This window comes from Manduca sexta, chromosome 27, assembly GCF_014839805.1.
Source record: "Manduca sexta isolate Smith_Timp_Sample1 chromosome 27, JHU_Msex_v1.0, whole genome shotgun sequence".
Taxonomy (NCBI): Eukaryota; Metazoa; Arthropoda; class Insecta; order Lepidoptera; family Sphingidae; genus Manduca; species Manduca sexta.
In genome coordinates, this window is record NC_051141.1 from 7718192 (window position 1) to 7778415 (window position 60224).

The following is a 60224-nucleotide window of genomic DNA, read 5'->3' on the forward strand; positions in this document are numbered from 1 at the left end:
AAGAATAGACAATACACGACCGATATACACAATATTATAATAGGCTAAATTACGCGATAGTTTCGACTAAGCTGAAGTTAGCCGAATTTGCTTAGATTATCGCAGTCTGGCAACTCTTCTCAACTTGGCTCTTTAACAAAACATTCACACTAAGCCCTACATGGCTTAGATGCTTATTGCTGCAGCTGTGCCATTTTAACGTAAAGAAAACATAAGGTACACTCCATATATTAATTCGTAAGTATTGTGGCAGCGTATACTGCAAGGTTCAACAATCTTGCTGTTTACTTTATGACCTACTTGTTATATATTATACAGCCAAAAAATCTTAAATTATACATATAAAATATAAATTTCATATTTGCTTATGACGGAATCATGGTAGTGCATGGGTACGTTAAATATATTCGTTGTATATTTCAAACAACATCGAAACAGACGGACATAAAAGTGATCCTACACGAGTTCCTTTTGAGTTATGGAACCGTAAAATATTTATAAAGGACTAACGTCTGTATAAGTTTAACTAAGTACTCGCTAACTTAAAATCATAGAGATAATTCATACGCAAAGTTAAAAATTAATATATGAAACTTAAAAGAACCAGGAATATTTCTCAAAAATATTTGCATCTCCTCATTACAATAAGGGGCTGACTTATTTTTCCCCATTTGTCATTTTACGCATGAGGACTAACTTATGTGTAATGAAAGAGCTTTTGAACAATAATTTTTCCCATCTTTTTTGTGTAGAAACTTCGCACCTCTCCATTGAAGCCAAAATACATTCTGAAACCATTCGCGATGAATTAAAAAGCAAAAAAATGTTTTTTTACGTATCGCACCACTAAGGAAGTTTTTAATTAAGTTTTACAGTGCAGGTTTTCCATTATATGCCTCATTTGGACTATCGACGAGTAACTTGACGGATATATAATTATGAATTTTGAGTAACAAATACACCCGACTAAGCTGTTTATTTACTCAGCAACTATCTTAATCAGGGGTTATAAATGCAGCTAAGCTCTATATAAAAAACAATGAAACGTTAAGAAACCATTTATATGAAATAAAGTTTACATTTCCGGGATATATTACTCATTACGGTACTGGAGGGAATTACCGAGTTTTAATTGTACGCCCAATGGGCGAGTGGTCGCGTAGACTGGACTTACAGTTGTGGGTTGTGACTATACTACGTGCTACCAAGCATTTCCACGGTGAGTCTCCAAAAATCACTACGTTAAAAGTATAGATATCACCAATTAACACTACGCGAACCTAAGCAGCACGCATTCTGTCGGTCGCTGACAGTTATGTCAAACCACTGAGAGTTACGTAAAATTAATATTGTCATTAAGTTTTGTTGAATTTTCTAATATTCTGCTCAACTTACCTAGTTTTTTTCTTTCATAAAGACCCAATGCTGACAATAATTAACACAACAAAAATAGAATTAGCGAAATTGTTCCATCCGTTCACACGTGATGCGATGACCAAGAGGAATAGAGATTAATTTTTATATAATATGTAGATATCAACGAGTGTCATTCGTGTATATAAAAACACATACGGATACTATATCGAAAAAAAAACATATTAAAAATGAGAATATGAGAAACATCTTAAAAAACAAAAACGCTAAAATAAAAATAACATTGCTTTTATAATTCCAGCTTTCTTCATTATTTATTTGCATAATCCACAACTTATTTATATTTTAGAAAAAATATTAATTTTTGTGAGCTTATAAAAGAAAAGAAAAATGAAACAAGTTTATCGCTTATATTCCAAAATTTCACACTCAAACCATTTTTCGATACGACGGACATAGGAAGTAAATTGCGATATTATTCACTATTTAGAGAGCAACATCCACATACATTTAGTTAATTTTGTTTCCAAGCGTAACTATGATTTGCAATTTGATGAATGGTAATGGTACATTAAACAAATCGTAATTACGCGATGCTTCGTATTTGATATTTAATTAATGCAAGTAATCCGCGGTGAAATTATGTAGATGGTGAAGTAAATATATTAGGCAAGCATAGTTGTTTGTGTTTTGCACTTCAATATAGGTAATAAAGAGGTTCATCGTGGGTGAGGGCACATAATGGACTAAGTTGATATTTAATTGGAACGTCTCCAAGTTGCCACGATAACTTTTAAGCGGGCTTTCTGTCAAATGGGGAGAGTGCGCCTTCTACAGAGCAATTCCTTTGCCTTTTGATGTCTTTATTAAGTGAATCATGAACTTTACGTGATGGAATTATGACAGAATTGGAATTAGGCCGGCTCTGTCATCGATTCTTATACTGTTAATTAATGGTTTTATATCTCAAAATATATATCACTACTTAAACTTCGGTGAAATATCACCTAAAGTTTATGAAGTAATGATATTCACGGTAAATTGGTTTTGTTTAAACGTGTCAATGTATAGTAGATCAAAGCGATTGCTACCTAACACTTTTAGACCGTAGCTTTATACATTTTTTGTTGTTGAATAATAGTGATGCGCCGATGATAGGCGATACGTATAGATAATTTTTTTTTACAGAATCTCATTACCATAGATTTATATTGTAATCATAGCTAGTAGTATTCCACTAAACAACTGATGTAAAAATTACGTTCCTAAAATTAAAGATTGCGTTATTAGTTTAAATAATTTAACACTTTCTGCATCTTATATACATGAGAACATATCCATATTTAATATTATTGTTGGTCTCTTGATTTAATAATTATGATGATAAATAAAAAAATACTATTTCTTTGGTTGTAACAAAATTTAGTCCTTATTGTAGTATGTTACATACTGATGATGTAATTCAATTCAATTTCAATTGAGACTGCCTCGGTGGCGTAGTTATACTGCATGCGCAGTACGGCAACGCTCTAAGGTCCTGGGTTCGAATGCCGGGCCGGGCAAAGTGACATTTGGGTTTTTCTGCTCGGTATCAGCCCGGAAACTGGAATTCGTACCCGATAAGGCGATAGGCTCGTCCTCTATCACATTATGGGACGGGACACACTTGGTAAAACGTGGGTGCCCTCTGCATACCCCTTCGAGGATAAGTGCGTGATGTGTGTGTGTGTAATTCAATTTCGTTTATTTATGAAGAAAATATAAAAAGCAAACGGAGAAACAAAGTCTCTTAAATCTTTATCATTTGACCCATCCGGTTTTAAAATAGCCCCAAGCACGGTATTAACTATAACAAGCAATTTTGTTTTAATATTATTTTAAATATTATCTATAATAAATAAAAAATATTATGTTGTTCTTTCCTTGTGAGTTTCTACAGTGAGAGTATAATGAATTTAATTGTACTGATAATAAGATATCTTAAGATATTATAATATTATTCACATATGTACCGAGATGTTATTATTATTTTTGAAAATTGTTACATAAATTCCCCTGGTTCCCCTGTACGTGCCGCATCACGCTGACGAGAATCGTGACATAGTGAAACGCGTCGGACCGACGAACATTGCTGTGTGACGTCAACCCACTGAGCGTACGGACGGGATTAGGGCGATACTAGCTGAGCGACCAATTTGCGCAACAGCGGAACGTGGCACCAAAACACGTCATAAAATTTTACAGGATATATTTTTGAGACAGAGCAGTCAGGGTTGCTACCTTAGCCTTGTAGCTGCAAGAAAACTGATTACGAGACTATCTACCGTTTTTTAAGGTATTAAGATCCGCCTTCAAAGATTTTGTAAAAAATTTACAGTTAGCAAGAAAATTGACAATTTATGCAAAATCTTTTGATGCAAATCGATCTTGTTTTTTATAAGTTATGAGGATTAAAGAATATTGTAACAATGTCTTCAAAAATTATGGACAATCATGAAAAAAGTTTTCTTACAGCTGCAGCAGTTAAGGTGCCTCGTCTCACAAATCCTTCCCGTATAGAAATATTTTAGAATTGATTACAGTGAAAAACCATATGCGTTATGCATTTGGTTGTACTGCGGAACAGGCTGTTAAAATTCATTGGCCAACAACCAACTTCCCATCTTTGGTATCAAACATACTCATGTAGTTGGGAGTTTGTCTACTAACTTACCAGTTTAAATAAATCATTTATTCATGTTGTTTACACTTCCAAACTACAAGCTTTATTTTTTTTAAATACAACCACACCTTGATGACTGCACCCGTAAATTACCTAATTGTAATTTGAAATGTTTTCTATTACACCGTGATATTTTCAGGCATTAAAAATTTCTAATCATGTTACTACTACGTGACACGAATTTTTAAAATTCCAGGCACTACGTATGTTATCAATTTATTATTTTTCGCTATTTTTTTTATCCGGACACAGTAAAATGCCTTTAGTATCGACTAGAGTATCGACTGGCGACAGATGTTTATCCCTCGCCAGTCAAAATTATGCTAGCATGTTTGAACTGGATATACACAGACTAATACCGGAACGCGATATACTTTCGTGGGCCACTATGGCATGTTAAACACTTTGTGTACAATGGTCGCTATCCGGGCGTATACAAAATATACATAGCATCAAATAATAATAATTATATATGTGACCTCTCTGGTGAGAGTAACCGCAAAACGCATTCAGCGTCAAATTAAATTAACATCAATCAAAATGTAAAAGTATTTTCATTACAACACAATAATGAGTTTATGTTTGTCGTATGTCTGTTGCAAATTTATTATAACGAACGTGTTGACATTGAGACTTTGATAAACGAGAGTATAATTATTACGACTGAAGAGTGTAACGTGGCCGTGCTGGTCTGAACTGCAAGAACTCTTCCTACTATTTCTTATAAAGTTGAATGTTTCATAGTTGCTTCGCCATAATTTATGAATGAGACAGTAAACCAAGACTTTGTTTCTTCGTCAACTTATAAACAGCAAGTTTCTTTTGAAAGGCAAGTTTGCATTGGCTGCTATATTCACTTCCAAAGGTTTTTAAAGTTTTATGATGCTGTACGGTCAATTTTACAAACTGAGTTAATCATTATTACCAAACATTGTTTTATTTGATTTGAACCATTTATAGTTAAGTGATAGTATTGGAAATGTTAACCTGTAATTTACAAGTGACATGTGAGCTCCGACAATAATTTTCTTCAGCGATGATAACGATTATAAATATTATTGGTAAGCTTCTTGCTACCCTGGAAACGGCATTGATAAATAAGTGCAAATTGGGGTTATCAAAAGGAGAGAACGTAATTCTCTTGGGCAAAATTTAAAAATTTTGCAGCCTAGGTGACTTCGATGTCCAAAATTCTGTACTCTAAAAAACATTTGTTTTAATTTATTTAATATTGAAAGATGACACTATTTTGTTCCATTATCCATATCATTTGAATGCCCATAGGGCATGAACAAATCAAACGAATAAAGTCGCATATTTATTTATTTAAAAAAATATAAGCATATACAAAATTAAACAAACGAAATGAAAAGTAAAGTTTCACATATTCAAACTTGCTTACTAAAATTAAAAACAAATTGTTTTAGAATCATTTTCTATCTTATAATAATACATACACAGATAATATAACCCAAAAACCGCCAAATTGTATGTCCTAGTTGTGTCAAGATAAATTGTATCTCGTAAAATCAATTTCAGTGAGACACCAGACCACGTCTTTGTAATCCAATTTGTAACCTATAAGCAATGTTATTGGAATATAGGGTTCAGAGGAAAACACATAGCGGAAACGAAAAACCCACCAAATGAAATGGTTGTAACTACACATTATTATACTATAGATATATAGTATACGATATACTATATAACTATCAAAAATGTAGGTTTATTATAACTGTGACAATCTTAAAACTTTCATTCCGACCAGGATAATACATCCAATAATAATAAATTACAATCCTTAAAATAGTGTCATTAAATTTTACTGCCAAAACTAGCTTAACGAATTGGTTACCTAGAAGCGTATTCGTTTAAGTATTAGATAAAAATCAACAATTACTGCATGCGATACACAACAGAAATAAGACGAAAAACAAATAAATTGCTCATTTATTTATTTACAAAGTTACAAAGTTAACAGTGGACGGCAAAGTTCGAAACTCCGGCTAAATATTTTCATTCCTGTTAATCGTTGTGTTCAGAAGATATACCAGAAGCTCGTCAAAGGTTTACAAGACCACGATTTGCTTGTTAGTGCTATAGTCATAAGTTTTTACGCACACACTCTGCTAAATTTAATACCCGAAGGGGAGTGCAGAGGCGCTACTAGTGTATCCACTTTCCGCCGTGTGTTTTACGTCAGGTCAGCCATGGCAGTAGCCATATCGAACACTTATTTCAAAGGAGCTATGACTAAGACGAAAAAAACATATTATTCTCAACTGCATTTGCAACAGGAATATTTGCAGACTACTCTAAGAAAGACTTTAATCGATACCAAAAAAAACTTACTTGAAAGCTGTTTATTTCCAAATTATTAAATTTTGAAATTAATAAATTATCACGAAAGTGTGAATGAATCATCATCACCTCTAATGTACACTCCCGCGTCCCGAAAAAAACATTCTCATGCTATACTATTTTTTTGTATTCTTGTTACTGATGCACACATGGTGCAAGTTTCTCATTGAAATTTAACAAATTTTATGTTAAGTCCAGTTATTGATCCCATTCTGCATACAGAGCATATTCGTCTTTTTGTAATTACGGACGTTCTAAATGAATAGCAGCTTTGATAGTCGTATAAGTAAAATAAAAGAGCAACACTTTCCAGTTCATACAAATCACCTAGGTGTAATGAATCGTTATAGCAAAGGATAAAGCATGAAGTTCAGGCGCATTTTCAAAGTGAAACATACGTGAAGTGTGATACCGTTGCCGGGAAATATTGAACTATGTCACTTATCAGAAATTATTAGAACACGGGAATATATGAAGTTTAATGTCCTTTGAACGTTGAAATATTGTTGTGAGCAATACAGGGGCGAGGAGGGGTTATCGCGCTATCTCTTTCTGACGAACGCATCCTATGGCCGATAACATGAGAAAACATCACAGGTCTTCAACAAATAATAAAAAAAATAACTTATTTCTTATCACGTGGATTATGAAAAATCTTTTGCGTTATATTTTAGATTACATACATTTTTCGCACAATATGTTCTTAAGAAAAAAAATACTTTGTTAAAACAGACCCTTTTGTTTATCAGCTTTCACAATGTTTTAATTCTGAAAAGGCTCGATCATACTGCAACACTTAAAGATGGAACAAGGGAATGTACTCAAGGATTATAAACGCATTACACGCCCGAGGAGAAAACTAATTTGCTCGGTGATGTCTTCGCGGCTACCTCAGAGGTCGTCGGCTGAAACGCACAAACGCCCGCAATACAAGGTTGCGGTTTTACAATGGCCTGAAAACCATATAGTGATGTACCTGTAAAGTTATAGATGCTTCCGTAAACCTTAGGTTTCGGTTATATACCAGTCCCTTTTAAATCGGAACGCATTTCATCTTACTAAAGTTAGCACAACTAACAAGCTAGACTCGCCATAAGTAGCCATTTATTGAGCGAGTAAGTAATCAAAAATGATTTTACGTAAAACTTGAGTAAAGGCAACGTACTTAAATTCCATTCTATCAGCAGATAATCCTTCGATGGCACATTACATAATCTCTGGGATAATGCCTGGAAACTTCAGACTTGGTCACTTAACGGATAGGCGAAGATCGAAAAGAGCAAGCCCCTTCAAGCATCACACATCACGTTCGACAAGTTTATAATAGATTCGGGGGCATGGCGGACGCAGCTGACGTAACAGGCCATTAGTCCGCGACAGTAGAAAACCTCAAGGGTCACGAGTTCAGACGACACATGGTGAGAATAGTCCGGGTGCGGCGGAAACTTTCACCGCATTCCATCCCGCACATTTATCTCTTAACAGCAAAACTGTTTTGGTTATCCTTTCGCTAATGGGTAGCCACGTGTTTGGATGTATTATTGGTTTCACTTTCGATTCGTTTTAGTAAGAAAGTCAATCGGAGATCTTTTTCTTCTTTGAGTATCTAGTGCATATTGTTGAAGAATGTTAGATAATTGTTTCTATTTTTTTATTTAGCGATGTAATGCAATAGGATTTATAAGACAAATATGTTTTTAGAAAATAAGCCGGCAACGTTTAAAAGATTACCTGACGTTAAGTGGTACAACACCTCCCGTAAAAACCCATAATACTAGACGCATTATAAGGCATCCTTGCCCTTAATCAAAAGTTGTGGAGATTAGGGAATGTAAACATATTGGACTTAGTGAAAAATCTTTGCTGCTTGATAGTATATTTTTGTAGTTACTTAATCTTAAAGATACAATAAAATAAACGCATTGTAGAGAAAATGAATGAACTCATTATAAATAGTGAGGAATGTATAATATTCGAATATTTAAATAAAAATAGTCACAAATAACGCCTGGACAAGCACGAGCATTTAAACCAGTAAAAAAATATTCACGCTCTTTTTGACCGTTGTTATTCGCGATGTGCACCGATTGTCCGTTTCCTGTAACAAATTCAATAATGTCGTAGACCACATGTAGTGGGCATAAAGCTGCATATTTGTGCACAAAATTCAGAATTATTTCAGATTTTATTGAACTATGTTTTAAATGCAGCTTAACTCATTTGTATGTTTATTTCCGAGATTTTGAGGTATTATGTTAGCATATGTGCCTGTTACGAAAATAAAGTTAAGTTATTATTTATTATAGTAGTCGTTTACACGCTAGCGGGTTCACGGAGAAGGTCGCCGAATAAGAAACTGTGTTGAAAAAAAGTCAGCGAAGAAAACGACGTGTAATCGAAAGTCCTGACTAAACATTTTTTGTCTAAGGTTATGGTAAAGTAACCACACTACCCGCGAGGGTAAGCGGTGGAATCTAGATAGACTGTCGACTGACAGTAGATAGCTATTACTCGGCAGTCGACACAGTTATGCTGGCCTAATTGAACTGGATATACACAGGCTGATCCTGAAACGCGACACACTTACGTGGGCGATTGTGGCGGATTGTAACACATTGAATATGATGGTGGCTACCCGGGAATATAGATACAAAGTTCTATAATAATAATAATATCCTAGCACCAAAAATGTAATTTTAATGTGAACTCTAAATTATTTAATTAAATAAATATTACAATAAACTTAAGCACAAGTTTGGGCGATCCCATCAAGCCGATTAAAACAACTTTCAAATCAAATTATGTTTACAAATCTGATGAAAATATTGTAAAATTTTATCGTATTGACGGTTAGTTTGTTAAAGGTAAACGTTTTAAAGGAAGCACTCTTGGCATAAGTTTCTAGTATAGTTACACTTTAGACGAGCCTTTGAAATAGAACTCAACTGTATCGAAAAGAGCATCCATTATAAAGTTAGACATTATAGAGCAATAACTGCTACTATTATCATAGTCGTTCTGCCAGTCTTCTTTATTACCTGTTTAGAATTTAAGTGCTGTCGACAATTATAATTAACGCGCAAAGTGCCTGTTTATCTGAGATTTTCTATCTTCGAAATATGTATTTAAAATTATTGTCATGGTCGGACGGTAGTTTTTATTGTAATCCATTTAATTTAGATTCGTAAACAATATGGCACTGCAGTTGTAATCAATATTTATATTGCAATTCTTTATTCGTTTAGATAATGTAAATAGTGAAATGCGTACATCGGATGATGCTTTCTAAAAAACATCGTTGCTATTCCGTTCCTGAATAAAATATTGCGTATTACAAACTTACTATAGAAAATATCGAACTAAGTACCTAAGGACGTGTAGCGATATAAAAGCCGGGAACACCCTCGTTTACGTTATGTTTTCATTAGTTATATATTGGTATATAAGTGCGTCGCGAATATCGTGAGCCGCCCACTCACGCAGAGCAAAAGTGTTTTTATTTTTTGCCTCTTCGGGCCACGCTTTATCCCTTTTTCGTTTCGCTTGTTTTATATGGAGCGTTTAATTCGATAAAATTCGCGACGACTCAAATTGGTTTAGGAAAACCGAAATAGTAAACCCAACATATAAATGCCAGCGGCGTTATCGTTATATAATTCGTTTCTCGTTGTGTTTACTAAACGTTTTTATAAATAAGATACCATCTGGTCAACTGGATTTTTTTAATCTGGCACAAAAGTTTGACAATACAATTAATCAAACCTGTTAAGCCCCATCAAGAATAATGTTAAGCAACGCAAGAAGTTATATTGTCATTAGATTTTTTGCCAGTGTTAATTATGTCGAACTTTCAACTATATTCGTACAACATAATTTCTGAATTTATATATATTTATCCATCAATGTCACCTTATTACTTAAATTCAATTCAATATTTTTAAGGTTTAATGAATAGGCGCTCAAAACGAATTATGTTCAAATGTACAAGAATCAAAATGAAAGAATAATAATATTATATCCACGTCCTTATAGGGTTATATAGACTAGTGAGCTAATGCTTACATCTATTACGCCTCTTGCACATTCATAGTTCTTCTCAAATATTTTCGTCGGTTAATCCGCCAGTGTTCTACGAACATGTCGAAATTTAGAATGAAAACCCTAATCGTCGGCATAAAAGAGACACTATATTTCAGAAACAGGCGATGGACACAGTCATACAGAGACCGGTTCACCGGGCGGCCCCCGATCTCTCGCGCATGATCATAAGGTCTTTCCAATCCTACGATCTCACTCTATTTCTTGAGTCCCTTAATGGGACTTATAAGAAGAAATCAAAGGTTTTTAATCCATGCCATGTTTATTTTTTTTGACAAATAATACAAATCAAAGATCATAAAATCGGTCTACGTGTTCTTGATTAGGTACTAATAATTTAAATGGTGTGACTAATCCGACTTTGTTGTATATAATACCTATAATAAAATATTATATTATAAACATGGACCTAAATAGCATTCTGTCAACACTATGTGTCTTAATCCTTAATCTTCAAAATATAAAAACACAAATAAAGCCGCATTTAGTCGAAGCAATTATTGTTAGTAATAATCGTTAGAAGATTATAGTATCATACAGTTCAGGCGCTGACTATAACAAAAAAAAATATCATACGATTTGATATATAAGAATTCAGTGAGGTACTTCCTCGTACGCTGCAACATGATGACATTGTTTTCTCGAACGCGGGAGTATCGCATATTTTTTTTTAATATCAGGCGAAAGCCTCGTTTATAAGTATTGTTTAGGACAGGCAAGTATTGCCTATCAGAGCAGTTCAGAATTGCCTCAGACGAGGCAACTGTTTATGTCCTTTCAAGAATCGCAGGTGCGAGGCTAGAAAATTGCTCCATCCAAATAAATCTTTATTCTCCATTTAATATTCACGCAGATTAACTAACTTTATTTATTACAGAATTGTTTTAATATTGCCTCTAGAAGTCCCAAAATGCAGCATTACCATAATCCGTTATTTAGTCACTGGACAATACAAACAGACATGTTAATAACCATGACGCTAGAGTATATTAGGTTAAAAAATATATATTTCACTGTCAGGATTACTAAGGCTCCAGCAGCTCTACCAAACCATGCAGCCGGGCCGGACTGCGTTCCGAATCTCACTCGTGAAGCGGATTAATAACGCGTCAGATGCCATGGAATTCTTGTTAGCTTTGGAACAATATGACCGCTGGGGAAACAAACGTATAGTACTTGATTGCAATGCGAAAAACGCCAAAAGCATATTGGTGGAGCATGTACGAAAAGTGCAATTGGGGCGACGGACATATCACTACATGCTGAGTGGCCTGGTGAGTATGATTTGTGTATTTATTCTATTGACACGTTTTTAGGTTCAGAAATAGATATTTAGGTAAGTATATTAATGAGGATGCTAATTGATGGTGAAGGAAAACATCATGAGGGGAATACCTAAGAAGACCTCCATAATAATTTTGAAGGTATATGAAGTCTTCAAACCTGAACTAGAAATAGCCAGGCCTAAAAATCCTCGTATTAGTAGAGAAGGCCCGTACCCATTAGAGCAGCAGTAAATAATTCAGAGTTAATATTCTTATTACATAATATATAAATAAATTTTATAAGACGCTTTACAAAGGTTTGAAAGCAAAGTAGACACTTCTACTTATTATATCATGCTTAACGTTCCAGGTATATTTCTAAAATCATAAAATTTCGCAGGTTCCATTCTCGCTACACAAATTTTGGCGATGGTAACAGTTGCATAAACAAAATGATTTTTTAGTTTTAGCATCAAATCCAGCAACCACTATATAGACTTAAGACTTCCAGTATTATATTAAATGTAAACGGGTGCAATAGCACGCATTATATATAAAACAATTACATGAAGTTTAAAGTTATGAAACTATGCTCGTACTAAGAATCTCTCTTATGAAGGAAAGGTGAATTTTTTTTTATTATTTTATTTGCCACACCATAATGGTAATCCTATTTTTGTCGTTACCATAAAATGTATTGTCATTTAAAGCACCTTACCTGTTTTGCAGACAGTATAAAAGCAATTATAGGGCTTTTCTAATTAAAACGTGGACTTAAATCGTTTGCGTTAACAGGTTATGGACGACCATTGGGAGAATGAAGTAACAGAGTACGGTGCAGTCAATATAACCGGGTTCCGCATCGTCGACCACAGTAGGAAGATTGTACGCGATTTCATGGACGGTTTGCGGCGAATGGACCCCCGGTTCAAAGGGACTATATCGGTAAGTACGCGCTCATTCTTGCTAAGTGCATGGCCCCATATATGTATAAAAATTGCATGTGATTACCAGGTTAGATGACTAATTTCTTTGTATCCATCTAATTATGAAATGGTCATCGAATAGGTGTTGAAAGGGATTTTGTAGATGAAATACAGTAAATATTTTAATGACTGCCTTAACCTCAACTTGGGATTGGTGTAGCACATTTTTTACGCCTATTGTAGAACAATTTAATTTACTCTTTACGATCGGTCAGAAATCCTGTAAATGCAAATCGTTTTAAAAAGAACTGAGTAACTTTTGTCCCACCTTCAAATCGAACTTATAACCTATAGATAGACCGTGTACTGTTACTAGTATAGAGAGGCGACATATACTTACAGCAGATAAGAAACGATACATAGTTACTTGAATAAAAGAAAAATTGGAATACAATAATCCAAATACATTTTTCCTATCCGTCGTTCTATAACTTTACCCTAGCTTGCGTACAAGACACCGTTTGCCAAAGAAAGGTCGCCTTTAATGCTTTAATCGTAATAGTAATTTTTACTTGCTAATGCAAAGCAATAATTTTTGCTCGGATCTGTTGTCAGGAGCTGACCGCTAAAGTTGCATAAATTAATAATAGTACTAGTTTTGTATCGACAGTTTTTACAAACCTTAATAATTATGGTCCCAACTCTTATAATTATTAAACATAGTATTTACTCAACTGGTGAGTATAGTATAGACCTTTACTGTACATGCATGAATTTAGTAAATTGATCAAAGCAACATTAAGTATAATCATAAGCTTAACATATAATATAATGGGTTTAACATTGGTTAAAATCCGTATTGCTTTTATTGTAATGGACGATTCAACAGCCAAAACAGTAATCCGCCATTATCCGCATTTTTTATTTGCGGTTTAACTGAATGTGTAATTTTGTACAATTAGTGTTTAGAAAAAAAAATTATTGAGAATTTTAAATTGAGATTGAGAACTCCCTTATGTTAACTTAATTCTTTTACTTCCACTGAGTTTGTGCAAAATGTATATAAATTCTTTCAACAATTTATATAGATATGAAATCTTTAGTGAACTTGTTCTGACTAATTCGCCTGGCCAACACCGGTTAACTATACTTAACACTAAGGTATTTTATAATAGCGTTTCCGTTTTCAATTCACACACCGCAAATATGTATTATATTTTACAAACTACAGACATAAAGGAGAAAAGAAGAAATATGTATGTATAAATTCTATAGAAAAGCCGCAATTCAATTTGGGGAGACCATTGACGTATATTCTACCGAAGTACATAATATATATATCGGTGGGTGAGACAATTTCTACAAGGTGGACGGACGACCTGGCTAGGCTCGCAGGAAGTCGCTGGATGCAGGCCGTTTCCAACAGGTCGACGTGGAGATCCTTGGGGGAGGCCTATGTTCAGCAGTGGACTTCCTGTGGCTGAGATGATGAGACAATTTTTGGTTGATAGATTTTTCTAAATCGAAATTGTGCAATAAAATAAAAAGGAGGATTTATTTTTCCATCCAGTTCGCTTAAAAATGTATAAAGATACGCATTCGCGGAACAGTGACGTAAATGTAAAACAATTAAAAGATTAAATATTTTACTGTTTTTTTTACAACCTTTTACAAACATTGTCATGTTCATGGTTATTAAATCTGCAAAATTTCATTAAAGCAGTACAGGAGCAATATGCTTAAAAAGTTAAGGAATTGACAAAGACCGAAAATCGAAATTTGTTCCTTTTAACTCAAATTTGTCAATGTTAAGCGACAGATAATTATACTAATATTTAATGAGAAATATATAAAATATGAAAAAAAAATAATTGACATTTCATTTTTTTAACTCAAATGTTTATATTTTATGATACTAGCTCTAAAATTAGGAGACCTAAGTAAATATATTTTTTTTAAAACTCAGATATTTCCCTTCATGATTTTCACTTTGAATTTTCTTTAATTCTAAAACGACGGAAGCACCAAATGACGTCATATGTACGGCTCAAGACGCAATAACCTTTGCTTTGCAGTAAAATAGAAGTGAAGAGACAGTCTTTTTATTTCTCTCTCTCTGAAAGTGACAGTTGTGACGTATCTATTGTAATATTGACATCTGACATTGACAACTCACGGTGTCTTAGTTTTTTTAAAATAAATGATTTGTCGACCATGGAAGTACTTTATTCAACCGTATGTATGACGGCATCAAACATTTTTCAGTTTTTAATTTTATTCTTTGAAATTAAGAATTTATTAAAATTGTTACAAATTCATAATCGAACTCAAAGTAGAAAAATTAATAATCGATATTTTTGTTTTAGATATGTTTACAAATAATACCAAACTGAGTCCACCCCTTGACCACAAAGGTTACAAAGTCTTCGAAACGTCGAAAGAAAAAATTACAACATATTCATGAAAAGTTTTTCCAAAGTCATCGCTTATTTCTTCAAATTTTTCAGCATAATTCGAAAATGACTATCTGAAAAAACAATATTGAATGACTTAATACGTCCTTCAGTAGTTACTTTAAAGGTCATTAAAATTCAGTCATTGCAGTTTTCAACTTAATTGTTTCCAAAATAATATTTAACGTTTCAATCACATTCATAGGAATCTTTGTTGCGAATTGAACCTTCTATTTGGCTTCCTGTTTAAACATTTCGGAATGTTAAGTTTTTCTGCTTATTTTTGCCATTTCTGATTCAGCCGGCTTTAATCCGTTATTTCAGGAAACACTTACCCTAAAAAGAGCAGTTCCATTAGCTTTATATATTGTACCGGATTTTATTATTGCGAATATTCGATGTTTATTAATTTCATATTTCTTTTAAGTTTGGCAAGGTATTTGTAATGTTTTACATATTTTTATTAAATGCTGTTACGATTGCATATATATTTTTTGTCGCTTAGTAGGTATATTTTGATGTGTTAAACCTTAATATAGATTAGGAGAAATAACCTTTTGAAGTGAAGATTATAGAGCCGTGCTCTAATTCAAGTTTTAAATTATTTAAACTCAAAATTTTTCATATTACCGATATATCTATCACAGGACTTAAAAAAATCTTATTTTATCATACTACATAGTACTAGATAGTCACTGTAATGTTTTCAACCAAAAAAAGATTTAGGAAGGTAAATAGTAGTACAGCGTTCGCATAATGACATCTAGCAATCCTCACAGTTTCGATCATGTATCGCACATCTTCCTAGCCTTAAATATATTAGTGAAACAAAAGCAATTTACGACAAGCCGACACATAAAGTCCCGTACAAGATGGCGGTCGGAATCCAGCGTTCATGAAGAAAATTTTGGCGTAAAGTAATAACGCGTTTATGTAGATTTCACTAACTTCCGCATACCCTAATGAAACCATGAGTGAAGTACCTCCGCATAAATTATTATTCCATATTATGATATTCCCTTTTCTGAGTACACTTAGGGCTTTTTCGTGTTTAACATGCACCCAAGAGAATTGTTTCAGAGCGAAGTTAACTCATCATTGTTGAACATTGTGGAAATATACGTACCGACTCGGCGATAAGCGGAATACAGATTACCCGAGAATTACCCAATCGGAAGAAATATAGAACATATTAATTTGCTATCACACTTTGTTGAAGTTTTGTTCACAATAAGCGATTATATTTATTGTACTTTTTTAGAACTTGTGTACACGTTTAGGGTATATACTATCTATCAAGAGGGATTATCAGGTATACAGGTTTCCTCACATTGTTTTCCTTCACCGCTAAAGCAAGCAATAATTTACAAAGTATACACATATAATTTTAGAATAGTTAGAGCTATTACCGCTATTTTTAGCCTTTAAAAACGATTCAATTAGACAGGAGCTAAACTAGAACCAAAACTATGAAGATGTTCCTCGCCTAAACGGGGCAAGTATGTAGGACTTTATAGTAAGTAGTTCAGGAATTGTTGAATCTAGTCCTGAGAAATGCCTTGCATCTAGTTAGAGAAGTACTAGTTTGAGAATTTTGACTACATTTAGATCGTGCGCCATTCTATATGCTATGTATGTATAAAGTCATCAACGATTTATCTAAATAATATACTATATGCTGAAAGTCATTTTCAATTACAGTATATATCGTAACCTCAACATAAATAAATAAATTAACCTCAACATCCACCGGAAAAGTACAGGAACTACTTATAAAGTTTAAACTATCATTTGTAACGACGTTATAAATATTACTGCGCAAGAAACTCCACGTTTAACCAAATATATTCCCGAAGTTTATAGACACTTAATGCATATAAGCTTAGCATATACATCATCCTAACAATATACTCTGTTTCTTGCCTTTAGGCCGAAACAGCTCTTATGTACGACGGCGTTCAAGTCCTTATGGACGCTCTTGGAAGACTTTGGAGAAAGAAACCAGACGCATTCCGAAGCGCCTTACGTCGAGCCGCGGGACAAGCGAACTCTACGAAAGTCATCGACTGCAACCCGGGCAAGAGTTGGGTCGTTCCGTTTGAACATGGCGATAAAATTTCACGGCTGATCAAAAAGGTAATAACTGCAGTCGATATAAGAGTCAATTTCTCTTGATATAATTGAACAACATTGTGAAACCAAATACTCGAATAATTTATATTGTTAGATTGAAGTTTATTAATCAATTGCTTATTGTACATAAATACTATTTTTTGTAGACGGATATCGAAGGTCTAACAGGAAACATTTCTTTTAACGAGGAAGGTCATCGATACAATTTTACATTGCATGTTGTTGAAATGACTGTGCAGAGCGCCATGTTTAAGGTAAGAAAAAAAAATAGCCATAAGATGATCGAAAATTGTGATGTCAATAAATGATAGGATGAAAATTTTAAATGTTTAACTAAACGATCGTTAATAATTAATTTCATATCACTCAGAGCCCTGTATCCAAACTTTCAAACAATATCATGTTAGAGATTATCTTCTATACGTAATAAACACAAACATATTGTCCCAGCAAACGTTTTTTGAACGGGTATCAAGTAAGTCGTCTCTACGAGGCAGAATCATTTTATAGAGGTTATTTCATTCCGTGCGAACTTTGCACATCAGTTAGCAGGTACTTTCGTCGAAGGTTAATTTTAACTTTATTTCACCCTACTCTTGCTCCACAACTCACTAATGATTTCTCGACGTCCATAAATCAATGCGTACAAACTTTTGGGACCATTCTTCCAGTCGCCACTCGGAGCAAGTTTTAAAATGTGCTATTGCCGAAAACATGTTTTAGCTTCATTATTTTAGTTTTAATTATACATTTTGGCGCTTTAACTTTTTAATTATAAGGCGGTTTTTTATAGTGAAATATGTATATATGAATTATTCATATATCACCGTACATTAATAGTTTATTGAAATCTTACGATTATAATATTGTAGGTCGCATTCTCTAAGTTGGGGCTGATAATTGAGTTTAGGGTTAGTTATTATTTTGTTTCTTATTTTAGCGACGAACGAAAACATCTTAAGATAACACCTACCGCGAGGATTCGAGAAGAATTTCCAAAGTATGAGAGGTTAACAATCTGCATTAGGTCGCCATAGCAAAGTATGGGCTAACGCGGGATAGGTATTGGGCATTTTATTACGTGTACTTACATGGCGGATATAAACAAACATAGAAACTCATATTCTTTTCTTAGTTTTAATTATACACGGAGTAAAATAAACGTCAAGTCGAAAGGAACTATGCCGTAAATGAAGAGGGAAAATCCGGTGTACCGACATAATAATATGTTTCCATTAAAGTAAAATAAATTAAAAATTAAGACGTGATTCGAAAGAAATCGTTCTGATCAGGTCCATACCCACATACTGCATAAGATCCCTTTATCGTTACTGGGCGAGATTCAGACACAAGCAAATTAGTATTAAAATTGACAATACCCAAACGAGCTTTGTTTTATATTTTTAGGTGGCCACGTGGTCAGATTCTCGCGGATTACAATTGACCTCATCAAAAGTGGTGCAGCTAAAATCCCCAGCCACGTATGAAACAAACAGAACCTATATAGTGACTACAATACTGCAAGAACCTTATATGATGCAAAAATTAGCAGAATATGGACAGAGGGAGGAGCAGTATTACGGCTTCTGCAAAGACCTTACGGATCTGATTGCACGAAGACTTGGCATTAAATGTCTGTATTCTCTATTTTTACTTTTTAGTTGGACTTTAAAGGAGGTAGATTTAGTTATATGATGAAACAGTTGATAATTCGATGCTGTAACATATATTTTATGAATATAAATTAGAATTTGGTGACATTGCGTTATATTATCGGTATTTAGAATATTTAAAATTTCTGTGATTTTTTTGTTAGATGAACTGAAAATAGCCAGGGAGCGGAAACATAAACCCGAAAGCTTTCCAGGGGATTGGCCGGTGGACGAAATAATTCGGAAGGTGAGTGAGTAGAATAATTAATCTCCAGTTATTTCAAATGCATTATATTTATTGAACGGTATACTAAAAAAAAATATATACAAATTATCGATTTTAATTCTACGCTTTGTCTAAGTAATGTTGCCTAATTATAATTTTGTGTAAGACTAATTTTACATTGATCGAACATAAAAAAAAGAACCAAAAAAGCAAAAATATTCTTTTAACAATTTTTTTACTATATTCTACAACAGCTTTTGCTTTCAAATATATTTGGGCATACGAAAAACATCCTAAAATTGGAATAATACTGAGCTCATTCTGTATAGATCGGAACATCGATAATAATTAATCAATTTTATAAAGGTAAAATGTAGGTAGATATTGTAATTGTTTACTTTTCCTTTGGCCAACACCTAAATACATCACCCACCTACACACCATTTTTTCCCGTGGCCATGAAGGCTGCAAAGGCTTCGAAACCTCGAAAGAAAACCGAGTTTACTACTTTAATTTAAATGTATTAAATTCGCGTAAACATAAGAATTCTCTGATATACTATTTAAAAATAAATAATGTTAATAAGCGTTAAGTGAATGATGTCAACAGACTGCTTTAAAACAATGAAACAACACATTCCATAATGAATGGCAAATTATAACAGTTTCGGTGGCACAGATGTTATTTTTCATTAAATACAGAAAACTAGACGTGTCGCACCTCAACCACATTAACTTTCGAGTTAATACACATAATACCTACGTTACAACTCGCGCACGCTATATTCAATGTAAATACGTCATAGTATTTTCGCCAGTTGCATCAACATTCAACATATTAGTTAATACTGGTTATGGATACAACATCATCAATATCTATTCAAACGGTTGATGGTTATTATTGTATTATTAATGTGGATGTTGTTATGAATAGACATTTGTATGCTTTATTCTCCGATGCTTTGTTTCCATTCTGATGTAAATAGCGTATGTACAGAAATTTGGTACACAATTTAGAGGTAATGAAATGACAATTGAATGAACAATTGCGGTCCTTAGCAAAATTATGAAATATTGGATCTTTGGTCTATCCCAACTAAATAAATTATAAGATCAACTAGCAGAAATATTCATAAATTATCATCAAGCGATGATTCACCAGACTATGAGAATGAAGGAACAGGGAGTGCACATATCCACTACAATATCTCCTGCGCACCTAGCTGTTCTCCGTCGAGATTGGCCGCCGTGGCCAAATTCGGCTAAGAGAATTTCTATCACAAATAATTTTGTAGGAACAATAAAAAGATAAAGTGATAATGCCGTGGTGCAGTGAACAATGGGGTGTTGAGCAACTTCTGCATCGTGCCATTGTTATAATTAGGTATAATTGTATTAGCTGCCGAGGTGTCATCATCTTTCGTCATTCGACATTATTGGACACCACTCCACTTACCATCAGGTATAGTGAGGTTATTTACCCGAGCACGTAAAAAAAGGAATATAAAAAAAATCAGGCAAACTTTACTAATATTCTCCCTACGTTGAACTTGACACTTCGATTACTGAACTGCGTCTCCCTGAGATAGTATATAAAATATTATATAATATATTACAAAGGGAATACCAATAGTTCCATCATGCTAAAAAAATTTGCACCTCCATTAGCATACATACAAGTTCGCAACATTCACCGTACGGCACATCGGTCCACAAACGCCTCACCGGAAAGTACCCCCCTTTGTCAAAGGCATAACCCATACCTAGTATCTCCTTCATACGTTATATAAAAAACCTTACCAGGTTACATAAAGAGGGCAGCAGCACTGCTGATGTGCGTTCTGAAAAGCTTAGCAAAAGAAAAAACAAAACTCAATACACCAAGGGCTACATTTATGGGGTATTTCGCAAGATAAACAAACATTTCCGGACACCGAAAGGTCTTGTGGCAATCATCAAGACCTACGAAAAGTTCTCAATCGGATTATCATATATTAACGGGCCACGGAGCTAAGTGGTTCCAGTTTAATAGCGCGTCACAGAGCGACGTGGATCATAACAGACGATTCGAATTACTGAACATCAAGCACTTCAAATATTTGTACGGCGCGCCGTTTTGTCTACTGTCAGCAAATAAATTAATATATTTCCACCAACAATTTCGAATTCACTCTGGTGTTTGCATTTAAATCACTATATGAAAATATTTATTCAACGACACCAAATATTATAACTAATAGAATATTAACGTGTAGAGTATTGAAATACAATTATAACCTTTGTACATAGATTCAACAATATAATATAGCTCTTACAGATGCAGGTCGAAACAATTGCGATGTTCTTTAGCTATCGAATGTAGGTCAAGAGCATCTAAAGTACCTATGTAATAAAGAAGGATAAGAACTTCGGCTATATGTTCCTAAATCCCACAGAATAGGTAAATACCTAAATACATAAAACCCAAATGGGTTCAACTGAAAAATTCGGGACAGTCTGTCTAAGCTAAGTGAATATTAAGATCTTCGGAAACGCATTATATTGCATGAAAAATAATATATTGTTTTGATAATTGATAAATAAATAGTATTGCTCTTGTGAATCGTACACAATAAACATTTAAATACAATAGTTGTCATTTATTCATCTGCACAATTTGTTTTGAAGTCTCCAAATGTTCCGACACAAAATCATATTAACGAAGTAAAGCAAACAAAAGACGCGGTTTATGTCTGTCTAAGAGATATGTTATGACACATATACGGACTTAATATAATAACTCCGCGCCAGACCAACTTTACGACTCACACGTCGAAAAATATTATGACCAGTGTTTCGACACAAAACAAGACACAGAATAAAAAAAAAACCATTGACGTTTAAAGAAATACAGGATTAAATCTTGAATCTTAGAATGGAAGCACGTACGTAAAAAGTAAATCTCTATTCTATTAACCGCTGCAGTACAAAGACTGAAGTTTGCTTGAAAGGATTTGTTCATCGAGATAGAATAATACAGTTTATTGTGATTTCGATACTTACAGAAAACTTATGCTATGTCACCGAACACTGCAGAGTTTTTACTCCAAGCCAACCTCAAAGGAATAAAAATACACTTTGGAAATGAACTCATAGAAGCGAGATGGTACATTATTCCGCGAAACAGTAGTAAAAATTCATTTTTTTTTTCTCGTCTCCGAGGCAGAAAATGGACGAGGGCCGTTGAAAAAGTGTCACGCGCCCGGTGTTGCACATTTATCCAAATTCACGAATGAATTCTGTGCGGCAAATCTCGTAACTTTTTACTTTCCACAATGAATAACGATCCTGACATAATGAGAGCGGTGGCCACAAGGTAGGTGACGGAGCAGCACGAACGAGCGGAGCTGTAGCCTCCCGCGACAGAACCGTGCCAAGCTCCAACAGATACTCTCCAACTTTATTCCCTTAAACCTGTCATACTAGATACTTTTGTGTTAACCAACTTTGTCGGTGACGCTATAATACTATTTTGTGGAACATCGTTTAGAAGAGTATGTGTGTCCGTATTTTAAACAGAGTCTGGTCTCCGGACATTTTCGTCTTATTTAAGAAGACGGCGCAGAAAAATCTCATTATACGCTTTGTATGATGTATCTACATTCAAAATATCAAATATGCTGTTAAATAGATAATTGTAAATTTTAATGCTGATAATGATAAAAACAGAATACTTTAAATTTAAATTACCTATTCTTGAAATTTATTAATCATTTTTAAGTATATTTAAGTAATTATTTCAAACTTTTTCGGCCTTCCACTGATTAATTGGTTAATAGACCATCATATTTCTATTGGAGGGATGTGTTAAAATGTAAATCGTAATTCATAATATATTTTCTGTTGCAAATCTACTAATACTTGTAGTTTTATACTTTACGTCGTCACAAATTCCCCGTTAAATATAATCTGAAGAATGAGATAAAATAACAGCGGCCTTACAGAGTCTGTTTATTGAGTTCCAAGCGTATTATTTCAGTTGTGAAGGTAGTATAGTAGAGTTAGGTGTGTTAACTTTAAGACGTAATTCCGCCGAGGATCTTACTTCTAATAAGATATTCTTTTCACACTAGCCTCTGTGTCTCTATTTTGTTACTTATTATGAATTTGTTATTAATATTTTAATATGTACCGCGAGTGTAATAATAATTTTAATATCTCTAGTAATAAGTTTACTTAAACTGAATACACTTTAAACTAAAATAGTATTTTAGTTTAAACGCAGCATCTTATCGATTATGAAACGTGTTAATAAAACAATCTCAATTCTGAGTAACATTTAAATAGACATTTGGAAAATTCTTTTTTATCTGAAAGAATGTACCTCCAGATTGGGCCCATAGTTTTTTTTTTTAACGAGATTGCCTACGATAATATGATTATAAACCTCTCTGTCGCCAAATATCGTAAATTGACTAAAAACCTGATACGTTTGTATTTGTCATAAATAATACGTCTAATAGTTTTTTTGAGATTCAAACCATATAGGAAGCTAGGTGAGTATCGCAAATGTTAAATGTGTTCTGATATCTATTTTGAAATTTAGGAAGCCGACATCGTCGTAGCGCCTTTGGCAGTTACGCCAGAAAGGCAACGTGTTGTGGATTTCAGCGAACCGTTTCTCTCTGTGGATGTTCCTATACATCATAAAAGGACGCCAAAGCAACTAACGGACACATTCAGTTTTCTAAGACCACTGTCTAAAGAAATATGGGTGAGTGTTGTGCATTTTTAAGCCGTTTGCCTTTGTTACGCTACACGGTAGACGTTACAAATACTTGATGAATTGCATTGACTATTTAAATTAATTTCTTATATACTTTTTTTATATGAATTTAACGTTTTTAATAAATACATACTTAATGTTATGCATTATATTTTACGTCCACAGACATTAATTGTTGTTTCTTCTTGTGCTTTTTGGTTATAGTAGTTATCATCATAACTTTATCCATATTAGGCGAAAACGTCAGAATCTAAAGAATGAATACATCATAAGCAGATCACGGTTAACGTTATTCGTGTGTACAAACTAAACAACAACTATTGAAGAAAATGCTAAATAAAAGTTAGAATCTCTATCTCCACAAGTGACTTTACATGCCGCCTCGAGCGTATCCAAACATTTTGCCGATAAAACCACGCTCATTTCGTGTACGAGAATGTATATGACAGTTCTAAGACATCGATGCACTGCTATTATGATATGAAACTTTGCATGTTCGTGTATAGATAATGATTATGCCATTCGAATGTTTAAGTTTACAAACAAAATGTGGTTGTTGTTATACTTACCTGGTATTAGTATGGAAATGCGTGATATTTACATGTTATTTTGAACTCGGTGCGGTATATTAAGGAAAACCAGAGGCTAGACTTTACAGTAGGCATATTAGATTTGAAGGTTTTTGTAAAATGTCGCTTTATTAAGTTTTTAATATTTACTTCGAATTTATAGGTATACTGACTCTTTGTTTAGTGCAATATTGAAACCCAAAATAAGGGAATTTGACATAATTACCAAAATTTTTGTCTCACTTATTATCAAAATATACATTACGATTAATTTTTATATGCATGAGCAAAACCACAAAATCAAAAAGTTGCAAAGCGTCATATAACTATTACAAAGTCGTTGAGGATTGATTTTCAAAATAATATGAAATTTTATAAAATTGAATTTTTTGGTGCTTATATATTATAATATTATTATCCCTACATGCCGCGATAAATAAATAGTACTTAAATACTAATACTAAACAACCATTTATTTAATGAAATAATAACATATTTGCGCGAATTATTAAGCTTAACTTACAGTGGCGATGTTATAGTAATTGAGTCAAAGTAAAACAATATTTCCTTTTACAGTTATGCGTGATCTTCAGTTTTTTTGCTGTCAGCATTGTACTATTCTTGGTCTCAAGATTTTCACCACACGAATGGCGGTCGATCTCTATATCGGACACTCATTTAGACCACCCCGTAAGCAGCACTAATGAGGTATTAGTAACTTCTTAATAAATAAATATAATTATTGATTACGAAAATGCGGCCATAGCCTAGTTGGGTGTGGAACGGACTGCCAAGACGGATGTCCGCAGGTTCAAATCCCAAGGGCACACACCTCTGACTTTTCTAAAATCATTTGTGTATTCTTTGTGAATTTATCGTTCACTTTAACGGTGAAGGAAAACATCGTGAGGAAACCTGCACATCTGAGAAGTTCTCTATAGGAATTTCAAAGGTGTGTGAAGTCTACCAATCCGCACAAGGCCAGCGTGGTGGACTAAGGCCTAATCCCTCTCAGTAGTAGAGGAGGCCCGTGCCCAACAGTGGGACAGTATATAATACAGGGCTGTTATTATTATTATTGGGACTATACACGTAAAGCTGCACACCGAGCTCTGTGGGATACTTTGAGAGAGGCCTATGCCCAGCAGTGGACTGCAACAGGCTGTTGATGATGATCATTAACTATGATGAAAATTCCAAAGTATACGAAAGATAATATAAGAAAATGTGAGATCTTATTTAAATTATTGAATGTACTTTTACATAACTAATATCAGTCAAGCGTTAAGCTCAACTGCTACTTACGCTAATCTGATAAATTTCAAGTGTCCGTGGTCAAACTGCATTAGATAGCATTTAACACTATTAGTGCAACAATGGGGCCATCGGTAATCATCAATAAAGGCAATAATTCAAGTAAATTATATAACTAGTAATTCTTTATTATATATTTTTTTAATATAAGCTTCATTATAAGCAAACTGAAATTAATTTGACCGTAATATTTTATTTTTTAGATCATATTACACAATGAATTCAGCATATGGAATTCATTCTGGTTCTCTCTCGGGTCGTTCATGCAACAAGGTAGCGACGTAGTGCCGAGGTAAGGATATATTTTTATTCTTTTTTGTTGCTGTACGCATAGTGTTGTTTTGTTTGTAAAACAAGCTGTTAACACTTTCAACGTGATTAATGAAAATGCTGGTGTTGTGATTCGTTGTTGTCCAATCCATTATGATTTGTTTGACGTTTAGTAACACTCTACCTAACTAGAATTACAAGTAGGTTTATATCTTCTAACGTATATTAGGCCAGCATGGTGTTTAAGAGCCAAATTTTGTTACCTTAGAAAGCTGGTGACTATCAATCGGATGGTAAGTATAATGCACACCCTTAAATACAAACTGATCATAATCTATCTAATACAACACGAATATTTACTTAAATTTTGTTATAAATACAACATATTAAAAATTTTAATCACGAAATCAGATTTTACTTGGATGATTTGAATGCAAATTTCACGTCGATTAACTAAGTATCGTCTTTACTTCACATTTCTTATATTAGTTGGTTATGTTATAATTATTCATAGTAGGTTTGAATTACATTAAGGATAAAGGAAACGTTGTCCTAGTATTGTTTTTTAAGATTATACGGTGACATAAAATTAATTGCCTACTTGTAAACTTATAAAAAAAAAATACCTAGGTACCGCACACGACGTGGGTTTGACTCTATTTCCTACTGAGGTTTGATATTGCGTTCTATATTTCAAAAATCATATTATATTTATGTTGCTATTGTTATATTACCAATTGAAATTGCTAAAAATTTTAGTTTTGCTTTCAGAGATTTCACAATAATTACACGATACATAATGGACGAATACATCGCAATATGTGAAAAACCAATGTCATACGAAAATAACAATCAGGAAATGTCCAAACGTTGATTGTTACTCAGTATGGTTTTTTGTCATATATGATATTTGAAAACTGACAACTAATTATACGTTAAAGTCTTAAATGAATAAATAACTACAAGAAATAGAATACAAGGCAACCTAAATTTATTTATAAATAAAATACTATTTTTTTATAAAAATGATGTGAGAGACGCTATTTTTAGTATAACATTTTCTCTGCAGCTCTGTGAGATTTTTTCTTGGAACAGACCTCCCCACCGCACTTTATGGACTGAAGTGTCTTAGTATAATATCTGCAAGCCAAATTTCGTTCAATCCGTTCAGCTGTTTTTGCGTTTACTTCTAACAAACATCCGACCATCTCCACAAATATTTGCACTTTTAATATAAGAACGATAGTCGGTCTGGTTCCGCGTGTGTTACTGCTCGCTGCAGGGATTCTGTGTTCTGGATGAATTGTAGCGCATAGCACTCAGGGATAATATATTTTACTACTTGTGAAATCATTTTCGGATCCAAGTAGTCATTGTAGAGCTTCTGCGCGTTTGAACAAAGTAAAGCATAACCTCGTTTATGCAATAAATAATTTAAAATTTTACATTTTTAAGAAAGGATGTCTTCTACTTAATAATGCAATATTGGGATAGGTAGTGTTAGATAAGTACTTAAAGTAATATAATGGGTGAGACGCCCGCCCGCCTATGCACGTTTTAAGAAAAATAACATCAAGAAGCTTGCTAGTGTTCAAGCCTTTTAAGGCTCCTCCCCAGCAAGCGGCTTTGAGCAATTCGTTCCCTACTGGGCGGCACGGGATTATGTAAAATATTATAAATAATTTCTTAAAAAAAAGCAACTTTATGTCATTTTGAATTTTTTCAACTTCATGAATTTTCTTCTTAACATGTCTGTCTACGTATATAGCGATGATTGCAAATTGAAATTATGTATATGGATTAAATAGAATCAACAATTTTAGTTGCATTTGCATTATGAAATGAAAGAAACCAATAGAATTAAATTCTAACTAATCAAAGTAAAAATAACGTATTGCAGAAATATGACGAATAATTTTTTCTATACATATTTTAAATTTCAAATACAGAGCTTGTAGAAACACGGTTAGCGCGCCGTTTTTCTGCGCGGCGGGCTTTAAGTAATGCGGTCAATATAAAAGCGATGCAGACAATGGTATTCTAGATTAAATTCCATGTCTTGAATAAAATCGCGCTTACTTGATACACGGGCTTCGTAGGTACATAAATTATATTGTATACGATACTGTCGGGTGTAAAAGAAAGCACGATAATCACCTTGTTACGTCTACCGATGTGAGATACTGCGAGTAATAAAATTACTTATCTGTACTCGCCTCTTTTGTGAGAGTCGATTATAAAATGTGTCGGGAAAAAAAATCCGTGCGAAAATTACGTCATAATTTTGATAAACGTTGCAAAGTTCTTTTATGTTGCGCAATTACTTTTGTATTTTTTGTTGTTTAATCGATATCTACATCAGGGAAAGCTCGGTAAATTTATACTTCATTATTTTAGTTTAATAGGTAGCATAGAGTGAGACCAACTACACCTGAGGGTACCTCTGTATACAATTATGCCGGCCTTTTCAAAACCGGGTTTACAAAGGCTGATCTCATGACGCAACACACTTACGTGGTTCACTATGGCAGGTTTTACACCTAGTGTGCGTTGGCCACTATCTGGACAGATACAAAATATCCAACTGCCAAATTTTTTTTTTAAATAAGTACCTAAACTCTGGAAACAGAACATCTCAAAAACCCTTGGCAGAACAAAGCGATATCATCTGGTCCGACTTAATAAAATGTATATTTTCTTCTACCTGAAATACAATTATGTGGTCTTGCTGAATTAAGTTCTGAAAGGTTTATTTAGTATCTTTGAAATATGATTATCCGACAATATAGATATAAAACCTATAGGAATATATAAAAGTTTGGTGATTTACATCGAAGAGTGGACGAGACAAGCCTGTTCAGCAGGTTGTCTCTTAATTTTAAACATAATTCTAATTTTACTTTTTTCTTTTCAAAACCAAATTTCCCATTGAGTAAAAACACAAAATTGTATGATGAATTATACTTTGATTGCTCTGATATTATCTGGGCCTCACTTAGAAGCAACATTAATTTATTTAATCACTCCGCAAATGACTATACATATAAAGATTTTGAAACGAAATAATCGGGTCAATTTAAAAACAAATTTTTATTTATTATATTATGTAGTAATTTTAATAGTAGGTACTACCTACCTACTACTCATTTTTTTAGTATGCTGCTTGTCTATTGACTGCAGGGTTGGGACAATCGATTCATAAATTCGTTCATATTAAATATTAACGATTGGTATTGGAGACTAAAATTTAAAATAAAAGCAGAAATAAAATATTAATCTGAACTGAAAATAATCCCACAGAAAAATCCTCGGTTCAATAAACATCAATATTGAAAAATATCCGAAAATATTATTACTTAAGCCTAAAAGGCTTTCGTTATTTTACAGTACGCAAAGGCTTTCATCGGCTATTTCGACTAGCACTATACTTATCACAAGTCATTTTAATGTTAGTGCGTATAATTGTCAATATGCTTGTGTTATTTTTGTAATGAAAAGTGAGTAAAAAGTTCTAAATAAATGTGAATAAAAACGGTCATAATCATCTAAAATCTATATTTAAATAAAGAACAACTAGTCATGTAAGTATCGATCTTTGACGAGATCAACGTCCAAATTATTATGAAAGAAAGATATAGTATTATTATTTGATTCAAAATCAATGGTTTTTAAGCAAAACTCGGACCAAGATACAATAAAATCATAAGACAAAATTACCAAATAATGAGTTACATAAAGGCTTTTTATTAGTCGATATGACTAACACAAAGCATGTTTGACAAAAATGACGAGACTTACCCAGGTAACGAAGCCGCATTCTTATACAACTTACCATTGACGGAGTTCACAGAAAAAATTAAAGCTGTACTAATAATAATTACAAAATAACGAAAAATATACGCTGTTGGTCGAAATTACTCACAATGCCTTCTAGTGTTTAGGTCGTAAGACCGGTAAAACCAATAGAACCGTTCGCTACCACCACGTGAACAGTCACAGGAAAATCATAAATGAATGTGTCGACTTATTTTACAGCATGTGATACCTCAGATTTAAAATATACTTGAAAAATAATGATTACAATATACGTACTAAATATAAGTTAAATCATCTACACTATAATAATGAAACATTCTATGATATCTGCTTTAATGCCTCTATAATATATAATCTGTTGGAATGTAATGATAACAGTTCATATAAAAATATTACAAAATGAGAAATTACCATTACGTATTTCAGAGCGGATTTTCAAGGTTTAATGTAGCAATCTGCAAATGAAAAAAGAATAATAAACACAGCAAATAATTATGATCTTATTGGATGCATCGAATTCCGAAATGGCTGGGAAATACAGTACTTATCTCTGATAAAAGGTTTTAACAAAACTGTGTTGAAACATTTCGCTCAGGCAAAACAGATTTATTTTTCGAAATATTTGTCTAAAGAGTCGTGGATTCATTAAACGTACATTTACAATAAATACAATCAATAGCATAAAAAACACACACATAAAAAATATGACATATTGTTTTAATGACATTTTCATTAAATTTTCCTTATATTAAATGGACCAATTATATAATTTTTATATTTCAGTCAAATTACATAAATCATTTTTTATCGTTTACTTTAAAATAATAACACCCTAATTTTTATTTAACAGCATCGGGTACATAACTATGTACATTATCGTAATCCTTGTCAAAAGTTGAGAGGAGTTAAAGTATTGTAAATCGGTGTAGAAATGAGATATCGATAAAATTGTGAGATAGGAAGATAGATAACGTTAAGAGTAATCTTGTTGTATGTTTACCTAATTTTCTACCTAAACTGTTATCTATCAGATTATTATAGAGCAGGCCAAATAAAAAGTTACAAGTTTATTATCATGTTATGCTGCTGTATATTATCATGTTATGCTGCTAGTATATTATCATGTTATGCTGCTGTGAATTAGTTCACCTATAATATATTTTATAATTTGTTTTAAAATATGCATTGTTCTAGCAAATTATAATAATATGTCACCAGATTAAAATCTGATCACCATTAATAATCTACATTTAACAAGAGGAGAAGCACATGGATTAACTCCCGCCTTAAATTAAATAATTAGACTAAAGAGGAAACTAAATGCCCTGGGCCTTCAGGAATCTCACTCACTAGTTGTATGGAAGAAAGTGGTACTGACCCGATCAAGCAACCCTGTTTATGTAGTTCTATGAAGATTGATGTAACTCTCCCCCTTTAAAGTTGGTTGTTTGAAATAAAATAATTGCAGTCGGACGACAGAATCTAAAACCTTTATTCCACACAAAGAGAAGGTCAATTTAAATACTTGGTATTGTAACTTCGCAGAAATTCCACTGTGACCACTACGCAGAAGCGAGCACTATTACGTAATAAAAACTACTAAAACACGTGTTTTGCCTCAGCAGCTTCGTTGTATAAGTATGATTGCGGTGCGATCTCCCGATCGAATCCAGATCGGATAGAGACATTGGGATTTTCTGCTCAGTATCCACACGTAATCTGGTCCGGTAATAGACTCGTATAGGTAAAGACTTCAAATTGCTGCCGAAACACAGTTAATTCCTCTGCCTACCCCTAAAAGTAATAAAGGGAATTTATATAACCAATAATTTTTCTTGTCCAGGTCTCTATCAGGAAGAATAGTCGGCACCGTGTGGTGGTTTTTCGCCCTGATATTGGTGTGTTCATATACCGCTAACCTCGCGGCCTACCTGATCGTGGAACGCATAGCAGAGCCGACCCAATCCCTCAACTACGTCCACAGCCTGCATACTGAAGTAAGAACACATGCTCTTTTATGCAGGTAACACTCTTGATAGTTCCACGAAGAGATTGCTGCAGCGAATTGGTATTTAATATTAGCCCGCGTATATTTCTGATCTCTTAGTTATTTGTCTGTGGATGTTGTTAAATAGGCATAAGAAATTCGGCTCAACTTCACAATTTAAGGTAATATATCAGTCATACATCGTTTCTTCGTTATCATTTAGTTATATAGTATTTCCTTAGGGGTGTTTGCTTAACTCAGATATCATATCATTTTCATGCTAAATATCATAATAGGCTCCTAAACATATTATTAATTTCTTGGCACAGCGAGTTCCGCAGCTAATAACGTATAACAAAATACATTTTAATATGATTGAATTTAAAAATAATGCCGTTGTTTTAGATGACTCAATATTCTCGCAAGGATTTAACGAACGAAAAGACTTTTGACGCCAGCAGGACCGCTTCTACACATGTAGTGGACGCCAACGGTCACCCAGCCTGTGACACCATGACACGCGTTTGTCGCTATAAGAACATCAACTACGCCATTGCTACTTCAAAGGATTCGCCACTCAAGTAAGTAATACATTAACGGACCAAAAAAAAAGTATCGGACTATTTACACAGAAATCTTGCTGCCGAATAATCATCATCATCAGCTGCAGGATGTCTACTGCTGAACATGGGCCTTCCCCAAAGATTTCCAGATCACCCTGTTGCAAGCGGCCCGCATCCAGCGACCTCCTGCGACTTTTATGAGGTCATTAAATTATAAGTCATAAGGAATTATTGAAATCCGGTAAAAAATCAACAAGTTATAAGTCTTTGAATGTCAGTGGTAGGGGTAATTGACAAGAAACAGAAAAGAGACGACATACCCACATTTGACGTCATCGGGAATTACAACGCGTGCGAAAGAAAGAGTTGAAGCGATATCCCCACAACGCGCCCACTTCTGCATGTTGCAATATTTGGAATATGAATTACTAGCCCAATTTTTATGCAGTTTGCGCAGGAGTGCTTCTTTTTCGTATTATTAACCATTACATATAGATTAATGAACAAAATCAAACATAGGCCGGTTCCCTATTAAATTTCCATAACATGATAAACTTTGAGTTACTCACTAGGATTATTTATTCGAGGTATTAATTGCCATGCCACTTACATTTAACCAGAAATTATCAAAGTATGCAGCCATGTATATAGCTTTCATAACGTCGGCCTCTCTTATTTAATCAAACTACAATCGACGTGTTCAGTTATCCAGTTTAAAAGCGGTAAGCGAAAATTGAATGGTGACTGGCAAAGAGCCACTTATATTGTTATGTATTTTTAAACTATAAATTTGTCTATACAGACAACATTTTTAAAAAGCATATTTCATGAATGTATTACGAGTTATCATAAATGCCTATAAAAGATTCGCAGTTAGATAGTCCTACGTCGCCAGTTCCATTTTCTTAGCTGGCTTCTGGCTCGGCTGACACGCTGTCGCGTTTCTAGATAATATAACTGCACATTCAAAATACGGGTGCAAATACAATCTATCAGTCAGAATCAATATAAGATGTTAGACATGTTTGTATCATTTCTTACATATAGAACTGTTATTTCATATTACATTTTAAGTTTATGTCGAGTGATTGTTTGTGATTTTTGGGTTATATGTTCACGATCACCTACATACAGTTTAAAAAACAAAAAAAAACTCTCAGTGGTAAATTGAGCCGTATATTCATTTTGTTTGTCTAAAAACAACGGGATTAATTGTTTTATGAACTAAATTCACGTAGACATTTTGTCTTATATTTTTGCACGCATTGCATAGTTAGGGAATGTCATATATTCAAATACAATATGCGGTTATTTTAGAAGATACTTACACGCATATTCATTAACAATTATATAAGGACGCACGATTCATCCGAACGCAAAGTGTGTATTCCATAGATTTTTTGGCTTTCAGCTTAATTTATCTGACATCCAACTAGAGTAAACATAAAGGTATCTCAGTATTAACTAATCACAAAGCTTATTCTATCCACTCTTATGCACTTCGAAGTGTGACATGCCGAAAATACTAACTTTGTACTTTACATGTATTAAGTAACGTTTGTGATTTTAGGCATTAGTCTTACACAACCAAAATGTAATCAATAGAATTAGTTTCACACAATTTCCAAACGTATTTTGTTCTATAGATGATAATATTAAAAAGTTGAATGTAACATAAACATAAATAGTCACAAAAAGTCTATTCAAGCGCAAAGCTCAAAAAAATAAATATGCAGTCTAAAACGGACCAATTGTTAGGTTTGCAAAATTATTGTTTGTACGCAATGGTAGCAGTTTCTAATATCATTGAACTAATACGCCCGTGGTTTTAGTTCCAGTCTTATTTCAATTAAAAAGAGCATAGTGACTTTAAAATACAAAGAACAGGCAAAAATTTTCAAATATTTAATATTTTTTGAAATCCTTTTCGATCCGCAGAATAGTTTCATTACGTGGGGACAAGATCATCATAATTTTATTGTATGTTAAGTATGTGAATCGTTGAATTTTGGCTAATTTCAACGCTTTAAATACGTACTATACTAGAGAAATTATTTAGTGACACACACATCTTTAGTTTAAAGGAATTAAATGACAATCGTGCAATCGCAGAACTTTGTGTTATTTTAGATTATACTATTTTTTAATAAAATTTCGAATAATTTACGCACTGGTCTTCTTGTATTTCTACACTTTAGGTTCACTGGTAGAGAATGCCTATGGCATTAAGTCCGTACACCTTGTATGAAGTGTAAATCTTTACTACAGAACAGGATGTTTATCTTTCTGCCCAGATGTCATATGATGATCCCCAATTACTTACCATAAGCATAATGACGGTTTGTAGAAAAAAATACGTTTAATACAGTGCAATTCCATTTAGAAAACAAGTGTTATATTTTATATATTTTTACCACAATAATTGATTTACCAATTATAGTTTTAGATTTAAAATAATGTATTATAATATGTATGCATATCCGCTGAAAGACCGCAACAAACACGTACGAACCTATTTTATGAGTAGTATATTTGACGTTAATTCGAAAAGTTTCGCTCTATATGACGCAAATACACGTAACTATCCTCCCGAGACACCCCACAAGATTCATTTTAATTAGATAAACTAATATTATAATATGTAAAATATTTTAGCAAGCGTCTATTATATAAAATACAGAACAGTATAAAAATGGCTTTGCATAATGAGACTTTTTTCAATGTTATGACTCTGTACTACAATACAACGCGTTTTCGACGGCAAAATTTCCACGAACAATATCCACGCGAATACTCGCGATAACTACCAGTGGATGAACGCAAAATACGAGCACAAGGAAAAATGTAAACGGGCCGATATCAAAACGGAAAACCTAAATGGGCAGTGAACATCCATTTCTAAAGACAGGATGACAGTAAAAATAGAACAGGATGTAATACGTACATCGAGCACAAACTCTGGCGTACATTTGGAGCTAGAGGAGAGTTGCTAGTATCAAGCGAGATCTCGCCTATACGCGGTGCGCGCCGCGGTAATTCCCTGCTGAATACTGAAAAGTCGTAAATTTACATGGGACGTCGTCAGTAGGGAGGCGCTGCTCTCTACGTTTCAAATTTATACTACCCATTTTTATGGTGCACGATTTGCGGACGTGATTTTTGACAAGTTGAAATTTACATTTTATGTCATTGCGGGTTTACGATTGCGGTATATCGTATAACGGCAACGGGCTTTGTTATCATATTTGAGTACAAACAATACGTTTCACAGAGACCTGACTACATGATAGGTACTTTTTCAATCGGTCGTGATCTTTTATGCTTTCTTAAATGTTGTAATAAGATGTTACTGTTACGAGACTGAAAATTACATGATGAAGCTTTGACGTACTCCATAACAGCGCACCAAAGTTAAAAACATTCAGAATCCATAAAGATGAGTTCCATTTTATCTAGATATTAAATGGGTTTAAACAATCCCTCCCAGTGGCAAATTTGCACGTTCTTGTAACCCGCAGATCCACCGCATGCGAACACCCAAACCATGCGGGCAATCAAATGACGCAAATGGCTCGTCATATGAAAACCAAGAGAATATTTGAGCCCGAATACGTCTAACATACTTTACTTATAAAAACAATGAATACAAAGCTTATTTTAATCTTTTTAAGCCTATTGTTGAATATTTCTTGTCATAGGTATAGCAGCTATGATAAGAAATATATAGCTATGGTCAGAAAGCCATCAACGCTCTTAAGGCCCAATATTACAATGCATCTGGCAATTTCCGTCCTTGCGGTTGAGGACGATTTCTACCACAGCCTGTCGTAAGACTAATGGGGCAATCGGTTCTAGCAGATGCATAGTGGAGCGCTGTTGCGCCCTTCCTACTCTGTTAATGTATTTACGTTGTAGGGCAGTTATAGAGCCTGAGTCTGGGATTGGCTTATGACCTGCGAGGCATTATAAACATGTAATAGGGAGGAGGGAAACGGAATCAAATCATAACATGCGGTTTTAGGCACATTTACTATGAGTTAGCCGGATTGTTCACCTCAGACTCAGTCATGAATGCGACGAAACCCTGAAACTATTTAAATATTAAATAAAAATACTAGTATTTCTAATTAATACTTCCTGTAACCGTTAAAATTTTATTCGTGGTGTTACAAAATCATGGCTTAACAAGACATAAGCTCATGTCCGTGCTCTCCATGAGATTGGTGGGATGCAACTAGCGCACCTTCAGTTTACGAAGCTTATCGTCTCATAATGTATTGCGCAGATGTAGCATTAATTAAAATAAGGCGTTATCTACAAATATATTTTAAGAGGAATAAAACATTGTGTTGTTTTGCAAATTTTATTTCTGTCTTTCAGAGTCGTATATGATTCTCGTTTTAAAATTACAATGCTATTTGCAACTAATAGCGCTCCCGTCCTTGCCTTAAGTATAGGATAGTATTAATAAAACCTCTGATTATACAACAGTCTTGGCGTTTATAATTAGGTGGGTGGCATGCCCATCTCCTCACTGTGGTAAAGAACTTAAAGCCTCAAGTATCACCAGGTCTCATAATTGCCTGATAAAATAACCGCGATAAGAACTTACTTAACTCACTGAAATTCTCCTTAATGGATAAACAAAGTCAAACAACTACCTTAAGACAAACTATTCGTATTCTGTTTCGAGTTATAAACCACTGAAATATCTTAAGACGCAACAACCGTGTTTTGGCCTTGCTTATACATAGGTTGAGGTTAAACGAACTTAGAAGCGAACAAAGGTTAGAAAGACGTTCATAATAAAATTAATTAATATGAAAATCGTCTTAATTTCTATGAATGACTCTAGTAATCTCCACTACAATTAATAGTTAAAATAAAGTTATAAATAATGACATAAACCGTGTCATTTAAGCTTATTAATTTAGTCATGCATAGAATTTATTTATAGGTTCCTCGCGTGGATTATAATTTATAATATTTTCTTCAGTAATAATATCTTTTGTCGACTATTGTTTCAGAGAAGCAATAAATTTAGCGATAATACAGTTGAAAAAGGATGGTGTTATAAATAAACTGTGGGCTAAGTGGATAATGACCACGAAAAAATCTGAATGTGATGCGACTGGTGATGAGGTAACTAATATATTATATATGTATATGTACCTGCTTGCAGCGTTAAGCCATAGACTCTAAGTATAGACGTAGGTGTACTTCCCGTAAATGCTAATTACTAGTTATCAAATAAATATAAAGTTACGTTTTATTGCACCAAATTTTTTCGTATCTATAATTTTTTGCTTGATGTTAGAATCTGCACTATAGGACCAAATTTTTTATTTATGTTGGCAAATGATATAAAGATTTAGTTTCTACTCATTATTGGTCTATCAATTTAACAAAGTGAACATTATAAATGTATTTTCTTGAAAACAATACTGTCAATTATTTTTATTTCTGAATTATATCAAATCCTTTCCAGGACACGACAGTAAAAGAGATGACTTTGAGTCAAGTAGCTGGCATATTTTACGTATTACTGGGAGGTCTGGCACTCGCACTAGCTGTCGCTTTGATAGAATTCTGCCAGAATGGTCGCGCGGAAGCTGCTCGTGCCAACGTACCACTCCGTACAGCGCTACGTGCGCGCGCACGTCTGGCAACTGCTACCTCAGCGCGCGATCGCAAAACGCTACCACAACGCACCCCACAACGCGACCACGATAGACTCGGATGGAACGGCGCTGCTTTCGCTGGGGTTAGTAGTGCACATTCATATTTTTCTATCTCATTGTATCTCAGTTTTACAATAGAGGGTTAGAATTTCAAGGACAATAATTTTATTTATTTAGGTAAGGGTAAATAATGGTGAGGTCCAAATTGCTTACTAATTATGCCGTAGAAAAAAGCGAGTAAGTATATATGCATATACCCCCATTTAAAGCAATAGGTATTAAATACGAGCAAAACAATTTAAATGCATAATAGGGTAGTTTAGTGTATGTGAGAAAAATTCCAAAAATACATAAATAAGATAGTTTAATCAAAAAGCAATCGGAAAATATTAGTTTCAGTTCATAAAATTATAAAATATATTTTTAAATTCAATTCAATTTTGAGTTTTTAACCTGTTTAATATGCGAAACTAGTGCCGTCATGACATGACGTCATCAAGGCAGTAAACTACTTGAAGTGTCAATACGCGTTCACTTTTTCTAATTTATCGAAATAGACAATTTTTTCGGACAATAAATTTGGATCTTTCCTCGCAAGTTGTAACCAAGTTTTCCTCATAGTTTTATAAATTGGCACTTGAATTTACAATTTTTTGGCGTTTTTGCACTAGTATTCTTACTTTCAGGAACAATACATCAATGAAATGGATAGTAGCTCATTTTAATTGTAATAAAATAAAATAAATAAATAAAAAATAAAATACTTTATTTATCACGTAGGCGAACAAAGTTGCACTTATGATACGTCAAAACAAAGAATAAGAATAATTATTATTTCTAAACAACTATTAAAATCACTTATATAACTATGGAGATTTTAAATTAGGGATAAAGTTTATACAAAAGACTAGGTACAAAAGTACGAAGTAACCAGCTCGGGCTGGCAAGTAGGGTGAAATAGAAGGGTAACGCGTCGCGATCCTCACCGGTGAGGACATGAGCCCTAGCCTAGCTAACCTACCAGCCTTTCACTAGCTACCTAAGTGATGACTACCCGAAGAAGAAAGGCAGAAAGAAACTCCGGGCTTTCTTTTTGTCATCAATTGTTCAGTACTTCTTTTGTATTTTTTTCCAAGTCTTTCTTGTACATAGTCACAATAGTTATATAAGCTAATGCACGCACATCACCGTTAACATGGGATAAGATGAAATCCAATCGACTAAACCTGGAGCGGCATAAAATAAAATTAGCGATAGCAAATAAAAGAGAACATAGATTCATACTTAAATAACGGCGTACAGCGTGCATTCGCCTACATTTACAATCATAGTTTTCAATCATGAGAAAAGAAAAAAAAAATAGTGATATTGAACAGGCAAACACAACATGATCGGGTGGTCGTCTTTCAAAAATTACATTTCATTAAGATATGATATGATTATGTCAAATTAGAACTATAATTTCCTCTTTCTATATGCACAGCATTGTTACTTGATGTTTACTGTCGAGATGACGTCAGCAAAGTGACCTGTAGTGTTTACGTGTATTTGCGCGGGAAAACTAAAAATAAAAAAATTAAATGTACTTTAAAGGCACTTATTGATTTAATTTTTTTTTTTATAAAATTATTAGTGGTATATTATCACCTTAAGATTAATTTGAGACACATTTAAACAAGAGTGTAATACCCTATTATTAGTTGTAGGTCTATATTATTTTTCACAAATGGAACAGACAAGTGAATATTACAATGTTATTTAATAATATGCTAATATAACGTCATTTCACGGGTAGAATTACATACATTTAATAACAAAGTAATCAGCGCTGAAATTTAATAATGGGTATGAGTGTTCTCTTAAATTTCAATAATTTGTTAATCAGTTTAATATGAGGACGATTTAAATACAATGTTCATTGTCCAATCATGAGTAATATGAAAGTTTAATCAATGTTAATGAAATTATTATTACAGTAATGACAATATTACTGAACTATTAAATATATTCATCCGTCTGTGAAATGTTTTTTTAATGTATCTTTTAATGATGAAAAACCTTAAAAGACGATGAATATAATTCATTGCCGCCTTTGTTCAGCATTGGCCGACTTATAAGATAGCGTATATATGTATATTTAAATATAATTTAAAAATTTTGATTTAATCTATATTTTTGTACAGTACAATGACTTCCTACTAGGCAGGGAAATGTTGGGAAATATCCATCGCAAGATGTATTAGAGTAACATCTGTACAAAGTAAGTTTGGCACGAGTGCTACCAAATGAAACCGCCCCATTGCCCTCCATTGTAAATCCCGCGATCAAGTATATGTCAATGAGGTCCGATTTTGTAATTGAATATGCAATTTCGAAAAGGGCACATGTCTGAAAATGTAAAAGGTTTAGGAAAGAGAAAAATCTTTTTGGGTTAAGTACACTTGGGTTCAATTAACAATAAAAAATTGCAGACGTTTTGATGTTATTTGTTACTATGTAGGTATATACATTACTATATATTTTATATTCAAGAGATTTGTCCGAAATTGCATAATCAATTATTTCTTTTAAGATTTACTTATACATACCTAAACACCAAATAACCATTGAAATTAATAGCTCAGACCTTTATAACTTCTATATTTAATCGCATTATATTATAATTGCATTCATACCAATACCTGAACAGTAAAATATGTATATAATAAATTATATAGTACCATATAATATATAGGTTATTCTTTATTATATGATCGATAGCTAAAATTGACAAATTGCACATATCTTAACTACTCGGAAATAGTGCTGCTTTAAAAAAAAAGACACTATTATTAACAATTTTACTATTTTTGTAAAAATAGAATTATCTACAAAAACTGTGCATTGTATTTTAAATAATGGATAAATATTAAAATTATTGTCAAAAATATATTACAGTAATTAAAAACAGTGTTCTATTTACACTACGATTTACTTATGTACAAATTGCTATGCAATGTCCAAATTCGCATATTTCCTCCGAATTATTTTTCGATTACTTTTCTCCACAAATTTTAGCCCAACGCCGCACTACGGTTTTCTCTCCCGGACGTTTGTTTAAAATAAATTGTTTTGTTTAAATAGATATATTATAATCCCCAAAAAAAAAATATTTCATAATTATGAATATTTTCACAAGGCCTCACTTTAAATGGTGGGACAGATTAAGACAGTCTTTGGTCGTGGTGTTCGGTCTACAACACTATATATATTCAACACTATTTTTTTAAACAAATACACATAGTAATTCGCTGCTCGAAGGAGGTCGCCACTTACAAAGGAAGTGCCTCCGCGAAATGCACTTACCAACATTCTTTGCGTATTAAATACACTTAGGGGTAGTCTGAAGACTAAGGACTTACTTATTACGTCCTCAAAAGTGTTCTAGTTAATATGAAAAGTTAGTTTCGAACTAATAAATGATCATCACATTGAATCAAATTCTAATTATTTAATACAGAAGTGACAAACAGCCTTTTAGCGCGCTTTTTTACTAGTATACGATATTTCGGATATAGATTTATACTTCCTATATAGGTAGTAGGTAAATCTTCTCTCAAGCCTTCCTAAACCATAATCCACTACCAATTTGTAATTGTTTCCCCTTAACCAAAAAACTTGCTTATTGTATCAGAGATCCGTGCCCTACCAACATTCGGAAATCAAATTAACATATTATTAATTGTGAGATGATACTATACTTCTTTCACGTTTCAGTACTTCACAGCGGGAACTCAGATTTCTCAAGAAGACGGGGTTCACGCTGGCTTCACGCACGTCTGATCCGCGGAGAAGACTGGCCATACCATCCGCCGGTCTTCTATAACAAAAACGCCAAACAACTCGGTCGATCTATACCAATTGTAAGATGTTTAATAAGCTGCTTTAGACTACATTACCCTGTGTTTTTTGCATTGTCAATACTTTTTGATTCACTATAATAATTAATAACTTCAAATTGTATCGGTCTTAGATTCAAGGTTGACAAATAGGTTTGGTGAAGTCCCGTGCTTTATGTCATATTGAAATTGGGTCAAATGTAAAAAGAATACTGCTATGATGATCTGAATAATTACATTAGCTTTCTACACAAAGAAATAATTGATTTTCATACAGGGCCCTTATTCTCTATCCCGCACGTTATTTTAACAGTGCGTAACAAGCACGTAACACAACACATCATGTTTAGGAGTATAGAAATTTGGCTTACAGAATACCATTTCACGCTCATTTCTCAAAGATAACATGACACGGCCGCGTTACGCGTTTACACTATCATACAGAATAAGGGCCCAGCTATCGTACAGAATATTATAGCGTACTCTATATCAACTTAAAATTTGATTATCACTTTTTTGTGTAATATTTTAGAATTTTATTTATTATTTATGTCATTATTTCATTAGTATATAGATTTGTCACGAATACTGTTATGCTAACATGTAACTCTAGCGAGTACGCATAATACAATTATTGCATAATAACAATGCATATACCATCGACAAACAACATCATACGTTGTAGAATATTTTTACTAGCTGCTTATAATTATTTTTTGCATCGTAAAACTTTGATATCTAGCAAATAAAGTGTGTATCTATTAGAGTTTGCTTCATAGTGAAGAAAATATATCGTATGTAAAAAAAATATTGTGAAATATCACATGCCATGAAGCTAAAAAAATATAATAATTATTCTTTGTGAAACTTATTGTTTATTTTAGTTTCACAAATAATTATTATTTCTCAGTTTCAAGTACCTTTTATTTGAAATTTATGTATTAATAATAATTAAATAGCTAATGTAGATATTACTCATATTTGTACCGTTTATTTGAGACCATAGATTAGAGCATGGCTTTTGTATTTGGTCGGTTTCTATATTTATGTGAGGAGCAGCATTTACTTAGAAGTTACGAAACTAGACTTTAGTAATTTTCCAGTCGTATTTAAATGTGTTATGTTCGAATATTTTGTTCAAACAATTAAGATAGTTTACGTTATTCATTGCAACCTTTGTATCTACTATAAGTACTCGTACTCATAATAATTAGTAAATTAATTAATTAATAAATTATGATTCAATATATATGTATTAATGTATGACGCCAAAGTGTATTTAGAAAAAAAAATATCTCATTGCATTCACACCACGGTATGGATAACCTATGAAACTATATGTGTTTACAAAGTAATCTTTGTAAAATTATATATCTAGTACATGTTGAAATATAAAGAGAAAAACATAAATATTCGCGTTGCGGAGAGAAACTACTATTTTGTACGACATCTAAGTATTGAATGTATTGTTACTAATTATAATAACTGTTATAAATTCTGCGAATGAGAAAAGTCTTCGCCTCATTTATTAGACTGCCGAATGGAACAAACTCTCTTCCAAATATGGTACCTACACAGCTATGAAATAAGAACTTAATACAATAATTAACATTTATTGAATCCCTAATACATAATGAGAATCAAAGACAACCACTGCCTGATATGATTTTAAATCAATATTATATAAAATGTACTGCTTTGCAATGCTATGATGTATTTTTTTTTAGTATCTAAGTAAATCTTTTAATATTGATATATGTAACCTGACGTTTAGAGGACTTAATGTTACACGTAGGTATATTTATTAGTATTTTGATCCTCGATCGGTATTCTTGATCGAAGATTTTGATGTAGTAATTTAATACTTATATTAAACTACTTGTTGTACTCTCCTATGGTATAGGTCTCCCATAAGTCGTGTGAACTATCTATATAATCTATCTTAATCACAATATTCTATTTCTTAGACATGTATAATCCAAATACTAATCGTCTCTTTTTATCTTGCTGTAATAATTTTGTATTTAATCATGTTTGATGTATTAAAATATAACCTCTATCCGTACTTTTTATGACGTTATTACAGCATAATATATCTATGTATTCAATAGTTAAAATATGTATCTACATTATTTATTAGTTCTTAACAAAATAATATTATATTCCATACTAAGAATGTATCTAACTACAATATTCAAAATAAGTAGGTACCAACTTTTAATTAATTTCAATATAAATATTATCTTAAGGCCCCTCTCGAAGTAAAATGGCGCCCTAAACGTATTTTTAGAAGCACTCAATTCGAAACGTATCATACTTAAAAAATTAAATATCACATTTCTCCAATGTTATCTTTTTTTTTTTGATAATGTGGATATGGTTCCTTTAATATCATAATGAAAATGCCATTTACATTGTTGCTTCCATGCATCTACTCCTAAACTATACATATTGTTAATGCCACCAACACTGAGTCAAACGATTTATAAAGGAATGTTTTGGTATTTTAAAATAGATTTTTTATAGAAATTGTTCGTAAATATTTGAATATTCCCGTAACCCGTACGCCGCCAATTATAAACCGCATTTCTCAAGGCCGTTTGCTCCGGATCTACGCTCAAAACAACAATGCACTGTAATGGTTGCGTAAATGTCTTCGACGTTGATATTTGTAGGGTGTAATAGTTATTGTCGTTTGTGTCTAAGAATATTTATGTAGGTATTTGGATATCTAATATAAACGCTACGGGAAGGTTTAATATATTGGACATAATTATACCATTGCAAATAAATAATTAATTTGTTGCCAACTTAACGGATTTCCCATTATATCTGGTTGTTTAGAGACCCATTTTTGCGGAGAAATAATTGTTGTAGCATCTGTTGTTTTTAGTGGTTAACAACAATTTATTAGGAGGAATAGAAAAATCCACTAAAATATTACATTAATGTTGTCACCTAATACTAACAACTATCACAGTATCTAGCGTAAATGTGAACATTTTAGAAGAAACCGTGACAACTGACAATTTTGTGTTAATTTTGGGGCAAAAAATGTAGTACCTACTTAAATACTTATATTTACTTAATTATTATTTTTTCACATTTTATTTATACTATTTATTTTATCTACTTTAAATTCTAGTGATTTGAACAGAAAATTTTTGCGGGTTCGGAAAAATGAGTTGGCAACACTGGTAATTATTATTAAAAGTATTTATTAGCTATATAAATTGCTAGTCGCTAAGTCTGTAATAAATTCATCAATGTAAGCATTACAAGGTAAATAATATAATTTTTTAAATATATTATATGCGGAAAAATCCAATAAAATTTATAACGCTAATTTTTTACCTAGGGTCGCGTCAATAAAGCACAAAATGGTATACTATTTAATAATATTCAATAGACACTGTTAAGAATAAAATTGGCATTACTTCTAAGGTACCTAGATATAGACTTTATTGTTAATAAATAAAATATGAACACCATAAAATTGCTCCAAATACGATAATAACATTTTCACTGGAACAAATTTCTTACTTTACATAATCTTTGAAATTTAAAATCTTCTAAGAATCATTCAAACTTGGCGCAAGCAGGTCTATTATATCGTGTACAAAAAACGTATACATATAATTATTTTAGTACGATGAAAAATACGTAAATAACTCTGAATACTAAACGAGCAAAACCTGACTTGGCGCCATTCTATAGAAGATTCTATAGAAAATATGAATTAAAGAGTTAATGTATTCGCAATAAGAGTAGGATTAAATATTCCCCTTATAGTTAGATCTTAGCTGTCAAAATTAATAAATTTAAAAATTAAATATTAATAAATTAGGAGTATAACCGAACAGGCATTATACCATTTATTGTATTTGAAAAGAAAAATCTAAGAATAAGCCAGCTTTAATATGAATCTAGAGGACTTTAATTTCAACTACTCCTGCGTATAATTTCAGTACGAATCATCATCCTTAATGTCAACATATTCTTTTTTATAATAAAATAAATGATTACACGGACCTTTATGCTGTAATAGTAATTTATTATTAATCAAACAGAAATAGAATTTGTTATACCATGGTTATATGTCTAAACTAAAAAAATACTTACGCGTTATATTTTTTTCTTGCAAATCATACTGCCAATGTACAATTCATTGGTTCATTATTACAAGATCCTATGTTATATTTTTTGTACAAATTGATTTAGGTATATATCACATCATACTATTACATTTCATCATACTATTAAAAACATCAAATAATCTCGAAAGATAATAATATGAAATATTATTAATCTTATTTTGCTATCATAATTTAAATTAACATAGGACCTTGTAATAGTCAACCAGCGAACTGACAATCCTATACCTATTTTGATAGCATAGCGCTCATAACTAACATTAGTATATATAGTTCATAAGTACTTCCTTGTCATACTCTCTTCGTATTGCTATTGTATCATACTAATGTTCTTCTTATACTTCTATATAACCAATGCTGTCATATTTTCTGGGTGTTTCTAACAAGAGATTAAATACACTATTATATAGGACAATATCACGCAATAATGTATTAGTGTTAATATTCTCTTATAGGATTGTAATCAATAATAAGATATCGTCGTAGTGTTAGCGAATTCTGATGCATGCATTTTCAGCGCCTAGCCCTACAATTTGAGTCATATGTTTACTGGATGTACGTTATGAATCGCTTAATCTGCGTCAAATACGTTGTTTCCGTTTTGTATCATGGGTTATAATATGAAATTACTCGTATGCCGTGTGTATGTGTCGTATTAATATGGTGAAACATTTGGACCTTTTGTCAATTAATTTTTTCAGTCAATGCACTGATATGAAGATCGAAGTTTTTAACAAGAAAATTGTTAAATAATATAATTGTTTGATCAAATATTAATGCTTAGTTAAACTCACTATACTTATACGTACCTACTAAAGAGCAACTATTTTTGCGCTTGGCAATCTTTGGCTTTCTGCTATTAAGAAATAATAAAGTAATTATGTTAATATCTATTAATTATGAAATAAATAACTCATAAAATATATAGGAACCCTGCGTTACTAAATGAAATCACATACTTATGTTCTTCAAAATAACACTTTATAATAAGTTACTTGAACCGTAGCTGTAAAATAAAAATAAGAATTTCACAAAAACAAAATATCTATTAGTTATCCATAAGTAATTTAATTTTACCCGCCATAATGCTACTACTACTACTGTAAGGGAATTCATTGCAGCAGCAACATCGCACTTCAAGTCAGAAACACATTCTATCATCACTCTAAATTATAAAATGATAAATAAATCAACGAAGTAAAATTGGAATTATTGGTGAAAATATTCGTTATTCATGGGTGGTTTTAGCGCAATATTAGCAGAAATAAAGATTAATCTGTGGTTTCATTTATTAAACGCAATATCAAAATGATCTTGTATGAAACAAAAGTGCTATTTATGTGTGATAAGAAATTTGAAAATTGTTGAGAGAACTACTTAGTTTAGACCGTATTACTATGATAAGTCAGCAAACGAATGCACTAAATTATTTTCTTCTGCTTCTCTTATCCCACTGCAATGTACTTACAGTCAACACAAGACACATTTTCGCATGTACTGCATTGACAATTTGGCTTAGTTTTAAAGAGCCTATCAGGATCTTCATATAATCAAAGATTGCACAAACCGTGCTTCTGAGCTACTGACACACACACGATACTAGCTCGCAGCCAACGCTGTTAAAAAGCCTTTAGACCTCACTTAAACACGATAATGAATATGACTTCCTTCATTTAAATTTTACTTAACGTTTTCCAATAATGCATACACGTAATTGACGTGATTTGAAATGTCTAAATATTTGTAGCCTTCGGAATTGGCTAACACATCGACAGCTGCAACGCTTTAAAACACCGCCAAGCAATAATACGTACCTAATAAAGTAACACCTTATAAACTAGAGAAGTTCCTTCACCGATTTATTTATTTTGGAAATAATATGTATGCATATTATATTTACCAACAGAAGTATATTATCATCATAGCGATAGTTTATTATATTATAACGTAACTAAGCCAATATCTTTTTATATAACTTTGTAATTCGGTGTATTATCTTAATCGTCTTTAATCACAAATAAATACCATATAGTTATCTTTGTGTTTCAGTTTCTACACCCATTGTTACGTACCTGCTACAACTCTTCCTGCTGAATCAACATTAATGGAAATCATCTCTTTTTCATTCATTAGAATGACAGTCCAGCTCACACGCCTTTTATCTCCAAAGGGGTAGATAGAGGCGCAATTGACATTTCATATCTTCAAAATACTTATTTGTTTATATTTTATGAAAGTAATTCTAAAATTATGAGAACAATATTTTTTCTATTTTTAAACCTCGGATATTTTCATTCACGATTTTCACTTTGAATTTTGTTTTATTTTAAAACAACGTAACCACCAAATGACGTCATATATACAGGTCAATACGTATGATCTTTGCTTTGCAGTAAAAAATAAGTAAAAGTGAAGTACCAGATTTTTTTTATTTCTCCTTCTTTCTTTGTAATATTGACATTTGACATTGATAAATGACGGTGTCCTAGTTTCTTAAATAAATAGTAAGAGGGACCAAGGAACAACTTCATTCAACTGTAGGACTTTTTGGTTTTTAATTTTTTTTCTTCGAAAACCACTCAATGCTTGACATGTTAACCGGCTAACATGACAGTTACATGGCATTACGCGTGTCACGAGAATATAACCTTATTATTTATTACATAATAAAGTTATTTTTAATAATGTAATGTCATGTAGCTGTCATGTTAGCCGGCTAACATTCCAATGGAAATGGGTTAAGAATCAAAAAAATATAAAAAATACATAATCGAACTCAGAGTAGAGCAATTGAGAAAAAATATTTTGTTTTAGGCACCTTTACATTTTGAAATGTTGTGAATTGGTGCGTCCACTTTCCACCGTATGTTTGTATTCCGTCCCATGATGTTATAGTGGCGAACAGGGCGTAAAATTACACACTTTGCATATCACTGATTGCGATAGATAAAAATGAAATTTCAAATACCCAATACGACAATGAATTCCTAATTATCACGATAGGTCGTGACTACAGCCACGCTTTATTGCAGTTACAACAAATCTTATAATAGTACGGTGCCAGCATTTCAGTAGCCGCCGTTTAATGCGTTAATTGGCAGTTGAAATTTTCCCAAACATTGCGAAATAACTCCTTTACAATGACGCAACAAAATACTTCTATTAGTTTGATTTTGATTGTAGGTACACAATCTTTTTTTATTAGTATGGCTAATTTCTGAAGCTGTTACCTAAATTACTCGGAGCGAGAAGTGATTGCGATGTACCGGAGATATAATATAGAGCTCGGACCCACGACATGTGCTGTAGGTATGCGTTTGTCGATCGTTTTCTTCGTCGGAAGTGCAAATATTTCTTTACATCTTAATTTGTACGACCGCAGTACATAGTATTAATATATCATATCTTATATTTTGCATAGGTACTTAATATTATCTTTAAGCGTCGATAGCCTAGTTGGGTGTGGAACGGACTGCCAAGACGAATGTCCGCAGGTTCAATACCCAAGGGCACACACATCTGACTTTTCTAAAATCATGGTTGTATTCTTTGTGAATTTATCGTTTGCTTTAACGGTGAAGGAAAATATTGTGAGGAAACCTGCACATCTGAGAAGTTCTCTAACGGAATTTCGAAGGTCTTTGAAGTCTACCAACCCGCACTAGGCCAGCGTGGTGGACCAAGACCTAATCCCTCTCAGTAGTAGAGGAGGCCCGTGCTCAGCAGTGGGCAAGTATATAATACAGGGCTGATATTATTACTTTATTATTATGCAATATAAAAACGAGTCCCAATTTTGCTGTAAAAGAATATTTCAAAAATTATGATTGAATTATCAAACATTCTCTTTTATGGTTCAGGATATTCCTTTTTAACTTCCTTAAGAATTTGTTTTATGCAGCTCAAATACCCTTTTAACGCTAAAAACTGTAGGCTCAAACTACACACTCACTGAGCTTATCGAGGTAAAACAAGCTCTCGCCTTACATGAAACTGGTCATCACCATTCTGGGCTAAGTCTAAAAATGTAAGTATTAAAATCAATAGCTAACTTACTCAGACTCCCAACAGAATGCGAGTGTATACATAAAACAATTTTTACTACTACTTCTTTGTCATCCTGCGTACTGATACCGAGGGTCAAGGTTACCGCGGTCCCCGGACACCCTCGTCACTGGATTTACTGTTATTGTTGTAATTATAAATGTAAGTTTGTCTTTTCTGCAATAAGCAGAGCATTAATACCTACTCATCAAAATATAAATCTTTACTATCATACTGTGATGTAATACGCAGGTAGATAATAGGTGACAAAATTAAAAAACTTTTTGTGTTACACGTATATCAAATCAATGGTCTAATTTCGATCACTTTACGACGATTAATAGTAAAAAAAAATGTGAAAATAGTGTTTTATTTATGAAAGAAGATAATAATTTATTTTATCGATTAGGAATAAAAAACAGAACAAGTAGATACGACTTGGACACGCGCACCGAGGGTTATATATACAAAATTAAACCGCCTTAAAAACCACTACATAACAAATAAAATACATAAAATGTATATACTAGTTACCAATTTCAGAATTGGTGACTTCTTATTTTGAAGTTGCTTAATAATATGCGACATAAAACGTCATTTTACAAAGTGGAGTGACAGCGACAATCAAGACCCTGTTTAGTTCCTTTTGAGGTACGGAACCCCATATACCTGTATTATAGAAATATTATAAAAAAAAACTTCATTGATCACGGGGTGAGCATAGCTGCACTTATGATATGTCAAGGCAATTACCTCTAAGATGAGATTAAAATAATTGTGTATTGTAATTAAAACTTACTTATATAACTGAACATGTGCATCATGTAGATGCAAATGTTTGTATATGTATTAAGTAGTAAGAACTTATGTCTCAGGTCGAGCAAAATGATATTTGAGTTTTTTCAGCTCAGTATTAGTCGTAGTCTGGAATTCGTACCCGATATGGGGATAGGCTCGCCCCCTATCATATCGGACGGACCACACTTGGCGAAACGTGGGTGCCCTGCCTTTGCATACCCGTTTGGGGATAAATACGTGATATGTGTGTGTTTACTTATATTTAAAGCAAGTGACGGACCGAAGTTAGAATTGACAGAAGTCGAAGCCGATTAATCGGTTATCATCACAGCTTTTACAAACTCGTATAAATTTTAGTCAAGATTGACTACTTACAACCTACAACTAATAATATATATAAATTATTTAGGTATCTGTTGTAGTTGATGATAAAAATTACCTTGTCATTTGTAAAAATAATAACGTTACGAAATCATGTTATTTATAACATTTATTTATTTCGTTCGACTTCGGCACTCGCTGAGATCTGCGGCCCGGCAGCCTACTTTGGTCAAAGGTCGAAGGTTTCGCTGAAAGAGTTTTTTTGTCCGAAGGTTTGGACAAAACTGAAGCCGCAGATTCGGTCAGACACTTATTATGTCACATTGTATCCAAGAAAACTAACACGCCAACACACCACAAGTCTGATTAGATCTATCGTCGATCATATATTTCACACATGAAAACAGGCCCAAATTAATTAAGTCATTAGGTATTTATAGTGAAACACACACAATAACAAGCAAAATAACCATCTGTGTTCTTCATAACCAGGTATTTTTAACTCTGATATTGCTATTCATTCCGCGTCACGTTATAGAACGTACCTATTAACGGCATTTTACGTCGTATTATCACTGCACCAAGGTCAAACAGTTATCCCATGACACTCATTAAAGGTGACGTAAAAATATAGCGGTTGCGGTACTTTTATGTGAATTCGTAACATGTACGTATTATCTGCAACCTCATTTTGTATTGTATCTTATTGCAAACGGGAAGCAATTAGGTAGTCCTTTAAGTATTGTATGAACTATGTTTGCAAATAACTTATAATTTATCAATAAAATTACTTTTATCAAGGGTGTCAGAAGTTTGATTGTGTTTTATACCTGAGTCAGCAAATTCTTTGACTTATACGGTTCTACGGTCGGACTTATAGGGTCGGCTAATAATCAGGAAGTGTTACAATTTACAAATACTTGTTCCAATTCCTACAAATTGGTGATGAAAGAATCAGACCATATCATAGAAATCAGTCTATCAATCCAAACAGCTTCTCGGGAATTTTAAAACAGTTTGAAAATACATGAGAATCTACTTATAATCATAAAAAAACAGGACAATCAACTCTGCATTCTTCAATTATGACCCTCCTCAGTACTTATTTATGGAACACAAAACTTTTTACTCCAAAAATTGCGACTCTATTTTAACACTTCCCTGAACAGATACTGAGTGCTGATTATATAAGTAAGTACTATAATATGCTCATTATCTTATCATTATCGATTTGTTTTGAATTTATGCGTAGCTCGTAAAGAATGTATGGGATTTAAATAATTACATTTTATGATTAATATCTTAGTTAGCCCCAGAGCGTTACAACCACACTTTTTTTTTATTCCAATGGCATTCCGCATTGTTCTTTTATTATTAAGGATTGTCTACCTACTAAAACTTCAAGATCTTCCAAACCTAGAATTAGGTAATCACGGGATGACACGAAGTAATTCCCGAAAATTTTCACTTCTCCCGTTTTATTTCCTTCAATACAAAACATCCCACCAAATAGATGTTTTGTCCTACGCGAATAAACTAACAATAAGCTCAAAAATATGTGCTCAAGCAAGTAAACAACATAATATTTAGGTACCTATTATAACTTGAGATTGTGTCTTTTGAAGTTTAAACAAAAGTCAAATGCACTTGCACAATATTTACATCATAATCTACAAAAAGACATATTTTAATAATCATAACCGACTATAATTACACCAAATGCGGTTAAAGAAGCGATGTTACAACAATACGTAATAAATACTTCACAGGCCGAAATTTGTTTATGTTGGTGAACACGGCTTGTTAGGTACGAATGATACAAACGTAACCTCGGTGAAGGTTACCTAAAATAATCGAGAACAAACGATTACACGCCAAGCATTTTGATAACTGGCGGGACGAAGAGAATGCATTCGTATCACCTATGATAAGGTATTTACATACTGTGGTACATACATCTAAAACACAACCAAAAATAGTTATCTCAAGTCTTTTAACAATGCTTTTAAATCGTCAAGGTCAAGATCCTTTTATATTATTTTAAACATAATATTAATAATTTATTCTAATTGAATTGATTTCTGATATCGAAACATCTTCACAAAGTTTCTGATTAATTTTGGTAATATGTGCAAATATTTATTATTGTTCAATTAACTAACTAAATATATTACTTAAAATTATCATAAGTACTAAGACAATAAAACAAATAATTTATGGACTAGTTTAAACAGTTTGACACCTATTTATCGATCATCCGCTTTTTATCATGAAGTACACTTTATCGCAATTATTAATACTTAGTGTTTGACAAATAAAAGTACTGAAATAATCATTAATAACAAGATACATACCCACGACCCACTTGCAACGTCGTATCTCATGAAGATGATTTATACGGGTGAGGTAGGAATAATATTATACAAAGATATAGGTAAAGGTAATTAATTAATCGTACTCAAAAATGTTGTACAAGCATATAAAGTATTATAATTGAAATTTAAATTAGCGTTTCATGTTGCTAATGAATTACTTACTAATAATTATCTTAGACAATCTATCAAGATTCTAATTCGCAGTTTAGTTCGTTTCACGCATTTGCGATCACGGCATAGAATCGTTAGTGTCAACTAACGCAGATTGGTAAATTTAAGTCCTTCTAGTCAAGAATACATTAAAAAAATACAGGGTGTAGGTCAATTAAAGTGTATTTTATAAGCATTACGGTGATCTGGTGGACATCGATTGGATCTCTTCAATCCTTTGAGTTCCATACCATACTCAATCATAACCAAAGCAGTAAATTATGCCATTTATCATTGATTTTACGTTTAGGTTCCTATTGCAATTATCATAAGGGCACGAAATATCGCATGGAGTAGGAAGAATGAACTATTTATATCTACATCGAACTTCCTTTAGCGTACTACTCTTAATTGTATTAGTTTTCGATTAAGTTAATGAATAATGCTATTTGTAGTGCCGTCATCGTCATTACCCTTATTTCATTGCTTGTAATAATTATTTTGTAAACTAGTACAAATTTAGACCACATCAACTTTATGAACAAGGATTTATGATTGTTAGATTTTAGAAACTTCACAGTGTACACCCAATTCGAGATTCTTTCCACCTCAAACAATATTTCAATTTAACCTTCTATACCGTTAATTTATTGTAATTTAATTAGTCTTATTTCACAATATTTAAATATAACAATCTTAAGTCTGGATGATCGATTTTTTAACCAAGTATGTTGTTTTTTCGCGGAACCAATAAAATATGACAAATTTAATCGATGATAATTGGGTCAGAGGCTAGATTTGCAAGCGTTATTGTTTATAAAATATATTTTGTATATGTTTCGATCCCGATAATATTGAGATAATTATTGTTTATTACTTAAATAATGAACAATTAAGTGACAAAAAATTGACACCCAATGTTATCAAAATCATGTTTTAAGTCATTAGATATCATATTTAGTTAATTAACAACATAATTACTTTAGGGATGTAATTATACTCAAATTATCAGTTAAAAAAACATTTATTTTCCAAAGTGTCACTCAGTATGTTAGTTGTAGACATAAATCCTGTGAAATAAAACTTCTTGTTCTGTCTGTCAAAAATTACTTCTTCCTTTGTAACTGTCTTAACTTAACTGTCTTCTTCCTTTGTAATTTAATATGACGAAATTTTAAAGGCCGAAATATCCATGATTATTAATTATTTTTACGTTTTTCTTTCAACTGCGAGAACTAATCACTAACTAGACGTGAATTTAAATTCTTTACTTGCCAATACTTGTTTAGTTACCCAGATTAAAGGTGAAACAAAATGTATGAAAATGGACCTTGAGGTATCGCCTTAACATTTCTAAGTCAGCTGTTTTGTCGAAACATTTTCAATGTTTTTGGCAGCAGAAACTCTTTTTAAAGAGGCTAAACTATTTCTGTGTAAATTTTGTTTCATGCATAACACATATTATGCATAAATACTTATATCCTAACTTCGGCAAGTTAGGATATAAGTATTTCAGGGTTCGCAAAAAGACCTGATCGAACCCAGGATGCAACGGCGCCTATAAATTTAGATCTATAACTATAACACATGCATGCATAAATAGACATTCTGCTCTATTGCAGAATATTTATAGGCTGTTGCCTGTTAGTAAAAAAAAAAACAAAATAGTCCCGAAAATATTATACCTTATTTTAAAGTAGCTTTTGCTCGCAACACTGCCTGAGTGATATCTAGACAATAACATCATCAAATGATAATAAATTATAGGAATGGTTAGAAACGACAACTTCTTTAGTAGAAAGAAATTTTAGAACTGATTCAGTACTTCCAGAAATTTGACCCTACTTAACTACTTGTAAAAACATTACTTACTTATAATTTAAATTATACTCGTTTAATATTTGTATAGAAAAACAGTGTTTTCGGTTTCTTAATGACTTAAAGTGACAGATAGTCATTTTAGACCAGAATGCCTCGAGAGTCTTTTATATATAGGTATATCGTCGTTGTAGGTGGAGAACTAAATAACTCGGATTTTGGCCATTTTGGACTTTCATCACTTTAGTGTTGCGCAAAACATGGCGCATATTTTGGCCTAACAAGCATTTCATTATCTTATCCCGTTTCGAAATTATAGCTTTTTTATGTTAGAAGTGGAGAAATAAATAAATTTAAATAATATATATTTTGTTGTAGAAAAAGTAAATAATTAAATAATAAAATCAATAATCTGCGACTTCTAATCTGTTCAATAGTAAAGAAATTAAATAAAATGAGTTGTTTAATTCTTCCTCGAGTCTATTGTTTAACAAAATTAATCAATTAGTGTATAGAAGAACTAAACAACTTGATTTGTTTAATTTAGACATTGAAAATCCTAATGGTATTCACTTTAATAAACTCTATAATTGTAATTATTAAACCTTATAATTACTTTACCATATGGTTTCTAGTGTGGCAAAACTAAATAACTATATGAGTTATTTAGTTTATTTCAGCAAACTTACAAAACATTGTCGTGGAAGAATTAAATAAGAAGTTTTTATTTTTTTATAATTTTTTTTCTTTAGGTCAGAGTTTTTTTTGTTAATGCATAATATAATAGATAATAAGACCCAAGATATATAAAAATACCGACACTAAAATTATTTATAGTTTTTTAGTAATGCTTAAAAATAACGAAAAAAAAAACAGTTAATCGCGTTTATCTCGAAACTAGAAATTTTGAGTTATTTAGTTCTCCACCTACAACGACGATATATAGTCACCGAACTATTCCAAAATGTAATTCATGGGTGTGAATCGCTTTTGCCAGTTTTAATGTAATTAAGTCGAAATCTGATGATTACACAATCTGAATCTTGTAGGTTGAGCAGGCTTAATCAGTGATCACTTCATCCATCGACATTTTTTGATCATCTTGATGATGTGTGTGCGTGAATATGGCGATTACCTACTGATAAACATTCTAATGAGTGCAAATAGCCTCCTTTCAGATTGTTATTTAGTGCGTCATTATTTAGGGCTGCTATTTTCAAAGAATAAATGAGCCATAATTGGAAGGAGTACAGTTAAAAACAAAATAAAATAATAATATCACCGTGTTTTACGTCGCCAAAGTTGTTCCCATTACTGTACCAAGGTAACGAGTACAAATACAGTGGGCATGTAACTGGTAGCACCGGTTTACTTCGCAAGTATAATGTAATATCGCATGCAGCAAAAGATCGAAGACATATTGAGTGCAAACTGCAAACATGTGACCCATGTGTGTTTATTTAGATAACCGTATCTTTCCAAGTAACAATATAGTTTTATTATTTTATTTTAAAATATTATACTTACTGGGTTGCTTATTTTGTCCGAACAGGAGATGCTATCCAGCATGAAAAGAAAATTATAATTCTGCCGTACTTTCGCAGATAAATGAAAATAAAATTACAAATTACTTAAAACCACTCATATATATTTTTCTTGTGTTTGCATTGAGTCGGATCATTTTTATCGTAGTTCGAGATAAATATGCGAAAGCGGGAACACTTGTTGCATACGTGCAACGTACTTTACTAATGTAACATGATTGTTCAAGACCAACTATATATTTTTTTTTTATTGCTTTGAATGTCGAGACGAGCTTGCCGTTCGCTTGATCGTAAGCGATACAACCGACCATAAACAGTAGAAACACCATCCAACACCTTGAATTACAAAGTAATGTTTGGTATTCCACTGCGCTCGCCTTCCTGAGACGTTAGATGTTAAGTCTCATTATGTCCAGTAGATACACTGGCTACATTGTTCTTCAAACCCGAACCAACAGTGACTACACACTGGTGCTTGGCGGCAGAAATAAAATTTATGGTGGGACCTACCTAAGCGGACTCTCACATATGAGAGACCTCCACCAGTATAACTATTGCCTATCCATAAGTTCCAGTAAATTTCTCTTGTCTCAATTCTTTCTGCTCAAATGTTAGGAAAGCAAACATCCTTCAAGCTGTACTTAAAAGTATCCATCGATAACCATGCATAGTGATCATAGGTCAGTTACAGTTAGCTCATTGGCCTACTTCTATAGACAAACATTACGCCTCTACCCCGTAGGGGTAGGCGAAAATGTAACCAATGCATCCACATTTCGCTAAGTATGTTTCGTCCCACGGTGTGATCCCAGTATCACTTTGCCCGACCCGGTATTTTAATCCGGTACCACAGAGGGTACCGCGTATTCAATACAACTACGCCATCGAGGCAGCCTATTTCTATTCTAAAAAAACTGATACTATGGTATAAGAGTTCATGTACTAGAGACAAACTCTTCCAAACTCGCCCAACAGGTACTCAGATTTTCTCCATATTACATGGAGTTATTATTGGCGTAATACGGCTCCTCAAAATATGGCTTATCATGCGGATGAACACTTAATAAATGTCAACAACTACAACACAGCTATACAATTCCTTTCCATCTTAATGACATTTAAGGTCAGAGGAAGGAAGAAATAAAATTATTTTACTAGACGTACGTACCCAACGTTTATTTCCAAACACCTAATAGTTCTTCTAGAAGCCAAAAGAATTGCATATTTACCTTTGGAACTAAATATTATGCATGAATACTAATCAGTCTGTCGGGCATCCAGTTCACGATACTAAATGAATATGCAGAGACCTCGTTGAGTTTAAATTGCGCATCGCCTATATAGGTAAAACATAGAATGCATTGGATAAGCGGGACGTTAAAGGCATCAACATTGTTTACAAACTTAATTTGCTAACCACTTGTCTTTTCTTGATGAAAACGTTTAATCTCTTTTTCTATATATAACACATTGTTTACTTAAGTACTTTGCATGCAAAAAGCACTAGAACATATACTTGGAACTTAAGAAGTATCCAGAGTCTATTTCAATGAGTTACACCTCTACTTACATTTACGGACAGTTATGATTTTATTTATCAATAAAATTCACACCACTAGCTAAGATAACCTGTGCCCCGTATATCAGGAAAAACGTAAGACTTTCGATACAAAAAGACACAATTAGTAACTACAAATCTCAATATTCTCGATATTCTGTATTCCCTCTGATACGTAGATCTTAATTCTGTTTTTCAACATCATCATCATTGATAGTGAATATAGACCTATTACGAAAATATCCAGATCGACAGGTTTAAAAGCGATTTGGATCCAGCAAATTCTTGCGATCTAAACGTTTCCACGTGCGTTTTTGTTTCTGTGTCCTAAAATATTTGGTGAACAATATTGATGTCAGTATATTTCCGAAAACTTCAAGAAGACACCATAAATACATTAAAATGATGCTATGCTATAACAACTTACTTTTATAAATATTACTTGGCGTAATAATTTAAAAATCTGATACATGGTACATACATTTTCGTCAATTTCGTCAACATGGCCAACTTGGCCTTTTTATCAAACCGCAATGATAAATAATTTGTTGGAAACCATTCGATAATAAAATATTTTAAAAACAAACTCTATTATTAGTCGTCCTTCATAGTAAAAACATTATGTAATGTCATCGCAACCTTATGCAATAGTTTACTTAAACCATCATAATATATTATACAAAGATTCTGAGGTGGATATATGGCGTTACTAAGTTCAATAGGATCCGAAACGAGCACATGCAAGGTGGCCTGAGCGTGTGCGAAACTTAACGCTGTAATTATCCATCCCTGGCGAAAAATCCAAAAGCAGACTGAAGACAAAAAATTGTCTTCAGTCTGCTGAATATGAGAGAATGACAAGTTTCCGAGGATAGAAAAACGAGTCTCTAGTCACCCCTTTCTTTTTTATTCCATTTCCTTCAATGTAAGATACGCCGGGGTCTGCTGTTTTATTACCTACTATACTATATAACCTGGAAAACGCCATTGCTTAATTGCATACTACCTACAGCTTCATCACAAACAAACAAAAACAGTAAAACTTTTTTTGTTTTGCGGGAAAACTGTAATTATCAATACCGCCCAGTCTCAGGGTCGACTGGTTGGTTATATTGAAGTAACTGGTCTATTACTCAACATTATGATAAAAACATAGGGTGACCTAAACACTTTCAGGTGGTCTTTTTCGGTGCATCAGAAAGGTTCCTTGATCCTCTGGCGAAAGATATCTCGTTGACTATCGGAACCCTTCTTGAAAGCAGTGGGACCTACCCAAATTTTAAAACTTATCTAGTACGATAACACTTTCCAGTTTAAACTGACATAGAACAACAGGGCCCTTATTCTGTATGATAGTGAAATCGCGTAACGCGGCCGTGTCATGTTATCTTCGAGAAATGTGTGTGGAAT

At 32.9% G+C, this 60224-nt stretch overlaps 1 protein-coding gene across 1 annotated transcript; it reads left to right on the forward strand.

The window, feature by feature from the left end:
* Positions 1-11584: 11584 nt before the first annotated feature.
* On the forward strand, positions 11585-38899 carry LOC115441166 (glutamate receptor 1). The gene is made up of 14 exons (XM_037444139.1): positions 11585-11829; positions 12616-12765; positions 17129-17335; positions 17479-17586; positions 18740-18965; positions 19149-19231; positions 23795-23962; positions 25120-25251; positions 26061-26149; positions 31787-31940; positions 32336-32511; positions 37521-37635; positions 37982-38257; positions 38861-38899. The coding sequence occupies exons 1-14, from the start codon at positions 11608-11610 to the stop codon at positions 38897-38899; spliced, it is 2145 nt and encodes a 714-aa protein (XP_037300036.1). The 5' UTR covers positions 11585-11607.
* Positions 38900-60224: the final 21325 nt, after the last annotated feature.

What these genes read in the sequence shown, in the direction of transcription:
- LOC115441166 (XM_037444139.1), top strand. Translation starts at nt 11,608, where the DNA reads ATGCAGCCGGGCCGGACTGCGTTCCGAATCTCACTCGTGAAGCGGATT. An exon ending in TTTCACGGCTGATCAAAAAG is followed by an intron (nt 17,336 to 17,478) that starts GTAATAACTGCA and finishes TATTTTTTGTAG; the next exon opens with ACGGATATCGAAGGTCTAAC. An exon ending in GGTAGCGACGTAGTGCCGAG is followed by an intron (nt 26,150 to 31,786) that starts GTAAGGATATAT and finishes TTTCTTGTCCAG; the next exon opens with GTCTCTATCAGGAAGAATAG.